The sequence below is a fragment of the Gossypium raimondii genome, chromosome 9 (genome assembly GCF_025698545.1).
Source record: "Gossypium raimondii isolate GPD5lz chromosome 9, ASM2569854v1, whole genome shotgun sequence".
Classification (NCBI taxonomy): domain Eukaryota; kingdom Viridiplantae; phylum Streptophyta; class Magnoliopsida; order Malvales; family Malvaceae; genus Gossypium; species Gossypium raimondii.
In genome coordinates this window covers 35,903,252-35,975,340 of record NC_068573.1, presented here as the reverse complement: position 1 = coordinate 35,975,340, position 72,089 = coordinate 35,903,252, and the positions used below count along the sequence as shown (strand labels likewise).

Genomic DNA, 72,089 nt, shown 5'->3' with positions numbered 1-72,089 from the left:
ATGACGTTGAACTTACTATTTTCGAGTTTTCTAGCTTTCTTGTTTAGGAAATTGTTGTTAAAGATAAACTTGGGACTTCACATGTAAAAGTTATTTGATCTAAAGACAATTGATTGCCTTCTTTCAAAAAAAAAAAAAAGTCAAAATTTTCGACCAAATTTAACTAAAAAAACAAAAACCAAATTAACAAAAAACATATATAACATGAAGGCTAAATTTATTTAAAATAAGATACTTGTCAAATTCATGGTCAAATGTTGCTTTATCTAAATTTTTTAACACGGTTAAACTAAAATTAAAATAACCATTGAATATTAAATGTGAATTTGATATTAACTTAGTATTAAATATAATAATTAATTATAAAAAAATTGTCTATTAATCTTAAAGGAATGGCAATTGATTTCTAACTAAAAGTTAAAAGTCCAAATCTTATTACTAATAAAAGATAAAAATTCAAAGTTAAAATCCAACTTTATTTTCTTTTTTTTATCGGTTAAATTGTTGAGTTACAAAATTCATTGGAGTAGAAATAACATTGTTTCACAGCTAATGTATGGTCAGAATTAATTTAAGTAAAAGTTTCAAAAGTCTTTTATAATTAATATTAACATATTACATGATACAACTCTATACTAAACATACAATATGAATGGAAAAAAAAAAAAAGAATACATATTTCTGCTAAAATTCAATGTAAATCTCTTTGTAAACAATGGCAAATTAAATTATAGGGTGATTATAAATGTATAAACCCCAGTCAGTTTTGTGTGTTTCGATTTGTTTGCACTTTAATCTTTGTCAATCTGTGGTTTGTAAGGAATAAACCAAATAGAACTTGGTTGATGCCAACATTATATCATCAGCAAAATAACAAACCATTCTGATTCGAAATCATGTACGGACAACTTGCTGTACCTGTCTTTCACTGCTATGAGTAAACCTTTGCTCACAATCCGCGGCATCTGTCAGCAAAGCCGGCTTGCTAATTTTCTGTTAATGCAAAGGATATCAGTTAATCCAATGGATGAAACTTGAAATGAAATCATATGCACAGAAAGCTAAAATGGTTGGAAATTAAAAGGAGAGAAGATGTAGGAAATCTTCTTTGTATTGACAGATAGAAACATGATTCAGATATATTTCTTACAGTAATGGTTTCTGGAAATGATAAGAAATGACACCCCAAAAACATTGAAGGGGCCATCCTAGATTCAGATTACAACCGACAAGATAATGAACCTATAAAATGAGACTACGAAGAAAGTGGAGCTTTAAAGTTTATCTTACCCTGCTGTTCACTTTCTCAACATGTGCATGAATGAATGCACATGTTTGACGATGCAAAGCAGATTACTTTTTATTATTTATAAAACTTCCATCATTAAGCACCAGAAAACAGAGGAGTCTTTACCTCATTTAATAAGCAATCACCTTGTTGTTCAAGTTCGCGTATTTGTTGCATTGTCAGCCCAAACCATTCATCAATCCAACCAAAACAGTTCCGGTGACTTTCAATGAAAAGTGCCCTTTCACCCTATATAACAGAGAAATAACGTTATATAAACAAGTATTTGAGGATGTCTGTGTGTATTTTGAGGTGGGGAGGGGGGAGTCACAACTCATTTAATATTGAGAATATTGTGCAAATTAAGGCCTCATTTCATGTCATGCTTAGGGACCCAAATGCAAACACATCTTTCAATGTAAAGCCGTGCCTGCAACTTTTACAAGTCCTTTATTTCAAGGATCACCCATTGTTGACCTAATTTATTTTCATCTTAAAACCTAGAAGAGTGATGGCAAGTAATGTCGCTTTTCCAGGCATTGAAATATAAAGGAAAGATATTCATTCAATGTTCAGTCCTGCAAATGATGCATGCTTAATGCAACCACAGATTAGATGAAAATTTTTAGTCCCCTGCCTCCTGTTTCCAACAGTTTAGTTTTCTTATATGGTTTTGTAGCAAAATGATAAACTAGGGTCACACGATTACATCCCAAATATATGAATCCTCAAAATTAGGATCACATTGTGAAATGCACCATTTATAGTTGCTTTTGTGAAGAGTATTATTCATGGTATCTACAAGGCATCTGACCTTCACCACATAGTCTATAGTTTAAAGTTAACATTGAAAATTTGAAGTCTATGAAATCTTACCGCTAGCAAAGCTTGTTCAAGTCGATAACCAAAACCCCAATATGGTGCATCTATTGTCACCAATTTATATGCCGTCATTACTGGACGGTAATTATCCTGCAAATATGAATATCAGATGTAATCACTGACAAACTAAATTTGGTTGAAGATTTAATAGATATCACAAGAAAGATGCAGTCAGTTAGATCCATTATATACAACCCTAAGAAATACCACATGAATACTATCCATAGTTACAAGGAAGGGAAAGGAAAATGAGGGGTTTGGGGCAAACACAAATTCCCTAAACTGATGATTGGATTTGGAGAAATGCTATGATTCAGCATTGAAGCGAATGACATGGCTATAAGCTTACAGCAAGAAGCATTACTAATTGTAAGTGCAGAGATGCCTTGAGTAGCTTTATCCATATATGTATGTAATCACGTGATTGACTGAAAGGGGAAGGGGGTAATGTACCAACCTGCCATCCATCCAAAAGCGGACCACGGCCAGATTTTGTGGATTTGAACTTCGAAAAGTCAAAACTGCTACTTCCGATAGCATAACTCCAATAATCTGTTTCAGCTGAAGCAATATCAATGATTTCTACCTGTCTAGCGGCCAGTTGTTCTTCATTTAAACCATGCACCTATTTGTAAACCTCATAGTTAAGAGATTAAAAAAGAAAAGAAGATGACAAGAAAGAATAATAGGATGCAATGCAGCTTCCCTTCAAATTGACACTTTCAAAACATTTCAAGTTACTAATGTCAAGGCCAAAATTAGATTTTAGGGTAGAGAGAAACCTAATAATAAAAAATAGAACAAATTTATGAAAAAGCTAATTAAGAAGACTGTCAAAGAAACTCACATTTTCCGATGTGCCATTGTCTGCCCTATGGACAGTCTCAATTGTGAGAGAGAACTTGGTAAAGTATGGGCACTGCAACAATTCAAGACTTATGAGGGCATACAATCAAAGGAAATCAAGGCATTTGTCATAAACATCCTTAAAATGTTAGAAGAAAACAAAATAGTTACCTTGATCACTGAGAAATGTAAGACCCATTCCGTAAACAACAGAAGAAAGATAAATGTTAATACAACTTGCACCAACAAAATCAAGCAAAGACCAAAAAAAAAAAAAAAAAAAAGGAAAATGGATTGAGCCTAATGGACATTGCAAACCTGTTTTACATCTTGGGTATGCATTCCATGCTTCCTCTTGCATTACAAGAGCATCTTTCGGTGCAATAGTTGTAAGCCAAGCAGGTGCTTTGCTGCAAAAGTTAGTACAAAAATAAGAAACAAAAAAGAAAACAACAAAAACCAGTGTTCCATCTCAATGAATATACACATACATACATGCACAAATACATAGAGAGTCTAGAGCAACACTAGAGAATTAAGGAATCTATATTTTCACCGCTAGTTATAAAGAATTACGTCAATTAACAATATATTGGATCATCTTGAAGTAGAAAGGCGAAAATTCAGTATCCCTAATCAGCCTACAGGATGAAGTAAAGAGTCACCTTTGTAAACGATATACTTTAGATGTGAATTGACCTTTACCAAATACATCATCTTGAAAACGCTTGTTCTCCAAGACTTCAACACCTTCATCCCCATTTGTACTCTGCTGCTGCATCTTCATTACCATGTACATTTGAGCTACCTGATACTGCAAAATCAAACATGGTCAGGAAACAAATAAAGGAACCCAAAGAATTCAATACCTTCATTGAATCATAAGTTTTGAAACTTCTTAGCTAAAGCTTACCTCTTCCAAAGACATAGGCATGACAATGCGACTTCGAGTTGTTCCCATAGGGAAAAAAAGGAACAGTTAAGGAAAACGAAAAACCAAAACTTTAATTAAAAAAGTACCCAGACAAATTAAAAAAAAGGAAACCCATGTTAGAAAAAAGGATACAATTCCTTGAGTTGAACCATGTCTCTTGAGTTACCAATCAAACTCCTTGGGAAAATTGCAGGAAATCTCAGAAATAAAAAAATAAAAAAAAGGGAGAAAAACTACTGTGTTTTTGGGAAAACAAAGAGATGGGCAAGGCAGAAAATTAGACAAGAGAAGATTCAGAGTTCGGGTTGAAATGAAAATTAAATTGTGATGGCTTCGAGAATAAATTCTAAGAATGGCCAGCCAAGCCAATTATAACATGTAAAGTCAAATTACGCTTTGGAGTTGTCTTCTTATTTTCTTCTTTCAAAGGGATAAACTAACATTTGGTCCCTAAATTTGTCAACTATTTTAAACTTGATCCTTGAACTTGAGAGTTTTTCTTTGATTCTTAAAACTTGAACTCCTTTAATGTGTGTTGACATGACATTAATTTGATCTTGACTGAAATATCTAACATAATATAAATATTATATTAATAAAATTAAAATACTATAAACTTAATATTTTATAAGTTTTAATTATTTATTTTATCAATTCGATCATTTTATAGTTGAAATTATTACTTCAAAATCATAATATTTTTAGTTAAAAACGCTAATATGTCATTTTCATTGGCATTGAAAATTTTTCATTAATATAAGATAATTAAAAGAAAAGGAAAAAGAAAGAAAGAGTAATAAATAAATATGGTTTGTTACAAGGGGGAATAGCAGAATTTGCCCTTTATTTTTGTATTTATTTGTTCTGGGGGTGTTCCGGAACGAAGTCGGATTTTTCGAGGAAAGAGGAAAGGAAATTACAACGTGGACGGCGACCGTTGACCATCATTTTTAATGGCCTGGAGTGGGTTGGTCGGCTTTGACTGGCCTACCCGGTCGACCATGCTAAAAACACAAACCTTAGACGTTTGCTCGCACAAGCTTTAGGGGTTACACTTCTTCTGCCTTCATTTTTTTTTCTTATTTATTTTAAATTAAAATTAATTTCTTTTATAAAAACTTATTATAATAAAAAGGGGATAATGTCATCTTTGCCCCCTCAACTTTATCAAATCTTCTAATATAGTACCTTTACTTTGAAAACTCTATTTTGGTACTTGTACTTTTACATACCTAGTGGTGTTAATTTTTGAATTGTCAAAACACATGGCCCAATTATAATTGTTATGTGTCACTTTTTGTCAGAAAGTTTTTTTTATTTCAAATAATAAAGGACCTCAAATTGAATAACCCAACAATTATTTTAACCTAAAAACAAGAAAAATAAAACAAAGATTAAACTCTACTATTAGTCCCTATACTTAGCAAAAGTTGGGGATTTAATCTTTGTACTTTTATTTGATCGAATTTAGTCTCTGTACTTTTCAAATTTTAAAATTTTAGTCCTCACCAAACAATAATAGTTAAATTCATCAAGTAAAGTTTTGCTATTTCTAAAATATGATGCACCAAATATATTATCATATGTGTAATATCATGTCGGTATATTATTTCTACACATTACTCATTAAAAATCAATTAACGGATTACCAATTGTCATTTGTGTTAAGACTGAAATTTTAAAATTCGAAAAACATAGTGACTTAGAATGATCCAGTTGGAGAAAATGGGGTAAATCTACAATTGAATGCATAGTACAGTACTAGTAATTGAAGTTGACCAAATGGACTTAACTATTACCGTTTGGGCCAAGATTAAAATTCTAAAATTTGAGAAGTATGTAGACTAAAATTGATTAAATAAAAGTACAAAGGCTAAATCCATAAGTTTTACAAAATATATGGACAAACAGCAGAATTAAACCTAAAACAAATAGATTCCCAAAGAAGAAGGGTTTGGTAAAAACAAATCATGCCAAATTGGGTCAAATTAAAGACTTTTTGTTTGATTTTTTAATCTATTTTGTAGAAAAGATTCTAGAAGATGAAAGGGAAGACTTTTCAAAATTCCAACTTATGGATCCTACAACAAATCAAAAGAAATCTTGTATTAGCCGCCAAAAAGTTTGGCCAGAGAAAACCAATTACAGTTTTGACTTCTTATTTGCTCCAACCTCTCCTCACTCAATCACATCATCAACTTCATGTTTTAATTTATCTTAAAAATAAACTTAAATACTCCAATTTCATTCTCCATATAATATTTTGATTTTTTTAAATAGAAATTTGCACAACATTATACAAGAATGTTACATAATATTTTTTTAATTATGAAAAGTTTTAAAAGATATTAGAAATCATTAATATTTTAATATACTCTGTGAAACACACGGGCGTATGTCTCCTACATTTTGAAAATTTTCAATGTTTTTCGAAAAATTTCTTGAGTACTCGGTTTAGTCTCAATTTATTTTTAATGTCTATTTTTAAGGACTATATGATTGATTATGAATGGTTTTTGATTTGAATGTGAGATGAACATGAAATGTCTGTTTGTTCGATTGTAAGTTCGATAATACTCCGTAATCCTGTTCCGGCATTGGATACAGGTTAGGGGTGTTACATGAAAAGGAAAAAGAAAAGAATTTATTAATGTCAAAAGCCAAGTGTGTTCAGTTGGTTCTAGTCACCAAGTATTTATATACACTTCTAGTGCTAAAATTTAGCTAGATTTTCCCTAAAACATTATCACTAGATAAATCAATATTTAAAAAATCATATTTAAACTAAAGATTAAATTTAAATTAATTACATAATTTTAACAATATAAAAAATAATTTGATCTTTATCCAGCCAATTCAATTCTTCAATCTTTATCTAGCCTACTTCGAATCTTCAATCTTAATCCACCCAACTTCAAATATTCAATCTTTTAATATAGAGCTGTAAGGTCGAATCCACAGGGACTGGCTATTCAATTTCACTTTTTTTCGTGACCAGAGTCACTGTCGCGGTCATAGTCTTGCCCACGACCTGTGTGGAGCAATGCTGAAAGATGAAAAAAAAGGTTTTAATTGATAAAGATAATGAAATAAGTAAATACATAGTGTAATAAAATAAAAATAAGACTAGATTCAAAATTGCAAGAAAAATCAAATCACTTGACAGCGACCACTCTTTGTTTCACTATTCCAATTCCTTCTAACTCGGTTTTTGGGATGTGACATGATGTGTCATCATGTGACAGTTGGTGAACAAAAAAGATAAAATCAAATAGTTGGATGACTATTTTGTAACTTTTCATAGTTGGATGATCAAAAAAGAAACTTACTAATAATTGTGTGTCTACCAATATAATTTACCCAAAATGTTTTAAGAGTTCACCAAAAGAAGCAAGATAGCCTAATATAACTATTATTAATGAGCACATGTATGCTTTGATTTGATAAAACACATAGGCATGGGCGAAGCTAGAAATATGATATTAAAAGGGTCAAAATAAGGTTTTGAAAGTTCGTCGGGGCCAAATGTAAAAAATTGCTTAAAAATATTTAAATTAAATAATTCAAAACTATAATGGCCTAGAATTATTATTTTACACTTCAACTAAAAGGGGCCAAGGCCACTCCTTTCCCCCTAGCTACGCCTCTACATCTAGGTAATATAAAATTCACTTGAGTATCACTAAACATAGAAGTATATTTAGCGCAAGAAATTTTATGTTTCCTTACATAAGTCATAGTTGATTCGAGACATGTTGTTTCGAGTTGCATCAAATCAAGTCACAACTTTTGTGCAATTATTGAGATGGCTTAATTATCTTTCAAGATGGTTATATTTATATTTTGGCTCAAATATGGCATGTATACATAAGCCAACATGGGGCAAAAGCCTTTTGGTTGTGTTATGGCATTATACTTGTTGAGGGATGGGCTAAGTCGAGCATCAGCTTGATTCTAAATTTTTTTAAACTCAAATTCGTTTTTGCTTAATTCATCGAAGAAGCTCGTTTCACTATTTTAAAATTAATAAAATATTAAAAATATATATTTATATTAGTATTTTATATTTTTTTTGTATTTAAATTTAAAAATATTTGTATTATTAAATTAAATTTAGGTCAGATTAGACTAACTCGAAACATAAAAATCTTTGTCCAAACTTGACCCAACCTACCACCCTCCTGGGCTATGAATATATCTACATTGTGTATCCCAATATGTATATGTATGTTGGATTGGAGTATGTTGAAAGGTCATGATATACCTATATGCTTTTATCAATTGCTTTTAAGTAGAGTACGTAGACATGGAAGTTTAATCGAAGTGAACTGCATACGTTATGGTTAGATAGGATTGATCTATATGAATGGGAGATTTAAAGACTAAAGGTTGGGGTTTTAAGTTATAACTACGGCCTATAAATTCATTAAACGAGGACCAATGTAGTAAAGGCTAATTAAAAGTTGGGATTTGTCTAAGGTACCTTCGGATATAGGATGAAATATCGTCACCGATTCCAATAAAGGGTGTTAGAGGAGTTGGACAAACCGAAAACCTGGACTGATTCTTTCTTAGCCTTCCATGTCTATTTTTATTCCCCTTTTCTTTCTTTCTTTCTTACTTTCCTTAGTTCCATGATTTCTTCTCCATCAAACTCAAAAACACTTCTGACTTTCCCTCCTTCAATCTCACAATCCCTCCCACCCTACAAACTCTTTCTATATTAGTGGTACAGATTGAGAGATAATCGAGATTCTTAATTGAAAAATGGGAACTAATTTTGAAATCGTCGAAAATTATGTATGGATTGATTCTGAAATTTTAAAGGTAATCAATGATAGTGTTTATATTATAATATGAGTTTGATATAATCATTGTAAAAAGGTTGACTATAATTTTCCCTATTTGTATTTGGTTATATTGTATAAAAAAAATGCTGTCACTCATATCTATAAGTATCCCAACACCCTTCATTTTGATGCACTCCTACTTTTAAAACATGCCAACTTGATACCCAAAGATGTGAAACAATCAAATCTTATGAATCCAAATTTTTCACCATAATTGGATCACTTAAGAGGAATAAAGGCATCATGAAACTCAACATTTTCCACAGTATCCTTGGAGGGAGACTTGAAACCAACACTGTCGTACGTCCCATTTTCCTTTTTCACACTTAATTCCTTGAGATTTCTCTTTTGTTGGAAGGTAGGATTATATGCCTAGCTAGGACCTTAGGCAATAGACAAGCCATTTTGTAAACCGATACTACTGCGTGATTCGACCCATTGCTCCTCAGTTATTCTTCACATATTGTTTCCAGTTGAAGACAGCAAGTCGAATGGCATTCTTTAAGGAGTTAAGGAAAAAAAAGAAGCAAGATGATGCTCTTGGCATTACATGCAAGGCATAGGCAACTCATAAAAAGAACAAATATATATTTGCGTAACACATATGTATTATGTTACACAACTATGATTTCATAGGCACCCGATTTCTCTAAACAACTGTATCAGTCTTTTGCGAGGAAATAGCCTCTGATTTCATGTTATTGATTTGTTTCTTTTCTTCCCTCACATTCAGCCATTTATTTTTGAAGTTATATTAGCTCTGCTACACCAAAAACAAGCCAGCAACCCACAATACAATCCTACAAGAAACCAGCGTATTAAAAGTGATTGATGTAACCCATCAACAAGTCCACTTGGCTCTTATAGAGAGGAAGACCTGAACATCTTAATCTGAAATCGAAAGAGGAGTGAAATAGAGTAGCATCCCATCCCATGCTCTATGTTTTGAAGATACTCCATCATTGTAGTTCCATTTCCCCTCTTAGGATCTCTTCACATGCACACTTGGTTAATTTCATTTCCCATCAATCAGCAAACAGTATTTATTGCAAGTAAAATTGATTTCTTTATGAGTTTACCTCAACAAGATAGCTAAATGTTGTGTTTTAGTCATATTATTATAACTATAAATTATACAGATTCTGATAAGTTGATATTTTGAGTGTGTTTTATTGACTTCGTAACTGTGTGTAAAGTTTAGTATTATCACGTTAGTGAATCCGGAGCTAATTTTTATTAATTCATAAGGTTATTTTCATGGTTTAACCAAAAACCAAGTTGTTTGACCAAGATTGTAGAAATAGATGAATTTTATAAGAATTTGAGGGTGTATTGAATCTCATCAACCCTGCCTTCACGTTGGAAATGAGATCATCATTAGAGGAATTGCAAAGCCTTTTCCCCTTTATTTGGTTTTAAAACAAATTATTTTGATCTGAATAATCTTTCTCCCTTAAAAAAAAGCATGTGGATAAAGATTATCCTCTATGATAGAGGGGACTGAATTGGATGTCTTTTTCAGAATTGAAAGCCAGTAAAGGTCATAAATGGATTGATTTTGTCTCTCTTCCATTCAAAACCAAAAATTGGATTTCAAAAGTCTTAAGCCCTACTATAATTTATTACAAATGCCCTTATATTTCTCATTTCTAACTATTTGAGCAAGACTTTTAAATTTCCTATTTCATATTATTATACCTTTTTCTAATAATACTTTATTAACTGCTCAACAAAGTCCTGCTAATGTTGATAAAATCAGAGATTCTGGAATTCTTGAGTTCTCATATTCAAGTTTTATATAAATTTTCAGTTATATTTTATTTTGGTTTAAGACTCACCATTTGATTTAGATTTCAGTAAATAAATTTTGATTTCTAACGATTATATACGTTTAAGGAAAGTTTGTAAAAAGTAAAATATAAATATTTTAATGCATAAAGATGGACCACTTCTAACTCAAAACTTGTAATTTACATGATCATATATTGTTATAAGTACCCTTACTATACGAGATAATATTGAACACATACCTGTATTCATATTCATTTTAGAGACGAAGTTCAATTAACCTAGGCTCCATTCATCCAGAAAGTCTCTTGAAATTGCAACATTGTCGCCACCGCTTGACTAAATTCCTTGGTTTTCAAGATTTAGGTGGGAACCAGACCCCTTTTCAGACCCAAAGCCATACACACTCTGAATTATCGTACCCTTTTCTCACTCCTTTTCAAAGTCTATTGAGTGCCAAAACTGTTGCTTCTTCTACGCCACCATTTCGTTATCATCACTTCTGATAAGCACGACACAATAAAGAAAAACACAATATCGTAATTTAAATATTAATATTATTTTCTTTTTTCAGAATTCAGTCTTCAAGTGATGGGATATTACCGTGTTCCGTTGAAATTGCAGACATTTGAGTCCTTGAAAATGAAGAAAAAAAATTAAGGTTGCATTTAGCTGTGTAAGTTTCCAAATTGCTAGCGGTCTGAGTGGGAAAACTGGGTTGAAACCAAAGACCCCGTTACCCTAAAACCGTGTGGGCCTTTTTTCTTCTTCTTTAAATCAGTTTAATAATCTACTGAGTTTAGCTTAATGAAGTCCCAATGTCGGATAGAGTAGGTATACACATCATGTGAACGCTATTAAAACTTGATATGAGTAAATATTGGAATAAATGGTGAAGATTGTTATTAGTGTACTGTAGGGCATTTTAGTTCAACTTCCACTAGTTTTTGCTGGTCATATTAAAGAGATGGATGAAGACCATTTATTTGGTGGCTCAAAACTTAGGTTTATAATCAATGTATAAAGGGATGGAGATATTATATGAAAAAGGGTTGGTCAAGTCTATGTATTGATCTTAGTTTTGAACTAATAATTACGCAAGTTTCGGGAAAATCAGGGCATTCCTTGGGAGCAACACGTAATAATGTGGCTGGCTGCGCCATTGGTTTTGCAATAGGACTCGAGAGGCTGCTAAATGGTCGTCATGCATGAATGAGTCCGGCTTATGGTCTTTAAGGGAAGACTAGGAAGTACCAATGCCGTATAACCTAAGTGCACTTCTTCACAATTCTTAGATTACTTACCATTTAACCCAATATGTGTAGGTGATATTTACCATTAAAAGGCAAAAATGGATCATATAAAGAGTTGGTGGGAGCAATAGCACCCAATATTTTCTCTCTCTATATATATCAACAACAAATATTAGGATTAATGGGGGTTATGAAGTAAAGCAGAACATAAAAGCAGGCTAAAAAGATAAAACACAAATGAGTCTTAATATATCCCCTTTACCATAAAAAAAAAAAAAAAGGAGGGGAAAGAATCCAATGGCAAAGGGAAGCTGTCTGAGTCATCAATTCTCAAAAGTCTCAAATCAAGTCATTTGTCTACGACTTAAATTGGCGACGTGGTCAAGAAGCAGTTATATATATATATATGGACACTCGTGTTTTGGGTTTTCTATTAATAAGCTTTAAAATTCCACAATTTTTTTTCCAGTTTCCAAAATACTAATGAAAATGATTAATAAACTTAAGTGATCAGTTTATTAACATGATTTCACATTGTAGTTGTTAATTGGTAAAAAGACCACTTGAGTCTTTTTTAAGTTGGGTAAATTTGTCTTCCTCAAAAAATTTGAAGGAATTTCAAAAGTAAGTAATTACGGTGTTAATATCCTCTATCCATTGCACATAATTTTGATTAGTATAGTAACAAATTTAGCTTTCAATGTTCACATATTTTGTTATTTTTGGCCTTATTTCTAAAATAATAACAAATTCAGCCTCAATATTTACACATTTACACAAACGTTGCTGGATAAATTTGTTAAATTAAGACCAATTTGACAAAATGTGTAAACGTTGAGGGCTAAATTTATTATTATACCAATCAAAATCATGTACAACTAATGGAGAACATTAACGTCATGATTAATTGTCTTTAGTTGCGCACTTTCGAAATTGAAATGGATTAAATTGCTTTTATTTTTTTGAAATTGAGAGAGGCTAGAGACGTCTTTTTTCCATTATTAATTCTAAGTTTGAACTTTGACATATATGTTGAATAAAAGAAATTATCAAAAATTGCAAAATGGAATGATGTTTGCACATTTCAAATTTAATATATGTATTTTTAATTTTAAGAATTTAATTTCACTATTTTATTTATTTAACCATTGAAATACACATCATAAGATCATTAAAGGTGTCACATTCAATTGGATTATATAGCATATTTAAAATAAAAATTTACTCGTGTAATCAATTTAAAATTGTGTATGTAAACGCTAATTAAATTTTAGTTCGAATGTCTTGAAGCGCATTATCCTCCTATTTAAGGGTTGGGATAAGATTGTTAAAAAAACGATAAAATTTTTATTATGTTTGAGATATTTTAATATCTTAATTATATGCTTTTCTATAAAAGAAATAAACATTTTCCATTACAAAATAAGAATTTCTTCTATCGTGGTTTGAAAATAATGAATGGTTCCAATCCAAGAAAGTGGGAGAAAAATTAGAACAAATACTTCTAGAAAATACCATTTACTCTAAAGTTAGGCAGGTTGGTATAGAATTTTATACTAACAAGACTACAAACCTTTCATTATAATTTTTCTTTAATTTTTAGGTAGCCCAAGAAATAATAATATAAAATAGGTATAATAACAAATTTGACCTTTAATGTTTACATCTTTTGTCAATTTGGTCTTTTTTTTCTGAGCCAAATTTAGTCATTGACCTTTTAAAAAAGTCGAATTTAACCATTAACCTTCCAAAAAGAGTTGATTTGTTATTTTTTTAAAAGAAATATCCACTAAAACATCAAAATTTTAAACATGGTAGCCTGCATGGTAATTCAAATGTATTTCATGCTAATTTTTTATTATAATTTTTATAATTTTTAAATTACTTGTTGACGTGTCATCTAAAACAAGTAGCACTATGTCAGCATGAAGTACACATTAATTACCACGCATGTTGCCATGCCAAAATCATTAGAAAATTAGTGTTTTAGTCATTATTTTTGTTAAAAAAATGATTTGGCTCTTTTTAAAAGGTTAATAGTCAAATTTAGTTAAAAAAATGATCAAATTGACAAATATATAAATATCTTAAAGACTAAATTCATCATTATGTTCAAATGCAAAATATTTATCAAAATTTTAATCTGTTTACAAACTCAAAAATTAAAAAAAAAAATCATACCAAATAAAAATACAAATTCAAAGAGGGGCTTAAATTGAGGCATGAGCTTGATGACATCAACAAGAAGACTTAGGTTGTGTTCTTTATTGCTTTTCAGATGAGTTTTTGCATGTAAAAGCGTTTTTCCCTGAAAAGCAATAAAGAATAGACATCATTTCAGAAAAATTTTCAACTTAAAAAAAACACTTTTTAACTTCTTCATCTGCCAAAAGTGCTTTTGGCTTCTATTTATATTTTTAACCTTTGTTTTCCCCCAAAATTTTTAGTATTTATATTTGGTATATAAATATTACCCCTTTTTAAAACTTTAATCTAAATATATGTAATATTTTAATTTGTTAGGTTTATATTTTTATGTTATGTTAATATCTAATGTGAGTTATATATTCAAATACATTTTAAAATAAAATAATACAAATGTGTTAAAAGCATTAATTAAAAATAAAAATAATTTTAAAATAATACAATTGTGCCAATATCTAATTATTATATTTAAATATTTAAATATAATTTATATATTCTAATTAAATTTAATAAATAAATAATATTAATTACTTAGAAATATTTAAAATTGATATTATATATTAAAATATTAACAATAAGTTATAATAAATTATTTTTTATAATTTTGCTAAAATATCATAATATTAACTAATTTGAACATTATTTAAATACATATTTGTTACTTTATAATATCATGTCTAAAATGGACATTTTATTTCTCAAAAGCACTTTTTGACAGCAGTACCAAACACTCAAAATTTTCAAAAGCACTTCTTAAAAGTACTTTTCTACAGCACTTTTCAAAAGCAATGAAGAAACTGGACTTAAACGTATTAAAATCACTTTTTAAGAGAATTAATGTGAAACTAGCTATGGTTCACATACTTATTAATATGTTTGTTCTTCAGGATGCATATACTGAAATTCATTTTTAATTAATTGATTGTTAAATACCATGTTTATTGATATTATTTATTAACAATATATATATATATTTAAGTCCTACCACGATAATTCATTTGTGACATTTATAACATGACCTATCTTAATGTAGTGTTTTAAGTCCTATAAATTTTACTTTAATCCTTAACTCTTTTTTACCTAATATATGTTTTGAGTGACGAAATTGAAAATATAAACATAATGTGTCATGTACATTTAACCGTCATTAAAGGATCAAAATGAAAATAGGTGAAATTACAAGTCAAAATGAAAACGCCTATAAAAGTTGGGTGAGTAATTAATTAGTTTACCCAAAATATATTTAATATTTGAAGAACAATTGTTGTAATCTTTCACCGAAAAGAAAAGAAAAAAAAATTCCAAGCCTAGGATCCCACCTAATGAGCAATAGGTGTAGTGAAAACACAGCTACGCAGCCAGGCAGCAATCCAAAATTACGTCACGTTTCATTCTACATGACATCATTATTGCGCCAAATTTCTACTATAAATAATACACCCCTCCCTCCCTCTATGTAATAACAAAATCCCCCATACCAACTCCTCTATTAATTATCCAAAAGCCTTCAAATCCTCCTCATGTTTAAGATGGAATACAGTGAATCAACTCCTACTACCACTACTGCAACAACCTCTTCGAATTCGCCGTCATCTTCTTCTCCTCCTCCTCCTCCTCCTCCGCCGGCGGTTGTTATTAGCCCCTGTGCTGCTTGCAAGATTTTAAGGAGGAGGTGTGCCGATAAATGTGTGTTGGCTCCATATTTTCCTCCTACTGATCCTGCCAAGTTCACCATTGCTCATCGTGTCTTCGGTGCTAGCAACATCATCAAGTTCTTGCAGGTTGCTTTTTTCTCTCTTTGTTTTTCGCCTTTAATTCCTCATCCGAGTTTCACTTTAGCTATAGTCAGTCAGGGACGAAGCCGGGGGTGACAGGCGGTAGCCTTGTGCCTTTGGTTAAATGGATAAATTTCATTTTTAGTCCTTTTAAATATTAAAACAATTCAATTTACTCCTTTTAGTCTTTTAAATAAATGAAAATTTCTATTTTTGACCTTCTAATAAAATAATTATTTAATTTAAACTTTCAAAAAAAAAAAAAACTTTGAACTGCTCACTTTCAAAAGTTTCTAATTTTATCTCAACCCAACCCCACGAAAAGGTTCGTCTTTGGCTACAAGTATACGAGATTTTATTATTATAGTGTGGAAAAAGCTAAAAGGCTACCTTCGGATTAATGCGTTGACAATTGTGGCAAAAGATATATACCTATGAAAAAGTGATCAATTAGTGCGAGCTTTGAGAGCTTTCCTCTTTTATTTAATAACAGTCCACCAGGTCCATGCAATTTGACAAAAAAGTGTGTTTTTTTTTTTTAACCCTGCTTGAGTCGTTAGCAATTGTGGACATTCCCATTAATAGTGAGAGGTGATTGGTTCAGGAACTTCCCGAGACACAAAGGGCTGATGCAGTAAGCAGCATGGTATACGAGGCGAGTGCAAGAATCCGAGACCCGGTTTACGGCTGCGCAGGAGCTATTTGCCAACTGCAGAAGCAAATCAATGAGCTCCAAGCCCAACTAGCCAAAGCCAAAGCACAAGCTGAAGTAGCCAACATGCAGTTGCAACAAGCAAACCTTGCGGCTTTCCTCTGCATGGAGATGGCAGAAACCACGTCTGCTCAACCAAATTCCCACCAATTCGTCGACAACCCAAGCTTCATGGAAGATAACAATTTTGGGTCTTTCTGGGAACCTCTTTGGACATGATATAATGCTTCAAGTATTAATTAAGGTCCCATGAAACTCTCTCCTAAGGAGAAGTTGAAGGACATTTTTAGATTTTAATAAATTTAACTCAGTAATAGGGTTCAAATATAAAGAAATTTAAGTTACAAGGATGGGGATCTTACATCTCTTTGTTCAAACTAAAAAAAGGAAGTAGATAGGGCCTTTTTCCAACATGTAATTTGACATGTTTGAAGAGAATGAGAAAATATGTACTCCATTTTTTTCCATTATTATAAATTTAACATCTTTTAGGTCACCTAACTAGGTCTTTTGTTTTATTACATACCTACCATAGACTTATAATATTTTTAAGGATAATAAAATTATGCTATTGGCGTAAATGTACATTAAAATCTAAATTTAATTACTTTATTTTTATTAAACGTACCCGAAAGATATTGTTAAACAAATTAAATGGTATCATTTTCGTATTTTTGGCATTTCAATTTGTATATGAAGAAAGAATGAATTGTCATGATCAAGATGTCGTGATGCTCTTCCATACTTCTAAATTCTTTTTCCAAATATTTGATGTATTCCTTCCATTAATGTATCCCACTTATAAATGAATCCTATCCTTTCTTTTTTAATCTTTCTTTAATCTTGAGTTACTCAATAGGTCTGTTAAAGTAGGTACTTGAAAAGGAAAGTAACTAAAATGCATATAAGAATTGGTTTTAGATTTGGTTTAAGTTTAAGTATGATATGTTATATTTGTTCAAGCTTTACTCGAAATATAAACTTAAAATTTTGTTAGAACTCACCCATATTTATAAATGACTAACCCAAACTCATTTAATATTTGCCCATATTTTTTTAAAAAATTATATTATTTTTAATTTAATGTTTCTTTTCGTTTATTAAAATTTTATGTATAATTATTTGAAATTTTAAAATATTCACATTATAGTATTATATACTACTATAGATTTAACTTTTTATGTATTATAAATTATATAATATACTATATGTATGAAAAGTGTTCTGCATATATAGAACTCTCAAATGTTTCCTCTTATTTATTGATTTAAGCTATGTTAATTAAATACATTATCAATGATGGATATGATGTAGCCAAAATTAATGTCTTGATTAACACAAATGATGCTTAAGTTTCTTCAATAACTCATGTATTTATTGAAGATGTTAATGCTTCATTTAAAAAAATGTATGAATAATGCAAAATGTTTTTAATGGGAAAACGTATGCGAATGCATGTGGATGATACGATTCAACCTTATACTAAATGGGTGTCGATAAAAATTTTAACCAGTGATCTATACAATACATTTGAAATGTTAATATTAAAGGACAAGAGTGTGATTCATTAATTTTATTATCATTTCAATATGACTTTCAGAAATGTAAGATTACTTTAAAAATAGGTGTTATATAGATTTAAGGGATGGAGAATATTTGATTACTTCTAGTGATAGAATTATTCGTATTTTAAATTATTTAACATATTATTTAGTATATTACATTGTTCTATTTAATTCATTTTTTTCTCAGTCGAGAAAAATAATAACCGAGAAAGATGCTGGAACCACCAACATCTTTCAAGGACAACATGAATACAACAGTATTACTACTGACAATCAAAGACAAAATCCTCCAGACAACTAGAGCTATAATGCATTAAACAAAATTAACCACCAAGCTTTAAAAAAAGATCTCAATAAACCAGCTTTTGCCAAAGCATCCTCCATACCATTACCTTGCCTGTGAATATCTTCGAACTAAAATCGAGCCAACTAGTTAGTGCCACAGTCGATATCCCCAAACAATTTCCGTAAAGACCATGGTCTATAATTCCTATTCATCAACCATTTCAAAATTACACTCGAGCAAAATTCGATGACTAAAGGTACATGCGCCTTCTGAGACGACCCAATATCTCTGTCATTTCTGATTCCCTATCTTCAATCCTCCCCGAGAATAACACACAAGCTACTCATTTATCGTCGATGTTTTGTTGAAAACTTTACCGTTCCGAGCTAACCACAATATTGTCCAACAGGATGCCGAAATCGCAATCAACCATAAATTTTTTTGAAACCCTTTCAAAACAAAATTCCTCTTGTAAAGATTTTTTATCCGAAATCTCATAAGGTGCATAAACATTAATCAATGTTTCATCCAAATCTTCTTCAATCCATTTTACTTCCCCAACAACAAAATGTTAGAACAAAGATAACAACTTGTTTGAAACCTAATCATGTCCCATATTGTTATTACCCCTCCAGAATTTCCTACAGCAGCCAAAAATCAAAATTCAAAATTATCATCACTCCACACCTTTCTAAGTATGTCCTCAGTACCCATTACTAGCTTTGATTCTTGAATGAAACAAAAATCCACTCTACCTTTACAAATTACTCTTTTAACACATCTTTTTTTTTCATATCCAAAGACATGGCCCTAATGTCCCATGACAAAACCGTCATTCTTCCCCCCCTCGAAAAACTCCCATACACAGTATAAAATTACAATTACAATTGGTACTAACCTGCACAGTGGCCTAAAGATCCCCACACTTTCCTTTGTTGCTTCGATCTACCTCTCTTCTAGTCTCATAATCTCATCCACAACTTCTCGTTCGTCACCTCTAACACTGAACCCAAATTTTTTTTCCCACTTCCCACGCGTTCCTGGCCTCCCTAAGAATCATTCTCTTTCTATTACTGATGTCAGAGTCTGAGAGAGAGGCATTAACAACAACCTCCTCTCTGCACGCGATTACTTAATTCATTTGATCGAAGTCTGGGATTATATTATTTAATTGACAGAATGTAAGATTACTTAAAATATATTTCACTAAATTTTTAATAATAAATAAGGATGAAAAAGGTTTATTAAATAATGTTGATAATAAATGTTAACTATGAAAATAAAAACAATAACATGCAAAAGGTTAATTTTTCTCAACTAGTAAGTAAATAAAGCACGAAAAAAATTATAATAATATTAATTAATTAAAATTTAAGGTAATGTAATAGAAACAACAACAAGAGACAAAATTAACATATAAGTGGAAATGTTAGTGGAAAGACTATATAAATAAAAATAAAAACTGATTCATTAATATTTTTATTTCTCTATCTTGATTTTAATGAAAATGAAATAATGTTATTAAGAATGGGAGTAAAATTATGTGATAAACAAATGGTATTATCTTGACATTGTTGGTAACATTACTTACTCAAAGTGTTATTTTTGAACTAAACATGATTATATGGTTATAAAATGTAAATATCCCATTGAAAAAAAAACACATTACTCAAAGTCAAACATAATAATTCAATGATAGAATGTTAGATTCCTGTTGAGATTACCTGATCCAAACCCTCCTCACATTTACACATAACCATACTATAGTAATCAAACATAAATTGCGCGTTTTAATCATGATTAGATGCCTCTTTTTAACAATCATGGAGAAAATTGGACCCTTTGAAGGGAGACAATTATATTCTTGTTTGTTCTTTACATTATGCATTACAACACACGTGCTAATGTTTGATCTTTAAACCTTTTTCTTTTCTTCCAACTTGAAATTTAATTTATACAAATGATTGATTTTGCCTTAGTCAACAACATCGGAGGAGATAAGGAAGAGATAAAGAGTATATGGTAGTGTTAAGGATTGTTCACATAGAGAGCTGGAGATGGACAAAAAAGCAGGTTGATTGTTGGAATAGAAGATGACTACTGAGAGTAAGGATAAGGTTGAAGGTTCGATCCATTCTTCATTGTTGGAAAGGTATTTATAGGTAAGTTCCTTTTGTCCTATAATGTGATGTGACAAATTGTCATGGTGGACATGTTATCAGAATATGTGAGGTGTGGACGTAGTGGTCCCAAGCACTATGAGTTTGTTATTATTTGCTAGTGGTGTCTACTTGTCATTAGAGGTGTGTTCACACTTGAATAAGTATCTACACCTAAAAAGCGAGTGCCTAATGAGGTAACTTGACGGAGTATAGAAAAGTCAATTTCGATAGCTCATTATACTAATATGTTTCTTAACTTTGGGTGTATAACAATATTTCTTTTAAAAACTTTTTTTTGAATTACAACTATATCAATTAATTTAATCAAAATTAATTATTACAAACATGTCGAAATTTGAAAAAGAACTCATACATGAATTAGACACAATGAAACTTAAATCTAAGCGCTTAAAACCTCAGATCTCAGACCTGATTGACTTTTTTTTTTTTTAACACATTTGGAAGACAAGACATAAATAAATAAGTAAACATAAAATTTCCATTCAAAACGAAATGAAACTAAAAAGGGATCCAGTTGAAGTAAGGGATAGGAATTGAGGGTCTGTTGGCGTAAACGCGGTTTTGGAAAGACAGTTTCAATCATGTGCTGCCCACATGAACTGATAAAGGTGTGTGATTTGTCGGTAAGAAAGTTTTTGAAATAGAAAAAGAAAACCCCCCAACATGCTTTGAAGGCAAACATATTGTTTGTGTTCCTTTTGACTAATATCTCTCTACTTTTCTTCATTTTGTTTTTAGCCTCGGTATTTTTAGGTTTTTTTTTATGTTTGTTTCGTGTAAAATAAGACGGTCAACGTAAAAGATTTTTCAGTTAACGTAAAATTACTCCTTTATTCCTATGAAATGTCTTACCAATTTTTTTTGTAAGATATTTTCCAAACTGATAAGGCTCTATTCTTTGTAACACCCCATACCCGACCAAAACATTGGGTCAAAACACTGGGATGTTACATTCTCTATTACGGTCTTCACTCATCAAATAATTTTTATAAACTTTCATAACTTTTCAATTTAGTATATTTTTATCATAAAAGTTCAATATTCACTAATTAATCATATTAAATCGATTTTCTTTCTTGCTATAGTTTAATCACATAATTTATCACAATATCTTGTTTCACATATCAAATTTATATATATTTCATCGGCTTATTTTCTCAAGTTTAACAATTTAGTCCTTGCCATCATAAAATTCCATATTTTTCACAATTTCACTTTTACAACACTTCATGCATATTTCATAATCTCAAAACACATTCATTAAACTTTTATCATAATTTCCTTATTCACACATTAAGTTGTTTCACACTTAAACTTTTGCACATTTTCAATTTAGTCCCTATTGCCATGTAATTTGCTTTTCACCATATAAGCACTTTAATAAAATAATTCATTATAATATCTTATTTCACATCACAAATTTTCATGCATATCACTTCTCTTGTTTCAATTATAAATTTCACAAAGTTTATAATTTAATCATTAACATCATTGGGATTCATTATTTACTATAATTTCACCTTAACATCACTTTGTAATCAATCCACTACTTATCATAAATCTCAAATGTATGTTTGTTTCATTGAAAACACCTTTTATGAAATAATTGTAAGAAATCATCAAATAACGAGAAAATATTTTATCTGATTCATCCAAGCATCGAAAATATTAACTTTTCGAAAAATTATTTTCAACGGAATCTTAATCTAAACTCTGCTCTTATATTCAAATAAGGAGTTTGGAAATAGATTAGGTATGTGAAACCAACCCTTTTCCGTATACTACAAATTTTATGACAAAAACTCTTGAAATCATCACTTCTTCTTTAAATATTGTCGTCGTTTAGTTGGTAATATAAGTCATTACCTTAATTCAACGGCATATGTAGTTTTATAGAGGAATATCCAGTTTTCTCAGTTGTTGGTACCGACAAATCAAAACCTTTGTTTCTTAGCCAAAATAGCTTAGGCTACCCCTACCCTTCCCCTTCACCTATACTGCACTAATAAGTGTATACGGAAAGGTCCCTTTTCTTGAAAATTGAAATCAACATTGGCGTTGGATGATAATTTTTGACTTTTAGGTAAGAATGTTCCTACCAGATGAACCTTGCACTAACGTAATTATTGATATAACATTATTTTATATTTATGTATTATATATGTAAATAATTTTATTCATTCAATAATCAAATGAATTGATGCATTTATTTCTTTAAATGTGTATGCTTGAATTAAACTTAAAATTTTATGTATTCGTCTGCACCATAATCAAAATTGTACTAAATCAAAATTCATTTATTAAATCAAAATTTGTATATCATTTTAAGATTTTTCCATAAAGACAACCAATTGTTGGCTTGCATAGGTCTTCCTTTTAGTGGCTCTTCTTGGGCTTAACCTTTAGGCTGAGAATAGAAATAAGAAATCGGGGTAAACTTTTTTGGGCAGAAAACTACGGGTAATATTGATCCATATACAAATTTTAAGTATAATAATAATGAGGTAAAAAAATATAAAAGTATATTTGCTAATAAATCATTTATAATTTTAAAAAATAATGTCAATGATATTACATATTTCTTTGGTGCTTTTGGGTGCCATTGTTGTTCGAATGTTTTCTTTAAAGATATTTTAACTTATTTTCATTCTTTTTACCAATGATTTTTCTTACAAGCTACTAATGGAGGCTATTTATAGATCTAAACTTAAATTTTTAATTGATGTATAGCTCTAACACTAATTAAGTAATAATTAAATGGTAAAATCAATCTCTAATTTATATATTTAGACTTCTATTCTAGTTATAATTTTTTATTACATTAATAGATATGAAAATATAAAATTGTACTTTTAAAAATAAAATGATTCAGAATTTTTAAAATAATAATTTCATCTTAATTATTGATTATTTTGACTTATTGGTAGTGACTATACTTAGACTTTATTCAACTTATAACTCTATTTAGAATTAATTCTAAATTAACTTATAAATATTTTAAATGCCAATTTAATAATATAGTATAAAATAAAAGTTATTCTCATTTATTTAAAAGTTTTTACAAACTCGTACTTTTATATGTATTATAGGTTGATATATCTCTGTGCAAATTAGTTAAAAATTTTATTATATATATATGAGAGAGAAAGAAAGAAATCACACATGTCATGTTATTTTTGTGATTATAAGAAAATGATGAAATTATAGTTTTGATCTCTTCTATTTGAGATTTAGTTTTATAATTTAATTTCAATATCTATTTTACAATAACATTAGTTAGTTAATTAGTCTAAAATATTGACATGAGTTTCTCTTTAAATACATCGATTAACCAAAAGAATTTCTATTTTGGAATTATAAGTTGGAATTAGTATGTTGAAAAAAAATTCTTGTCTTAGCATTTTAACCGAAATGATTAAGAGTGATGACTACAACAAAATTACGTCACATTAAATAATAAATCATCAATTTAAACGTAGTAAAAGGACCATAATCATAATTCACATAAAACAAATTATACCTAACACAATTGCTTGTCATTTGATTTAATAAAATTGATAATTATTTTTAATTAAAAATTTAATTAGTAAAGAAATAACTTTATTCATTATAATTGTTTTAATAAATATATATTTTGAAACTAGTTGATGGCACAAGTTGATTGTTTGTATAAATAAAAATAAATAATTATATATATATATATATTTATAAATTTTATGACTAATATGAGAAATAATTTTAAACACATAATTTCAGAATTAAAAATTTAAAACTAATAAGTGATATTATTGGGGAAAGGTAAAATGTAACTTAAAAATAGTTAATAACCATTCAATATTTAAGATATATAACAAAACTTAAATTCTAAATTTGATAGTATTTTTAGATAAATAAAAGATAATTTTGAAATTACAAATCAAATTGGATATGTATATTTTTAATTTTAAAATAAAATTTCTAATAAATTGATAATATTTAAATGTTAAGTAAGCAGATAGATTTTCAAATATAAATTTTGAAAATGTTGGAGGTTATGTTTCTTTTTGAAAAATTTAAATGAATAAAAATATGTATTTAAGGAGTAAAACTCTTTTCATAGTATTTTTATTTTAAATCATTATTGCAAAAATTAATGAACTGTTTAAAATTAATAGTATTTTTATTTTTATAGTTTTAGCAGTATTTTAAAATTTAAATTCATTGTTTTAAAATGAAAAAATCCAATTATTTAATTCTGATCAGGAAAAATTAAAAGAATTTAATTAACTGTTTAATTTATTTTTAAAAAATTGAAATCATTAGATTTAGTAATGTTTTCACTATTTGAAAAATATGTTTTGTTAAATAGTCTATATTGATTTTATTAGTTAAATAGATGTTTGAGGATTTAAGAGGAAAATAATAAACCTTTTTAATTGGTAATGGACGGTTAGCTGGATTGTTAGGTGAAAAAAAAAAGGTTTTATAATATTAAATTAATATTACAATTGTAATAACACATAAAAGGAAAATAAACAAAGCCATCATCTTTCCCCATCTTATTCTTCCCAACCGAAATCACCATTTTTTAACTAAGTAGTATTCGACCAAGCTTGTATTCTTGCATGTAAGTCTAATTTAAACTCTCTTTTTTTTTTAGATCGTTGTAGTTCAATTTAGCTAAATCGTACCATCGTTTTTAAAACTGTTGAAGTTTTAAAAGTTTTCCAATGATGTTTTTGGAAGCTTTTAGTGTTAAATAGCTTGGTGGAAAGCTTAGAAATGGAATAGTGATAAATTGTAAAGTAAAATTTGTTAGTTTTGAGTATAAGGACTAAAATGTAAATATGTTAAATTTGAGATGAAATTTCTGTAATTTATGTTTATAGAGGGTTATATAAGGGTGGAATTGAAAGCGGAGCTTAAATGTGAAAGTTATAGTTGTTTCAATTTTAGGGACTAAATTGAATAAAATGTAAAACTTTAAAGAAATTTTGTAAAATAAAATTAAAAGGTCATATGCATGTTTTTGGATATTTGATTTATTTGGAATTGATATTTTCAACTGAATTATTGTTTAGATCAAGAATTGGAACAACTTGTTGATAAACGAGGAAAAGAGAAAATTTACAGAATAGTCCCTTACACTCCACTCGTTGCCATTTTAATCTGGTAAGTTTATATGGGACTTACTTTGTTAATTTATAATACAGTTGTAATACTCTGATTTGCTTTTTAGTTTGAATTGTTAGGTATATATTGTCTGTAGGTAAATTCCTTCATGTTTCATCTATAAAATGCATCTAGTGCGTATGAATCATGAAAGGGAATTATCGATGGGCTTAAAAGAAGATAGGAAATGAAAATTTTGTTAGATACCACCATACAATATTGTTGGGTGCAAACCATGATGGGCGAAGCTCCGGGTCTTACGAAAGGGACACTGCGGTATTCAAGTATCAAGGTATAAGATGGTGAAATAGAGGAATTGAATGGATAAAATGGGAATAGTGAATATCATGGCGAGACCATGGGACCGATCGGAGGCTATAGGCTTACAATGAGTAAGACTATAGCTGAAAGATGCTATGGTATTGTGAGAAGAATGAGTAAGATCATACTTGAAAGACGTTATGGCATCAGGGTAAACAGGATTAAGACCATAGTTGGACTATGGCATCCTGGTAGTCTGCTGGGACGATAAACACGGGGTTACATTATGTAAGACCATAATTAGACTATGACAGCATAAGGTAGTCCGTCTGGACAGTAAACACGGGGAAACATATGGTGTAAAACTATAGTTGGACTATGACCACTAGTGTAGTCCGTCTGAACGATAAACACGAGACTATATTGTGTAAGACTATAGCTGAAAGATGTTATGACATCAAGAAAGGAATTGACGACAAAATAAGTAAGACAATAGTTGAAAGACACTATGGCATCATAGATAGTCTAACAAGATGTTAAACACAAGATTGTCTAATAGGATGTTAAACACGGAATAATCCATCGGAAAGGAAAACATGAGGATCATGAGGTGTAAGACCATATTTGGACTATGGCAACCATGATAGTCTGCCAGGACTTTAGACATGGGGTAAGTCGTCTGGACGACACTAAGTAAGCACGTGAAATGAGAGGGAATTGCGAGAAATGGTGATGGGCATTGAGTAATCCGCCACCCAAGGCAAGGGAATAAGAGCAGAATGTAGTCCGCCAAATTAGTGACTAAGATAGTTGGCTAGATAAACGAGTGATGACCCAACATGAAGAGGTCATGAGAAATGACTCGCTAATAGGTGCCTGGTGTTTAGGCAAACGAAAGAAGAATTATCCAATGATCAAGGTCAATGATCTGTCAATAGGAGTGCCTTTATAAGATAAGGACTCGACAGATGTAAGTTGATTAGACCATGAGGGGAATAGGGATGAGCTGAAACCCATCGACAAGGAAAAATGCACTGAATGTCAGAGATGTCTACCAAGAATATTCCTCTTTAAGAGGAATATATTGTGAGGTATTCACCAAAAAGCTAAGTTTCGTAGGGAACCCTCGTACAAGGAAAATAAATAGAGACTCAGTTAACAGTCCGTTGAATATAGTAGACCAAAGTGATCCACTATAAATGAACATGTGCCTTAAAAGTAAAATTTTCTCAAGATTTTTATGTTCTTTAGAAGTGAAATCATGTAGAGATTATATTGAAAACATGATATTGATTATGTTTCATGTATTTATGTATGAAGAGAAAGAAGTTGACAAAAGAAAAAATAAAGCTTTGGATTCAAAGAGTTGAATTCAAGTGAAGGAAATAATAAGTACTTAACTGAACTTATGTTTCCTTACCTTAATTTAGATATTTGAGTATTTAAATTTAATATGAAATAACTAATATATCAATTTGAAAATATACTATAATGAATGAAGTTTAGAAGTTATATGATTAAGTTAAATTATTGTAAGAATTATGTTTAAATAGAAGTAAGACATGGATGTCAAATTTACAAGTGAGTAAGTATGATAATTTAATATATTTATGAAATAGAATATGATTGTGATTATTTAGTATGAATATTGAATTTAATAGTGAATATAAACATATATAAGCATGTTAGTAAAATAGGAGAGAAGAATTTACATGTGCATATGTATCAAACAGAAAATAAATAAAAGTTAGTATAAGCTTTAAGAATCAATACAAGTTAAATATAATAATTTGAATGATGACAAATATAATATATATTATGTAATATGCTTTTTGGTGTAATGAGGGGTTGAGAGTTTGGTTGGGAAAAGGGTTGGTGAAACTGGGGTACCGACATGTTGAAGGAGTTCTGGAGTTTTGTTTAGCTTATGTTCTAAATCAAAACATGGTGTGCCGGTTGGAATCTGGAGTTCTATTATCAAGAGTTCCATTAAAAGTCAGGAATTTTGTTTTGGCCTAGGACTCTAGAAGTTTGTTACCAGAATTCTAATTATGCTCATGATTTAATGATACATGTGAACACGTATAAAATTATATAATCAAATGATAGAAATGAATAATGAATTTAATTAACTGATTTATGAATTGAATAGTGAAATGCATGGCTAAAGTAAGATAATGTTATTAGATAGTATAAGTAACTTTTTAATTTATTTTAGCTTAAATGATTTAATTATGTTTAAATGAATGGATGGTAAGCTATTGAATTCAATTAGATACTTAGTAAGCTATTCACGTAGCTTAATGCATTTTTTTTAAACGTGTAGGTGAAAGAAAATAGATAAAAGATATGATGAGTACTTCTTCACGAGGATTGCATCGACTCTCAAAGTTTCGACACTCTTTTAGTATATGATTTTGGGTTTAGAAAAATGGCATGTAGATTGATTAACTTAAAGTATATGTATAAGTTCTTTGGTAGTGGCACTGAGCAAGGCTACAGAATGAAATTGAAAATTTTAATGTGATATTTCTTAATAAATCTGTTAATAGTTTAGATTAGGTAAGAGGTGTTACAATAATTTATTTTTCAGTGAGTAGCATCTGTATTTCACATTATTTACTTTGTCCATATTCTCTTTAATGTTTTTTTTTTCTAAATGTGTAACATATTTTTCAAATTAGTTCACTTAGGAGTGGATAAGATGTAGGTAAACTCCTCAAAATAAAAGCTTTCATTTCCACTAAATATTACATTATTTTCTAGTTGTTTTGTCATTTCAATTTATTTTGTATGTTTATAGTAATTCATCATAATAATTATTAGATATTTAAATAAAATGTAACCCGATAATGATAATTAATTTGTAATTCAAATATTTATTGTAATTTTAAATAATTTTATTAATTTATAATATTTTTATAATTTCTTATAGTTTTTAATAATTTTTAATAATTAATTGAAAAAATTGTTTAATTTTTCAAATAATTATTTAAATTTTTTTAAAAAAATTCTTATTTTTAAATATTTGCTGATGTGGTGCCACGTTAGCATAAGGTATACGTGGCGTGTCACGTGCTGTTTCCTACTTGCTCCATCAACCACATCATAATTTAACTGTAGAAACAGACGAAATTTTTAACAGAATGACCAATTTATTATTTGATCTAACGTACGGAACAAAATTCAATCTAACTTGCAATACAAGGGGACGCTATAGTATTTTTATCAATCTTCATCACTCTATGCATGATTTAATTGATGAATAAAACTTTTATACATAATAAGGGCCAAAATGACAAAATGAGTAAATGTTAGGGGCTAAATTTATCTTTATGCCATTTTTTTAAGATAAACTACACTGATAGTCACCCAACTATTAGTAAATTTCCTTTTTAGTTACTCAACAACGAAAAGTTACAAAATGATCATCCAATTATTTGACTTTTATTTTTGTGGTCACCAACTGTTAATTACTAGCAGAAAGATAACTTCAAAACTTTTAAAATTGACATAATAACAACTTTAACCCTTTAAATTTATACATTGTGTCATTTAGTCTTGGTTCTAAAAAATTCAACCCTCAACATTGTGTATTCTGGTCCTTTTTTTTGTAGTTTTGTTTTTCTTGTGACATTGATAATTAATTTTAAAAGAATGAGAAAAGATGAGAATTATTATATTGGATTGTTGGATGTTTTTATTCTTGGTATATTTTCGATCAAATTTAGCTGATAAATTTGTTTGCTTTCAATTTTTTAGAAGAAAAGGTTACAAATGAAAGCAAAATCGAATCATACAATTTTGAGGGTTAAAAATTTCAAAGTCAAGACTAAATTGTCACAATGTATAAATGTTGAGGGCTAAAGTTGCTATTATGTCAATTTTAAAAGTTATCACATCATCTTTTATTTAGCCATTTAATGGCTAATGTCCAAAAAAGACAAAATTGAATAATTAGGTGACCATTTCGTAATTTTTCATAATTGAATGGCCAAAAAAGAAACTTACTAATAGTTGGGTGACTACTAGACCTGTTCATGGGTTTAGGGCACGACCCGAAGGTCCACCCGAATAGTGGGAGTATTTGGACAAAAAAATAAGCCCAAAAAATGGGCTTGGGAAAAAAAAAGGTCTGTTTAGAAAATGGATTGGGCCTCGAGTAATGCTTTTTTGGCTCGAGTCTGGCCCAGCCTGGCCTGGCCCAAATTTGTAAAAAGAAAAAAATATATTATTCTCTTGTTGTTTTCCTACAATTTTGTTGTTGTTTTCTTACTATTATCTTGTAACACCCTTAACCCATATCTGTCGCCGATACAGGGTTACGGAGCATTACCGAAATTTTCAGATCAAATACAGTTGTTTTATGTCATTTAACATTCACACCATTAATTGATCATATTCAATCCTATTGTCCATTATATGAGCCCTCGAGGCCCATAATGCCCATTAGAAACAAGTCGGGACTAAATTGAGTATTCAAATAAAATTTTGCGAAATTTCAAAATTTTTCCTAGGTGGAGGGGACACACGCCCATCTGGCCACATGGCCAAGAGACACCCTCGTGTCTCAAGTCGTGTAGGCATTCGAATTAGGGCACACGATCGTGTTTAGCCCATATCCGTTCCCGTGTAACTCTCTAACTTGGGTCACTCGGCCAAGTCACACACCCGTGTGCTAGGCCGTGTGAACATGATAATTTTTCATTAAATAGGTGCAGGGGTTACACGGCCAAGCCACACGCCCGTGTGATCAATTCTGAGCATTCTGTTTTAAATGTTAATGATGCAGGGGACACACGGCCAAAACACACGCCCATGTGCTACGCTGTGTGTCATACACGGTTGAGACACACGCCCGTGTCTCTGCTAGTGTGGACGAAATAGGGCCATTTCTAAGCCATATTTCTCACCCAAAATTGTCTTCCACCTACATTAACACTTAAACATATTCACAAGCCAATACAAAACATTTAAATCAAACCAAATTCAAGTTTTATGCATGATATAATACCTCATATAACCAAGTATACAAATTTACTTACTTACCAAATTCTCATGAGCATATATAATCCTCTTTTCACTTTCACACTTACACCCATGCTCACACATCAATTTGATGAAACCATATACTTATATATATTCATTAAAATGTACCAAACACTAGCCATACCAATGGCTATTTTCAATCAAACTTTTACATGCCACCATTGGTCTAGTTTTACATATACATGTCATTATAACCAAAATGAAATTACTATATATACCGAATTGAGCCGATGGATAGTGTGATGTGTCTTCGACCAGCTTCTAACCTTAACGAGCTTCCGAGTTACTATAAAATAGAGGAAATAAAACAAAATAAGCTTTAAAGCTTAGTAAGTTCGTATAACATAGAATTTAACTTACCATTATTTCACATTTAAGGTAAGCAAATAAACATGCTCAAACCAATTTGGCTAATTGCCTAAACACATATCCTCATCAAGCTTGTTAGTCATGTAATTCACATGAATTTCAAGAAACATATATGAGCTCATCAATAATCAATTTCCATATACATATATTTTTCACTTCATGTATTCATGAAACATGTACAAATCATATCCTTGTATTTCAAGTATATACTCGTAACAATTCATCTCAGATTCATATTATCTCATATTAGAACTTTGCCCGTTAAATAATTTAAAATATCGATGGATACACGGGTAGTACACACGAAGTGCACACAATTGTAATCCGTCAATTCATATTTGGGAATGCTCATGTAAGCACATAAACGAGAAGCTCTCTTTTCGAACTAAATAACGGGAAGCTCATGTGAGCCATGTAACGGGAAACTCATTCGAGCTGTATAACAAGAACTTCATAAGAGCCATAATTGGGAAGTTCAAGTGAGCCATTATCGGGAAGCTCCGAAGAGCCATTAATCGGGAAGCTCCAAAGAGCCATATAACGGGACGCTCATAAGTGCTGTGGTGTGTCCGCAACACATGCAGGATCACAACCAAATCGGGATGCTCCGAAGAGCTAATATTGGGAAGCTCATGAGAGCCAAATATTGGGATGCTCACGAGAGTTAATAACGGGATGCTCTTTCGAGTTGTGGTGTGTCCGCAACACATACAGGACCACAACCAAGTTGGGAACCCTGTATCTATCAAATTTCATTTATTCAAACGGGGCTTAATATTTATCAGGCATTGTTGGATATGTGATTGGATTTCATACATGACAATTACACAATTCACATACATAACATTCAATTCAAACATATAATTATACAATTTAGTTACACGAACTTATCTCGACAAGTGTTCGTGCACACAAAAGTTACTAATCCGACACTTTGTCTTTTCCTCAATCCAATTCCGTATTTGGTCTATCCGGATCTATATGAGTAAATTTAACATCAATTCATATTAAATTCAATTTAATTAACATATTTTGAAAAATGACCATTTTACCGCTATACTTTTATTTAATTACGATTTTGTCCCTAAGCTCGAAAAATGAAATTCATGAAATTTAATCCTTATTCCAAGCCTAGCCGATTTTTACATATAACAATAACAGCCCATGTATTTCATAAAATTTATAATTTTTCCATCAATTTTACATCTTTTCAATTTAGTCTCTAAATAATAATTTTATCAAAATTCCTTTACAAAAGTAGTTTATCTATCAACAACCTTTCATTTTCTACCATAAAACTTCATAATTCATACATACTTATCCATGTTAAAACTCGAGTACTTTTATATCTTTGCAACTTAATCCCCGAGATAGCTAGATTAAGTTATTACGATCTCGGAAATATAAAAATAATTAAAAACGGGACTTGAATACTCATCTAATTGAGCCAAAATAACTTGCTTCAAATCAAGCCTCCGTAGCTAGGATTTCCATATTTTTAATTTAGGAAAGACGATAATATGATGATAATTTTCTTTATTTTATTATTTATCATCTTTTTATCTTTTACTTTCCAATTTAGTCCTTTTCTTTATTTAATTTTCCATGGATGAATCATCATACTTATCTACTAACTCCTTTTAACGGTCTATTTTCCATATAAGGACTCCAAATTTTAATTCCATAGCTATTTGATACCTATAGCTACTAGAACTCAAATTTTGCATTTTATGCATTTTGGTCCTTTTTATCGAATTAGACATGTAACTGATAAAATTTCTTTACGAAATTTTCATGCGATATTTCTATCATAGTGCAGACCTTGAAATAATATTAAAATAATTTTCCTTCTGGACTCGAATGTGTGGTTCCTAAACCACTATTCCGATTTCACTGAAAACGGGCTGTTGCATATCTCACTATTTTACCGTCATTTGACTCTTATGTTGCTATTATTTTGTTATTATAATTTGAATATTGTATAACTCTTATTTTATTGTTAATTTTGCTACTATTTTAGAGGCATTTGCTTGTTAAATTGCACCTATATAGTGTTATTTAAGTATAAAGATTTTTTAAATTTATTTTTAATTTGTTGGGAAACTTTTATTTTAATATTTTTAGTGTATTATATATATTTAAAAATTATATAAAAATACTAAAAAAAATTAATACTGCTAGGCTGGGCCCAAGTTTTAGCATTTTTTATCAAGGTCGGACTTGGGCAAAATTTTAGGCCCTTTTTTGGGTCGAGCCCGAGCCTATCAAATTGGCCTAAAATTTTGTCAAGACTCGACCTGAACCCAACCCAGCCTGACCCATGGGCAGGTCTAGTGACTACCGATATAGTTTACCCATAAAAATGGGTAAACTACACCATTAGTCACTAAACTATGGGTAAGTTTTTGTTTTGGTCACTGAATTAAAAAAGTTACAATTTGGTCACTGGATTGCTCAAAAGCTTTCGTTTAAGTCGCTAGGTTGTTAAAATCAATGTTGTATGACTTTCTTTGTTTGGATTACTTGCACCAATCGAAAGCTCACTTTCCCTTCTCTTCTATAGTTCAGTTTTTGTTTTCAAGAAACAACCTTAGATGTCACAAATCTGCAAACCAAAATCAAACTTCTTTGATCTTTGACATCGACATTCAGATCGACTTAGATCTAAGGTATGTTCTTCTACTCGTTGATGGGTATCCGTCCATCTTATAGACTGTCAAATCATCGCTTGGAGGTGGAACTTTAAAAAAAAAAACCCGTAACAACAGGTGATTGAAATAAAAACTTTTGAATAGTTTAGTGACTTAAATGGAAACTTTCAAATAGTTCAGTGATCAAATTATAACTTTTTTAGTTAAATGACCAAAACGAAAACTTACCCATAATTTAATGACTAATGGTGTAGTTTACCCTTTTTTAATAATGCACACAACTTTTGTTATTTCACTAGTTTCCAATGTCACATGTGTTTAATATTTAATTAATTTTTAATTTTTATTATTTTAATTACAATAATTAACGTAAAACAATATTTCTTATTTGAATTATTAAATATAATTAAACTATAATAACTTGTCAATTCAAATATTTATAATAGAAAATTTACAAATCATAATTAATACATTTTAACATATTCAACATTCATTATAATTTTACTTTATGTAATTAATACAAAGTAACATTATTCAAAACAATAGCCGATTAACCTAAGTTAATTTTAATATATTAATTAAGTGATAATTAAGATATTTAAAATTCTATTCAAATAATAACTCTATTTAAATCAATAAAATTAACATAATTTTTTTACATCAAAACTTTTGTAAATAAGGTTTTATATTATAAATGTATAATAATTATCACAGTTTTGATTAAATTATAATTATTTTAAATATATAATTATCTTAATTTCTATTATACTTCAACATTTTTATTTTTTAAAAATATGTTTTCTACTCATGCTTTTATATATTGTTATTATAGATATAGATAGAATATAGATTTAATAAATAATAATTTTTATATTTTTTTTACAAATTAATTACCGCGAAATTTACCGACGGTATATCCCTTCCTTCTCACACAAGTTTCGTGCTCTCTAAGGTGTCTCTTCACTTCCCTATATATTGACTCATTTCACCCTACCGTCGACCTCTCACAAAATTTTCGTCACTTCGCGCAGAAAATTGATCCCAAGACAAAAGAACCCCATGGAAAACCACTCCCGAGACAAAGGTAAAGCCACCCAAACTGACAACGATGACAAAGATGACCTCCAATCAGTCCTCACCCTCCAACGTCATCTACTAATGGAAGCCAAAACCTTAGACTCTGACCTCGACTTTGCATTCCAACTCCAAATGCAAGAAGCCTTTTCCGCTTCCCTCTCTGTTCATCACCCTTCCTCTTCCCTTGACGTCACCCTTTCCCCTCCTTCGGACATGGGTTTCGACTACGTAACCCTCATGCTCCAAGACATTGAGAGGTTCGAGATGGAACGTAAAGATAGGGAAGAAAGCGAGGAAGAGATGAGGAGATTCAGGAACGACCTAAACCGTTCGATTTACGACCAAAACTTCGCTAGGTACATCATGAATGTCCCTGAACAAGAATGGAACAACTATGGGGATAACTACGAAAGGCCTTACGATGGGAACGTGGTGGAAGCCCAAAATGAGGGTTTTAGAGTTTATGTCAAAGGGTTGGTGAGTGAAGAGAGGATAAGGGAGATGAAAGTTACGGTGGGGGGTGTTGGAGTTGCCATTTGTGATTTTTGGAATAATTTGGTCTTGGAATTGAGGAAGAAGTTAGACGGTGCAGAGTTCATGACCGGTGAAATGGCTGGAGTCGAGGCTGTGATTCATGGGCTTAATGCAGCTTTGAGTTTGGACTTGAAAAGGGTTACACTTTTTGTTGATGATTTCTTGGTTTATCAGTTCGTAAGTTTACAATTTTTTTTCAAGTTTTCTATTATGGGTTTATCCTTTTAGGTTTTTTTTAGTATCAAGAATTGCATGTTGTTGATATGCTACCATTGGCTTATAACCATTTGAGTGGTGAGATTTCATTTATGGCTTTTTTTTTTTTTTGTATTTGGTGTTTGTGCGATTGCTTCAATATGTATGCTTCTTTTTTATAGCTAATGAATTCTTTGTTGGCTTCTTATATAGAAAAATTAAAGATGGTGGGATGGCTAATTGTATTAATTATAGCCAATAGCACCATATATGGTAGTCATTTATCTTTTTTGTTTTGGTTGGCATGGCTTTGATAGATCACTTGTTGCGTTATGGGTCATGATATGGGATTGTTGATGAGGCAAGGACATTGTTATCTGGAGACGTAAGCCTTAGATAACAAATGAGGAACCCCTTTTCTAGATTTAAAGATACTTACCCAATTGGGTGATCAAATTGGTTTTTGATTCAGGTAAGTTTGGACGAGGCCTGTTTGATTAGGTGCATTTGGCTTACCTTCCCATGCTTTTTTTTAAGGCGATTGGCATGGGACTATAAGGAAATGTTGGCCAACAAGGAAAGTGCATGTTTTATAGATATAATATACGTAAGGCCTTCACTTTGTCATGTGCAACTTTTTGTGCCTTGCGCCTGAGGCAATACAAGGTTCTAGCGCCCATAATGCTCCTTTGAATTTATATCTGTTTTTAAAGTTCAGTTTCTTTTAAAAAAAATTGTTTTATATGTATATGGTTTTGTAGAAGTTCCTGGTTAGAAATCGAAAATTATGATCACTTTTAGCTTTGTTTGATTCTCCCCTCATTTTCTTCAATCTTTTCCCTTCCTTTGATGATTGTCTTGATTTACCTCTTACGGATGCTAAGTAATGGTGACTCAGTTTGTTTTGGCTAGTCTAAATTTTATCATTGTCATCCCTGGTTTTCCATAAGGAAAGGAATGTTAGTGGAAAGCCAGTAGTGTTTGCGATGTTTTGGGAATTATCCATTGCCATGCATATTTTACTTATATTTATGATTTTATTAATCCCTACATGGTAATGGTTTATGCTGTGATTTCTGAATATAGATTACAGGCAGACAGCAACCTGGACAGAGCAAGTTGGGGACAAAAGTCAACGAGGTCTCTCTTCTACAAAAGCGACTTACCTACTTTCAACCATCATTTGCGGCACGTAATGATATGAGCTTTGTGTTCAAGCTAGCAAGAGATGCTATAGTCTCTCAGATTACTTGGCCTGTAGAAACTAGCAATGGCAAGGGTTTGAAGGAGACTTGCATGATATGTTTTGAAGATACTGATGCTACCCAGATGTTCACTGTCGATGGTTGCTTTCACAGATATTGCTTTTCTTGCATGAAGCAGCATGTAGAAGTCAAATTGCTAAATGCAATGGTGGCTAGTTGTCCTCGTGAAGGCTGTAATACTGAGGTGACTATTGATAGCTGTGGGAAATTCTTGGATCCTAAATTAGTTGAGATCATGAGCAACCGCAAGAAGGAAGCTTCTATTGCTGTTTCAGAGAAAGTTTATTGCGCATTTCCAAGGTGTTCTGCACTGATGTCGAAAAGTGAGGTCTTACAATATACTAGAACTGTAATGCTTGTTGCTGAACAATCTGGGGCCAGAAAATGTGTGAAATGCCATCGCTTTTTCTGCATCTATTGCAAGGTTCCTTGGCACTTTGATATGACCTGCATTGATTACAAAAGATTGAATCCTCATCCTGCTAGTGAAGAAGCTATGTTGAACACTCTTGCTACTAAAAAACGATGGCGTGAATGTATTAAGTGCAAACATGTGATTGAACTTGCTGGAGGGTGCTATCACATCACTTGCAGGTACCTTTTCTTCTTTTTCCATGGAAGATAAGTAATGTCGGGGAAGGGGGGAGGGGTTTAAAATCTTGGATTAGTGTCACCTTTACCCTTTACTACTCTGCCTGATGTTATCTGATTGAATGTTAGAAAGGGAGGATTTGTTGATGATTATTTACTTTGATCCTTGTTTAAAGCAAGAGGATGACAAAATTAAGTTTTACCATTTGTGCAGATGTGGATTTGAGTTCTGCTACACTTGTGGAGCCGAGTGGCGTAACAAGAAACCAACATGTTCCTGTCCAATATGGGATGAGCCTAACATTATACATAATCGACAAAGGCGGCAATAATCGTACGTGGTAGAAATAGAGAGAAGACAATGAATTCCTTACTTTCTGTGGTTCTTCCCTCCTTTCTCAAAACTATTAGTTTGGGTTGATGTGTGTTGGAGGTACACATCGTCTGAATTTGATGACTCTACTTCTTGCATAGGTATCGCATGCTGTCATACCCTTTGATGAAAGAGGCTCTTTTGGGACATTGCCTACATATTTTAATATAGCAATCCTTTTTTAGGGTCACTGTTTCAGATTTGCAGCTGTTTTGTAGTGAAAACAAAGATGGAAAGGTGAGTTAGAGACGATAATAAAATGCTAATTATTCATTCTCTAAATCAACTTTAATTCATTAATATGAGCAGTGTTTAGTATTTATATTTGAAATGATAAAATGTCGTAACTAGAGGTGCTCATAGGCTGGGCCGGGCCAGGTTTAGGCCGGCCTAGAAAAATTTTTTGGCCCAGGCCTGGGCTCGGCCTGAAATATAGGCCTAGAATTTTGCCCAGGCCCGGCCCGAGAAAAAATTCATAAGCTCGGGCCCGGCCCGGACCGTTTTTAAATAAATACCAAAAATTTATTTTAAAAATTAAAACAAAAATTAAAAAAATATTTTAAAAATATTTTAAAATTAAAAAAATTAAAAAAGTATTTTAAAAAAATTTAAAAAATTTTAAAAAAGTATTTTAAAAGTATTTTAAAATTAAAAAAATAAAAATATTTATTATATTCGGGCCGGGCCGGGCTCGGGCCAAAAAAGTGGTGCCCGAGGCTTGGCCTGTTTTTTAATCGGGCCTCATTTTTTTGCCCAAGCCCATATTTCGGGCCTATATTTTTACCCAAACCCTCCCATATTTCGGGCGAGCCGTCGGGCCGGGCCGGGCCGCTCGGCCCATGAGCACCTCTAGTCGTAACCATATTTTGTTGTTTCGTGTTCATGACTTTCAATATTATTATTTCAAAGTGTTTTTCAAGCTTAAAAAAAAAAGAGGAGGAATGGGAAGTTAAAATATTATATTAAGATAAAGCTTTGATTTAGTAGTGAAATTCATGTTTAAAATAAATATAAGTAGTACGAGATTCAATTATATGTAAATTTATTATTATTTTTAAATAAATAAAAGGTTAAAGTACTTTTAAATAATAAAATTTATTTTAATTACAGAAAGATACTTTCCTAAATTTTTTAATTGAGTTAGTGTTTAATTGACTTGTAACACCAAAGGGACGTAAATAACAGTATAGATAATTTTTAATTATGTTTAATATGTTTACATTATAATTTATATATATAATATTTACCCAAAGCCAATAGAATGTCATAGGTTTCAGATCAATGCCCATGATTGATGTGCTCAAAACGTCTAATGGAAGTCAATTAACTAAATTAGATTCATTTGATCCACTTGAATTGTCCTGGTTTGAGAAACATATGGATTGTGTAAATCCAATAATAATCTCAATTGTAGATAGGCTTTAATCTCAATCATCGATGTAAAGTAAACTGTATCACTAGATTTTGGGAAACTCAACCATATATAGAGACCTTCCCCTCATTTGTGATCACTCAGTTGTACTTTTTATAGTAATTAAATACTATTGAGAATATTTACTCAAACACTTGGCGTGTTTTTGCTTTCTTGTTACTTTTTTATTCTTTTGTTGCTTCCGCTTTATTTTCGGTGCCTTAGAGAATTTCTATTGTGAATTCTCACCTTGCAAGCATTAGGTTGACTTAGGCGAATTTGAGCCCAAGAAATTGCCCAAGGTCGCATGAGTTACGAGAATAAAGCTCTAGCCTCGTGACAATTGGTATCCGAGTTAAGGTTTTGAATGCGTCGATCGAGATGATGAAAGGAATAGACAATCAAATTGAGTTAATGAAGACATGTGAGAGGACAAGGAAAGCTAGCTGATCGAGGGAAATGTTGTCGATTTTGAAAAGTAGAGTGGTCACTCTTGAGGAATCCATGAGGAATGTGAGGAAAACAATTAAGGTAGTTGAGGGACACACTGCAAAGTTGGACTCGATGGAAAAGCAACTCAGAGAATTTGTGTTGGAGTCTTTCAGTTCCAATGTGGAAGCGATGCGAGGGGTGTTCAATTCCACCGCGAATAAGCTGACAGTGAGGGACAATGCTCTCAAGGCCATAGTGATGGCTTTGAAGGAGGAAACTAAGACCACGACAAGGGCATTGAGCACACGAATTAAGGAGCTCGAGGGAGAGCTCGTTGTGTCTCGAGTTGTTGTGGGTAAATGAGTGTTGGGTGCAACACTAAACTGAGAGATAGATGTCCCCAAAGCAGAGAATTTTTAGGGGGCGAAGTCTGCAATGTAAGTGGAAAACTTCTTTGTGGGAGATGGAGTAATACTTCCATGCCGTGGACATCAAGGATGATGCTAAGGTAAATACTATGGCTAGATATTTCACTGATTTTGTTATTTTATGGTGGTAACGGAAGTCCACAAATGAAAGGCATGGTTAGGCCATAATTAGGACTTGGGAAGAATTTTTAAAAGAGTTTAGGAATATTTTACCCACAATCTGTTGAGAAAAAGGCTAAGGCTAAGTTGTGTTGGTCCTCGTAACACGGTACAATTAAGGAGTACGTGAATGATTTCAGTGAACTAATGCTCCTAATCACGAATTTGAGTGAGAATGAGGCATTCTTCTTTTTTTATAGATAGGTTGAAGCCGCAGGTTAAACAAGAATTTGAATGTCGAGGAGTCCAAGAACTGTTCAAAGCCATGATCGTGGTAGAGTTCTTGATCGAACTTGTTCTAAGTAAAGACAAGTTCGAGTCTTCCAAGCCCAATTAGAAGGGAAATGGTGGGGAAGATGAAGGACAAGTTGAGTATAGCGACAATAATTGTGGCAATGAAAAACCACAAAATGGTAAAAGGAAACCCAACAACCTGAAAGAAAAGAAAAGTGAGATACTATGCTTCTTATATAGCGGTCCACATATGGTAAGAGACTATCCGAAACGATCCCTATTTTTGCTATTAAAGGGGATAATGAGCCAGAAAAAATATCCATGAAGCTTGGTTTGATCGTGAGTTGTGTCGAAGCTAAGAGGGTCAAAGGAAATGAGAAGAAGCCAGTGAAATGCTTCTTATGTTGTGGTTTGCATAGCATGCAAGACTATCCAGAGCAATCTAAGTTGTCTATGGTCACTAAAGAAGATGAAGCGGAGCCAAATAAGAAGGCTTTAAAGCTTGAATCAATGATATTCGATTCTGTTAAAGTGAAGAAGGATCATAAGTAGAAATGGTTGATGTTTGTGGACATCAACATCACGGGTTGAAAGAGTGTTCTTCTTGATGCAGGGGCATCAGACTTATTCATATCAAAAAAAGTCGTGGGTAAATTTGGTCTCTTGGTTAGCGAATCGACCAAAAAGATCAAAATGGTAAATTACAAAGAGGTCTCAACTGTAAGAGTAACACAAAGAGTGGAGCTACAAATCGGCAAGTGGAAATACAAAGAAGATTTCGAGGTAAATCATTTAGATGATTATGACTTCGTGTTTGGCTTAAATTTCCTTGATTAGATTAATGTTCTATTAGTGCCTTTTGTTGATTGCATCTGTATCTTGGATACTCGACATAAACAATATGTTGTGTCGGTGAGTCGAGACATGAAAGGTGAAACTAAGATATTGTCGACAATCCAACTAACTAAGGATGTTCCGTGTGGTAAGAACATTGACTTGGTAAATCGGAGTGCTACGGAGACCCCCTGGAAATGCTAGAGAAGCGGCAAACCAAGGTAGAGCCTGTTGAGTTATCAATAGGGCTACCACATATGAGAGAGGTGGCTTGTGCATCAAAATTTTAGGGGTAAAGTAGTGTTGCAAACTGAACAGTTGAAACGAGTAAATGCAACAAGCGAGTTACATCTCAAACACTTATCTAGTGTTTTTTTTTATTTCGACTTACCATTGGCTTGGAACGGACATAACGTGCCTTTTAGAGTTCTGAAGCGAGTAAGTCGAAGGACTTACAAATCAAAGTTGGCGGGAATACTCAAGGTTAACCCAGTGTTCAATGTGGGTACGCCGAAGCCTATTTGTGAGGATCAAGAGGATTTTGATCAAGGCAAGTCATAATACAAGCAAGAGTGGTGGGCTCTTGCAAACGAGATGCACCAATGAGCGAAACGGTTGAAGTTAGGCGACAAAAAAAGCCAAGGCAAAGGTTTCGAGGGGTGGAACTACTTGATAGAAAGACTAGTCAAGAATTGGCCAAGGCATCTAGATAGTTCGAAGACGAATCAAAATAGTGTCATTTTGATAATGCAATGAGGGTATTGCGAGAATATGTGGGGAAGAATGTCATAGGCTACAAATCAAAGATCGTGACTAATGCGCTCAAAACGTCCCATGGAGGTCAATCGATTAAATGGAGCTCATTCAACTCACTTGAACTGACTTGATTCATAGAACATGTGGAGAAACTCATTCACTTGAAGCCTTAGTGGCCAAGTGAAGCACTTAAAGAAAATTAAGACTACCATGGTAAATGTGAAAACTTATCTTAGAAGATGTGTAATCTTAGAAGATTTGATTATGTAATCTTAAAGGATTGTGTAAATCCATTAAGAATAAAAATAGTAGATAGATTTTAATCTCGACCATAGATTTAAAGTAAACTGTACCATTGAATCTGAGAGAACTCAACTATAAATAAGGGCCCTCCCCTCATTTGTAATCACTCAATTATAAAGTAATTGAATACTATTGAGAGCATTTACTCAAACACTTGATGCGTTTTTGCTTTCTTGTAACTTTTCTATCCTCTCATTGTTCTTTTGTCTTTGAATTGCTTCCAATTTATATTCAATGACTTTGCGAGAGTTAGACTAACTTAGGCGGATTTAAACTCAAAAAATTACCTAAAGGCACACGGACTACAAGACTAAAGTTCTAATCTCGTGACAAGTATAGGGCATTAGACTTCTTCTAGTTCGTTATAGGTTCCATGATCACTGCATTACCATTTCATAGCTCCTTTAATCAACGTATTAATTTTATGATCACTGACGAAGAAATTTGACTGCAAGGAAGATGTTGTACGGTCTTGAAAAATTGGCTACTGCTGATTTCTTTTCTTAAATGGTGACCTTGTACGTGCATGTCTGTTGTCTCTGCATATTCCATCTAATTTCGATGCATCACAACAGGGTTGTCACTAGCAGTAGTTGATGCATATCAGCAGGTCGCATTCTATTAAAACATGGGAAATGTAGAATTTTCAGCAAATGAAAATCATGTAGCAAAGTTATCTATATGATATGTCACAAAAGGAATAAAATCCGACTCTCAAACTTGTAAAATTCGGAAATAGAAAGTAGCATATGACATCATTGAGTTTCCACAGCAAAAGTAATTCCTAGCCTTCATTTGCAATGACTGCCTAGGAATGCCTCAAGCTGTCACAACCGGGACAATTGTGCAAACTCTCATGAATGTAAATGTCACAATCCAGGCAGAAGTACCGTTTGCACTTCGGGCACACAACGGCAGGCCCGGGTTTGTTTCCTGAGACCAAAAACTGGCAAGCATCAAGAAGGACAATTCTCAAATAAAATCAAAGACAGGAGGAAAGAACAATGACATAAAGGTCAAACAAACATAACTGCATAATCCGTGATTTAGTTTGGTTAGTTCATGCAGTCTACCTTAAAATGTAACATACACTATCACACATGCAATTTCAATACTTTTAGCATTTAATAAAATGTCAAAGCAGATTAGTATTATAAAACCAGCACGTACTCATTCCTTATCACCACTTACCTGGATCAAGGAGGCTTTGTTGGCACCCGAAACAATTTCTTTGCAGTTTGCAGTTTGGATTGTTTAAATGAGATGAGGTCACCTCGTCAAATGGTGCTATTGGAAAGAGATGATGATATGATCTAGCCAAATGGGGTGAAGACACGAGTGTCAACCCGCAGACACAGCATTCGGTAGGAAGCTCACATGCACGGGCTTTGCATCTTGGACAAGTGTAACCTGCACCTACCTTAGCTTCTTTATGACATGAACAAATCGATATAGAACCCTCAGCTGCTCTTTGTGGGAATCCCATCTTGATCAAATTAGCAACTGCAAATTCCGCTATGGCCGGTGGTGGTGGTGCATGTTCCAATATTAGCTCTTTAAAGTGGGACTGCACAAGAAAAACACATAAGAGAGATTTTTCATTTTCCATCTTTTACAAGTCGACTGAAAATACATAAAAAGAATCAACAACTCCAGTTCCCCACCTTCCAAAAGCAAAATAAAAAACAACAAATGCAAAGAAAGAAAACTTTCGAGAACAACGTGCTATATAGAACATTTTAGAAGATATAGGGGTAGCTTTTCTAAGACAAAGGTCCCTTGGATATAAACATGAGTTTACATCAGTTCAGTTTAATATGGTCAATCAATGCCTACTGTCTCTCTTACCTCATCCAGTGCAACAGAGTACGTTCCTCCTGTTTCCTGGCAAAGATGTTTGCATATAAACATTTCTGCAGCGAGGCCAATAACTGAACATCTTATTTTAGATTTCCTACATTTCTGAATGGTGTCCATTATATCTCCAGGATCACAAGTACTGAGAGCAGAATATAATATGAGAACTTCACGATGACCATACGATGGAATTTGATTCAGATACCCATCTACAAGATCCAATGCATTCTGTAAGGAGGAATCACCTGAACATTCCAACTTCTTCATCAAAGCGTTGATATGAGACTCGGGACTACCACCAATATCTGTTAAGCAGTGAGCAACCCCATCTTTTATAGTCACAATACCAACTTGACTAAGAGGATTCTGGTAAAAGAACTCCCGGATGAAAGTCTCAACATGTTTTGCAATGACAGCAATTCGACTTGGTCGGAAATCCATCTCTGAAGCTGCCTAAATACAGTAAAAAAAAAAATCAGTTGTTCATGTAAACAATCAAGAAATTTCAACTATTTTTTACTTCTAAATGGTTGGATCAGAATAACAAATTTTCATTGGACCTTAAAGCCTTGCTTGGTATGGAGGATGGAAAAGAGTGAAGATGGAAAATTTATTAATCAAAAGGCCAAGATTCACAATCACTTTCCTACTTTGTAACTTAACCATTAGATTGACAAATTTTCTATCCTACCTCTTTTCCATCCTTCGTACCAAACAAAGCTTAAGTGATATAATAAGTTCAATGAAGGGTTCCAGTTCTATGAAAACCTCAACCATATTTACCTAAAGGGGATATACATCAATTGTATTTTATTAAGATGCAGGACGAACAATCAAGACAAAATAAAAATAGATAGAACCTTGCCAAATAAGATATTACAGAGACATAAAGCAGATAGTGGATTGGTTTTCAAGTGAAGAACTTTGATAGGAATGTATCGCTTTAAGGAAATCAAATTGTTTAACACATGCAAGTAATACTACCATGAGAAACTTCAACAAAAAATACCATAAAAAGTCTTCTTGGCTTTTTCTCTATGTGAACAAAGAGGAGTGATCAAGTTATGGGGAAAACATATCATAGACTCATGATTGTGAAACTCAATTACTAGAAGTAACCAAATCAAACCTAGATAAGATTGCTTATCAAACTTGATTGTTCTGCTTCAGAAGTAAGTATTCTAGACCAAAATCGTTGGTCTTTACCAAATAACGGCATATTTAGTCTAACAAGCAAAATCTTAAACTACAGTGAATAAGCGGTGAAAAATGGTACCCGAGAAAGATCGATAACAATGTATAGATAACGAATGAGACCCTTTTGTATCCGAGCAGCAGTGGACGAAAGGGAACGAAGGCGCCGGCGATACTGTGAATGATAAAGGGCCTGGTTGTCAATGGGGCGAAGCATCCCCGATTCGTCCTCTTGCAAAGATTCCCATGACCTCTCATCAGTGTAAGTTCTCTCCCACGCATCAAGATCCCCATTCACGTCATCTTCATCATCATCCTCTTCCGCTCCACCATTGATCCGTCTTCCCGCTCCATTATTCATTCTTCCTTAAACCAAAAATGCAAACGCTTCGTACACCTTGGTTAGGTTAGGTTCTACCAATCTGCAGTGTCCTAGAAATCACAACATTTTAGCAACAAATCTTAATATAAAAAGGGCGAATTAAACAAACAAATATATTCAACAATCTGAAAACTTCAAAACCATTTGTAACATAACTACATAAACAATAAAAACCAATACCGTTCGTGATTAAGATAAAAAATGTCTAAATCTTCAAAAATGTTATTTTCTAGTTTATACAAAAAAAGGGAAATTCACAATGAGAATGCAAAGCAACTGTTTGAGGAAATGGGTGAACTAAAATAGAAAAAAGGGTATGCAGATTTTGATTAATAGAATGGGATTTGAGACAACCCATTTGATGGGATAAGTTTAGAATCAAATTAAAGGGAGAAAAAGCCAATAGTTCCATAAGCACAAAAATACTATTAGAAAAAAAAACGAAAACATTTAGAAAAAAAGCTAAATAAAAGATTAATCTTTCTTTTCTTAAAGAGAGGGAGTAAAGAATCACCTGGATTTTCCAGAAAACTTGAAAATTAGGAGCTGAAGTGAATTAAAACCAGAACAAAGAGTGTCAATGCTTGTTCTTTACTACTTGTATAACTTGAAACTTTCGGGGTCCTTTTTTAGAAAAAGTAGAAAATAGAAGTACTGTTACTGATTTAACTACCAAAAACGAAAAGAAAAACCTATGCCGGCCACGGTGCTCGAACGCACGACCAAAATGTTAAGCTCTGACTATTGAACTAGACAAATAATTTCATTTTAGGGTGAATTTTGTTTAACCGGAAATAAGGTTATGAAATCATGCAAAATGGATGGGGATGGGTAGAGTTGAGTTTTTGTTAGGGAGGATGAAACGGGTTTTGACCTATTCGATCCGATAATATCATGAGTGAATAAATCAATACCATCTCCGTCCAATAAAATTATTTAAATTTATTGATATTTTGAGTATTAAAATTTTACGGTTTTGATTTTTTAAATTAACATACAAATATTTTAGAGGATGTAGCTCTCTTTTATCTAAAGATGGTAGAAAAGTTACCAATATATAATTCGAGGACCTAACCTAACATATAACTTTTACACATTAACCCGAATTTTTAGTTAGCCCATTATCAATCGAAATTAGTTATTAGACTATCTACTATATTCGGCTCATACTTTATTTAATTATTGAAACGCAATAAATCTTAACAAATTAGATCAATTTTAATTTAGAACACCCTTTTAAAATAGTAAATTATTCTTATTATATATGTGATGTCCATATTTTTCCAACATATTTTTCTACTCGCCAATGGGCATTAATCCACCATATTGATTGTCAAATCGTCACTTGGAGTTCGCTAGCTAGATTTTTTTTCTTAAATAATAACCCAATGACTTAAATAAAAACTTTCAAATAGTTCAATGACTTAAATGAAAGCTTTCAAATAGTTTAATGGCTATTTTATAATTTTTTAAAGTTAAGTGATCAAAATTTAATCTTACTAATAATCTCATGAACTTGGGTGTAGAGATGATATTAGCTCGGTTCGGTAGGTTTTTTTTAAAATTTATTAACCTTCCATCATAATTCGGTTTGGCTTGATTCGATTTTCGATTTTTCATATTAATTTTTGGTTTTTAGATTTCAAATTTTATATCCAACTGTTAACACATTAAAATTATTTTGTTAAATTCAAGTTTATTATAACATCATTTTTTGAAGAGACCTTATTACCATTAGAGGCGATAAGGGTGAAGCTAGGTCAAGGCCCGGATTTAAGAAAATTTCCAACTTTAAGTTCATTTTCGCCCAAATGGACCATTTCACTGTTTAAAAATAATAACAAATTATATTTAAATTTAATTATAAAAATTAATATTGATATAAATTTTTATATTTTTATTATTTTAAATAATAAAACGACAAAGTTATCGAAGCCAACCTTAAAAATGTAAGCCCAAGTCCATCCTAAAACTAGACAAGCTGATTGGGCTAATTAGGTTACACGGCTCATGAACACTTCTTAATAATATATTTTTTGAATTTTTGAAACTTTTTATTTTTAATAATTTAAAAAAAAAATCAAATGATTTAAAAAATATTTTATATTTTATTTTTGAATGTTAAAGGTTTTTTTCATACATTTTGAATTTTATAAAAATAATATACTTTTTGATATAATATGAAAAAATATTTTTAATTTTTAGTTTTAAAGAATAAGGATCAAATTAATAAAAAACCTTAAACATTGAGGGCTAAAAGGCTATTTTACCACTTTTTAACTTATGGTAAAACTAGATGGAAGTAAAATAATCCGGTTTAAATTTCATTTTAGTTAACGATACTTTGTTTAAAAATCCTGAAAATTCTAACAATTTATATAAATCCTAATTTTGATGTTAAGAAGCCATCCCACCGCCACACCCCATCTTCATAAATTCATTTTCCTCTTGAAATGTTTATGTAAGTATGCTTTTTTTTTTTTCTGAATATTAAAAATTAAATCAGGATTTGGGCTTTTCCATAAAACGTTGAAGTTGAAATCTAGTTTTCTGTGATAATATATTTTGTGAACCAACGAGAGGAAATGGAACACAGAGATGGTACAAAGTCAAAATTGTAAATATTAAATGTATTTAGTGTTTGGTGTTAGTATGGATTGCCAGGATTGGGCATCGACAGAGTGGGCAATTTGGTTTCCTCTTAACCCACTCGAAAATGCAATAATCATGGAACATATGGCCGCACACTCTCATGCCTCTTGCTTCCTCTCCTTTCTCCATATACTGTAGACAAATCCCACAAACATGGCCATCTTCCTCTTCTATTTCCACCCCATTTGTTCCAGCAAAGGCAGGGTGGATTGTTTCCGACAAGAGTTTGGCGAGTTCAATATTCACCTCCAGCTGGACTTCCATTAACGTCGTTTCCAAGTCTCGGTTGGTCTCACGAGCCCTCCTCATGGCCACCTCCGTTCTCATGTCGTCGCACCTCATGAACTCCACCTTCCCTGTTCTTGTTGGGTCATCCGAAGTTGAGTATCGTCCCCAGTTGCTTAATCTGTTCAGGGTTTCTGCTTCAAGGCTCGCTATTTGTTTCACCCTATCCATGCCGCCCACCCTCTAATCTAAAATCGATACGTAAACCACGATTGGTTTTTCCTCTGCTTAAGGTGGAAGAAGAAAAAAATTAAGAGGAATGAACGAATGATTGAGACAAATCGGAATGGTTTAGAAAGAACATGTATTTATTAGATTTGGCAGCCGCGTTGGCTTAAACCGACTTTGCCTGGTGTTTTTTTTTTTAAAATCATTATATGATTGTAGAAGGAGAAAAGAGGGAATTTTATTGGTTAAAATATGGTGTTAGTTCCTACACTTTTATCAAATTTAAGATTTAGTCTTTGCATCTAAGAAAGTTACTTTTATAGTTTTGAAAATCTCAGTCCAATCACTTATAGCATATTAATTAGGCTATCCTCACATAACATGGTATATGATTAACAAAAAATAAATATATTAAATTGATAAATGCTGACAAAAACTGCCGACAAAGTAATGATTAGCCTAAAATTTTTAAATTGAAAAATAAAAAGATTGAATTTTTAATTTTTAAAGTACAAAAACTAAAAGTACAGGGACTGAAAACTAATTTTAACCAATTTTATTTGTATGACTGCTAGAAAATGCAGCCGCCCAGTCTTCAAAGTGGCGTGCTAGTCTACTCATTCAATAGGATTGGACTTGGAACAACCAACCTTTTTCACATGCTTCTTTAACTATAGCCTAATAATAAAATATTTTTGAAAAAAAATTGAAAATTAAAGATCCTAGATTTGAGAAACTAAATTAATGCATCTTATTTATTTGTGGTGGAATATCCTTGATCCATCCTTCCCTAATTAAGCAAATGTACCACTAGTCTTGCATCAACCTCAACAACCAAGTTTTGGATGCCCAATGATCTTTCCATTTGCATCCCTTATCGAATTCCCCAGAGCTTCGCTTTCAAACTATTATATCTTTAATCCATTTACTATTATGCTCCATCCATGTTTAAAATCATTGAGCCGTCCGGCGGTTTCGTCCACAAAACCCATTGGATCCCTTTTGCAATATTGGAAGTTGCACCTACCGTAGCCCAACCGATATCAACAGCAAGCTGTTTTTTCATGGCACAAAATTTCCCCTGTAGATTGAGACTTGTTTTTGAACACCCTTACATTACAACTTTTTCATCAACTCCATATCGTGGTTAAGAAGAGAGAGCCCCATAGAAAGTCCCAGTCATATATTTGGCAGATTTAGCATTTCGCTTCACCTGTGTATAAAAACTACATTTGAAGAAGTCATGTTAAATAGCACAAATGTGCAACTCATTCCACACCTCTTTAGCCTTCGAACAACTCCTTAGAACGTGCTCAATGGACTTGACACTCCCTCAACAATAGCTGTAACTTGCATTTGCAGTCATATCTTTATGAGCACGCACCTTATTCTAGTTTAGTTTATCCCGCATGACAAGCCAAATGAAGAATTGGATGCGTTCACGGCACTGCAAAGACCGAATCCAATCCCATCTTCTCCCCATATGCATATCTCGATCAAGATCAACAAGCATTGAGTAAGCAGACACCACTTTGAATCTTCATTGCTTTCATATCCCTAGTAAAAGGAGTCATCGATAACTTGGAACTATGGCAACAAAGTGGCCCTAATTTCCAGCAAAACGTCAATCAAGTGAGCATGTTGAGCCACAAATAAATTCCAATTCCTTGAAGCATCAATAAAATCAGAAACCTTTCTGGCACAAAACTATTAGATTGAATTAGCTTTCATAGTGGTCCATTGCCTACCCACTAGTCCAACCAAAATCTAATATTTGAAACACAATTTTTTGTTGGAACATTTTCAAATTTTTATAGTGTCCCAATAACTATAAATGAATGAGTGTAATTAATCAAAAGTTATATTATTTTATTTTTTGAAAAAGAATTATAACTATTTAAATAATATTATTTGAATAGTTATAATATTAAATGAATAATTATGTGTTTATTTTAAAGACATTATTATTCGAATGACACTATTGAAAGATGTCTCTATGAAGAGACATGAAAATTCCTATAAATAGGAATGAGATTTCATTTGGAAATCACACCAACAAATTCTAATATTCTTTCTTTCCTTCCTTCATTTTCTAATATTATTAGATTATTCTATAAAGTATTACTACAGAAATCCTTTATAGAAATTGAGTTTTTTGTCATACATTGCTCAGTGTGTAGTGGGCTATTCTTGTCAGTGCAAAACACTAATAGTAATTGGCTTCATTGTATCCTCGAGGTGAATTTGCTTGGAACTCATTTACACACCGAAAATAGGTGGGGGTGAATATAACCTTAAAGATAGTGACTTGATACTTGCCTTGGAGCCTTGTCCTATTTCTTCTTTTTCTTTTCGAGTTCCGTTCATGTGTTTGAGATTTTCTTCACTGGAGATTTGTACTAACAATTTTAAGGTTATATAATTCATGATGACCACCACAGCACATGAAAGTGGAACACTAAGGGAGTTGGCTTCCAACTTTGTCAAACTTGATCGGTTTGATGGTGGCAATTTTCGACAATGGCAGAAAAAGATGCACTTCTTATTATCAACTTTGAAGATTGCTTATGTTTTGGATACTCTAAGACTTGAAGAGAATGATCACGAATCTGTTGCTGCAACCCGAGAAAGACAAAAATGAGACAATGCTGATTATATGTGCATGAGTCACATATTGAATGGTTTATCTAATGGTTTGTTCAACACCTACCAAAACGAGGTCACTGCTAAAGAATTATGGGACAAATTAGAGACAAAATACATGACCGAAGATGTTACAAGTAAGAAATTTACTGTCAGTCGTTTCAATAATTATCAAATGGTTGATGGTCATTCTGTTATGTAACAATTCTGTGATATTGAAAAGATGTTGAATCAATTCAAGCAATATGATATAAAAATGGATGAAATGATTGTTGTATCCTCCATAATAGACAAACTTCCTCCATCTTGGAAAGACTTTAAAAGAAGTCTAAAACATAAGAAAGAGGAAATATCTCTTGAGGCTTTGGCAAATCATCTTCGTATTGAAGAAGAATATCGAAAACAAGACCAGAACCTAAATTCTGATAATGCCAAAGTGCATGTTACGGAGGAAGTGCAGACTACTAAACCATTCAAGAGAAAGTTCAAACAGACTTATAGAGCACCTAAGTTCAAAAATAAACAAAAGAGCTCATGCTATCATTGTGGTAAGCCGGGACATTTCAAGAATGAATGTCGATTTTTAAAGAAGAAATCATATTCTAAGGCTGATAATAACGAAAAGTTCATTACAATGATATCTGAAATTAATATGGCACAAGATGATAATACATGGTGGATTGATATCGGAGCAACCAAACATGTGTGCAAAGACAAAAGCATGTTTACAAAGTTCACACAATGTGAAAATGACAATGTCTTGTACATGGGAAATTCTTCCAACGCAACAATCAAAGGCAAAAGGTATGTTGAACTACAATTCACTTCTGGAAAGGTTTTAACCTTAAATGATGTATATTATATACCAGAAGTTAGGAAGAATTTAGTTTCTAGAAGTCTGTTGAATAAGTTTGGTTTCAAGCTTATTTTTGAGGCAAATAAGTTTATTTTGTCTAAGGGGGAATTTTGTGTGGAAAGGGTATATGTATGAGAGTATGTTCAAACTCAATATTATTAATAAGAATAAAAATACTATTTCGCTTATATGGTTGAATCTTTTGTTTGTGGCATTATAGATTAGGTCATTTGAATTATAGAAAATTGAATGACATGTATAAGTTAGATTTAATTCATGTTTTAATAATAATATTGAAAAATGCAATACATGTATCTTGACTAAAATTACAAGAAACCTTTTCCCTAAGGTTAAAAGGAAAACAAAATTGCTTGATTTGATACATAGTGATTTATGTGACATGCATAATACTCCTACATTAAGTGGAAAGAAATATTTTGTTACTTTTATTGATGATTGTTCTAGATATTGTTATGTATATTTATTGCATTCAAAAGATGAAACACTTGATAAATTTAAAGTTTATAAATTTGAAGTTGAACTATAGTGTGAATCATTTATCAAGTGCTTAAGATCGAGTAGAGGTGAAAAATACTATAATCCAAGTTATTTTGATTCCACGAAATTGTCCATCAAGTTTCAGCCCCTTGCACATCACAACAAAATGGTGTAGCTGAAAGGAAAAATAGAGTCTTGACTAAAATGGTAAATTCAATGTTATCATATTCAGATATTGGAAAAGGTTTTAGGGGAGAAGCAGTTCTAACAGCTTGTCATATATTGAATAAAGTTTCTAATAAGGAAACTAAAATAACCCCCTATGAACAATGGAAGAAAAGGAAACCAAACCTTAATTATTTGAAGGTTTGGGGTTGTAGAGCTATTGTCAAAGTTCCAACACCTAAATGTAAAAAGTTAGGCAAAAGAGATGTTATTGAATCAAGAGATGTTATTTTTGATGAAAATAGATTTAATTCTATATCAAGACAATTACAGCCACAACAATTGATTCATTCTTCAAATGAGAATGAGATTCCATTAGAATAAATTGATAATAATGATGAATCTTGTCAAGAGTTAAGAAGAAGTAAGAGGATTAAAGAGGTCAAAGATTTTGGACCAGATTTCATTATGTTTCTTGTAGAAAGAAAAGGTGAAATTATATGCAATAATATACCTTATTATTATAATACAGAATCTGATCCTATTACATTTGAAGAGGCAATGAAATTTCAACACTCTGCTTTTTGGAAAGAAGCAATAAATGATAAGATATATTCAATAATGGGAAATCAAACTCGGAACTTAGTTAATCTTCCACCAGGTTCCAAACCAATAGGTTGTAAATGGATCCTCAAAAAGAAAATGAAGGTCGATGGAACCATTGATAAATTTAAAGCAAGGTTGGTAGCCAAAGGTTTTACACAAAAACAAGGTATTGATTACCTTGATACCCATGCTCCAGTAGCAAGAATTGCTACAATTAGACTCTTAATATCACTTATCGCTATATATAATTTGGTTGTTCACCAAATGGATGTTAAAACTGAATTTTTAAATGGTGAATTGGAAGATGAAGTGTACATGGAACAACCGAAAGGATTTGTTGTTCCAGGATAAGAGCATAAGGTATGTAAGCTTGTTAAATCTTTATATGGACTTAAAAAAGCACCAAAACAATGGCACCAAAAGTTTGACAAGGTTGTTTTAGCTAATGGCTATAAAATAAATGAATCCGATAAGTGCATATATAGCAAATTTGAAAATGGAAAATGTGTCATAATTTGCTTATATGTAGATGACATGCTCATTTTTTACATGAATTTGGAACAAATAGAAAACACAAAGAAATTCTTGTCAAACAACTTTACTATGAAGGATATGAGTGTAGCAGATGTTATTCTTGGGATTAAAATAACCCGAGATAAAAGCACTATAACTTTATTAGAATCACATTACATTGAAAATGTGCTTAAAAAGTTTGATCTTTTCAACTGTATACCAACATCTACACCCATAGATCCTCAAATAAAATTAGTATCTAATACTGGTAGGAAAATTGATCAATTGAAATATGCAAGTCTAATTGGTTGTCTTATGTACATAATGACTTATACAAGACCAGATATTGCATATGTTGTTGGAAAATTGAGTAGGTACACAAGTAATCCAAGTAGTTTGCGTTGGCAAACTTTGAATAGAGTACTTAGGTACTTAAATAAAACTATTAACTATGGATTGTGTTATAATGGATATCCTCCAGTTTTAGAGCGGTATTCAGATGCTAGTTGGATTACAAGTTTGGAATATCATGTATCTACTAGTGGATGGATCTTCATTCTTGGTGGAGGAGTCATTTCTTGGGGTTCTAAGAAACAAACATATATTATTGATTTCACCATGGCAACAGAATTTATTGCATTAGCCGCTGCATCTAAAGAAGCAGAATGGTTAAAATTTACTTTATGATGTACCTTTATGGCCTAAGCCAATTTTACCTATTTCTATCCGTTGTGATAGTGAGGCTACTCTAGCAAAGGTATATAGCCAAGTATATAATGGAAAGTCTAGACATATTGGATTAAGACATGGTTATGTCCGAAAATTAATCTCTGATGGAGTGATCACTATTAATTATGTAAGGTCAAGTGAAAATTTGGCGAATCCATTGACAAAAAGTCTTAATAAAGATGCAGTAAAAAGGACCTCAAAAGGGATGGGACTCAAGCCCATTAATTAGAGTCACCCATGATGGAAACTCAATTCAACACTTGGTATAACGTCAAGTCTTGAGTTCAATGAGACAAAGTAAACAATTGAAAAAATAGTTTAAAATAAATGATCTAGGAGAAACAAAAAAGATTTTGGGCATGAAGATAACTCGAGATAGAAGCTTGAAGAGGTTTTGTTTGACTCAAAAATAATATATGAGAAAATTGCTAAAGTGTTTTGGCATGAATGGGAAGTCAAAACCTACTAGCATTCCTCTTGCTCCTCATTTTAAGCTTAATGTCTCTATGTCGTCAAAGAATGATGCAGAACGAGAATACATGTCAATGATACCATATGCAAATGTTGTTAGGAGCTTAATATATGCTATGATATATACAAGATCTGACATCTCACAAGCAGTTAGGGTTGTGAGCAAGTATATGCATGATTTAGGGAAGGAGCATTGACAAGCTATGAAATGGATTTTTGTGATATATCTAGAATACAATGAATGTTGGATTGATTTTTAAGCAGGAAGATAATCAGAGTGTGGTTGGATATTGTAACAGCCCGTTTTTAGTGAAATTAGAACAGTGGTTTCGGGACCATAAATTTGAGGTCGTAAAATTTATTTTAATATTACTTTAATATATACAGCATGTTAGAATTATGGTATAAAAATTTCGTTAAGAAATTTTACCGTTTGTATGCTTAATTTGTGAAAAACGACTAAATCGCGTAAAGTGAGAAAGTTGGGTTCTATTAGCAAAAGGTGTTAAATAGCTATAGAATTTTAAAGTGGAGGTCCTTATTTGGTCATTACACCACTAATTGAGATAGTGGATGTCATGGCATGGTATTTTTGAAAATTTTAAAGTTAGGTAAGGGTAATTAGGTAATTAGTCAATTAAAGATAAAAATAAAACAAAACAAAATACTCATCTTCCTCACACATATACCAATCGAAAATTTCAGCATAAAGGAGCCATGGAAGCTTGAAAATTTTGCTTAAGAAAAGTCATTGCATGTAGTGATTTTGGTGTTTATTTTTGTTGATTTTTATGTTTTTGGAATTGTTGTTGCTTAACCTTGCTAATTAGGGGATTAATCTGCAAAATGGTTAAAAGTCTAGGGTTTTTCCATGAGAGAATTCTAGTTTTTTTTTGAAGTTTAATGAAAGAATATGAGTCCTTATTGTTAATTAAACAACTTTTGTTAAGGGATTTTTAATGAAATTGCCAATTAGGGGTTAAATTGAGAAAGGTGAAAATTTTGTGTTAAATGTGTGAAATTATGAAATGTATGGGCTGATATGGATGTATATAAAATTTGGATAGGCTTGGTTAGGGGTGAAATTGCATAAAATTTATTTTACGAGCCTAGGGACTAAATTGTAAAGAAGTTAAATGTATAGGGGAAAATGATAATTTTTCCATAACATGAATTTTGGATTAAACTGAATGGATTGAGAATTAAATTAGTTAAAGTTGATTATTTAGATCAAGAAAAGCCACATTCAGAATTAGATCGAGGCAAAAATAAAGTAGTGGATTGATCGGTCGATTTTCTTCGTACTAATTCGAGGTAAGTTCGTATATTAATAATCATTAAATTATATGTGTTTTAAATGTTTTATTATTATAATTGTATTGATATGACTCTACAAAAATACTCGATGAAGATTCGACGACTTATGGATTGGATCCCGATTGAACCTTAGGATTAGATAGGATACAAATGACATGTCATTAGGGATTACAGTGTTTTGGGTGCTGGTCTTGTACGTCCTACCGATGGCTGAGTTTTCGGTATGTGTTGTGATTACTTTACAGCTTGTGTGAGCAGTACCGTGTAGCTACGTCTTAACTAACAACTTGTGATAGTATTTCAAACGGTTCAACGGGCACAGTGATGATTTGAGGTTACATGAGTTCGATTCGAACTAGTACAGGTATTTATGTGAAATACGAGAAGTGATTTATATTTGATATATAAATACATGGCTAACATGATTGTGATTGTGTGATAAGCTTTGGGCTAAATTAAGTTGTATCTATGCTTTTATCTTTGTTTACCTAAATTGTGGATGATTTGGTAAGTTGTATTTATTAGCCATATGAACTTACTAAGCTTAATTGCTTACTCCATTTTAATTTTCGTATTTTATAGTGATTCGGAAGCTCGCTCGGTTTGGAAGTTGTCGGAGATGACGTCGCACTATCAAACTCTTATTTTGGTACTTTGGACTTTATATTTTGGGTTAAATGGTATGTATAGGCATTTTGGCTAATGTGACCTATATGTTTTGTTGTGTATTTAGCCAATTGATTTGGCTTGAAAATGGTATATGTGTTGATATGTAAAAAGATGTAAATAGCCTTATGATATGTGGTGTATAGTTGCTATATGAATGCCTTACTTGTGAGATTGTGTGTTGGCACTAAATGGTTGTGTTTTAAATATGTATGTATGCTAAGTTTTAAGCACAATGTCTCATATATGTGATTGACCATTTAGGTAGACTTTGAAACTATATTTGGTATGTTTAAAAGTGATAATATGAATGTGCTTATGGATATCATGCTGTATGTGTGGATAGTACATGATATAAACTTGATACTAGTTGGTTTTGAATGTTTATTTATGCCATGGTTATGTGCAGATTGATATGTATAGGTTGGTACCAATGTGGGTGAGGAATATGGCTTAAAAAATGGCCTATCTTTATCCACATGGGTAGAGACACAGGCGTGTGTCTCAGCCGTGTGTGACACACGGCCGTGTGTCCCTCGATACTTCTATAGGAATCAAGTCAGTAGCTTCACAGGGCCTAGCACACGGGAGTGTGGCTTGGCCATGTGGCACAAGTCAGTATACCCTCCAGTTTTCACACGGCCTGACACACGAGCGTGTGAGGCCATTTCAAAGGGTACACGGCTTGGCACACGAGCGTGTGGTTGGCCGTGTGACCCAAGTTAGTGAGTTACATGGGCTAGGACATGGCCGTGTGTCCTCATTTCGAATGCCCACACGGCCTGACCACACAGACGTGTGTTCCCTACACTTTGAAAATTTTCAATATTTTTCTAAAAATTTCTTGAGTACTTGGTTTATTCTCGAACCATTTTTAATGTTTATTTAGGGCCTCGAGGGCTCGTATTAGGGACTATATGAATGTATTTGAATGGTTTTTGATTTGATTGATAATTGATTATGAAATGTATGATTGTTTAAGTTGTAAGTCTGGTAATGCTCCGTAACCCTGTTTCGGCATTGGATACGAGTTAGGGGGTTAAAGATATTATGATTCAGGCTACGTTGATGATCTGGAAAAATGATGGTAAACTATTAGTTATGTGTTTACTCTAGCAAAGGCACCGATTAGTTGGAAATCTATTTTACAATCAACAATTGTTTTATCTTCTACAAAAAATAGAGTATATGGCAACTACAGAGGCTGTAAAAGAAGCAATTTTGCTTTAAGGGTTGCTTAGTGAATTGGAAATTAAGCAGAAGTATGTCAAAGTACATTGTGATAGTCAAAATGCTATTCAGTTAGAAAAAACTCAAGTTTATCATGCAATGACGGAGCACATTGATGTCCAATATCATTTTGTATGAGGAATTTTGGAAGAAGGTGGAGTAAAGATCCTGAAAGTTTCAACCACCGAGAATCCTGTTGATATGATGACTAAGGTTGTGATTGCAATCAAGTTTCAACTATGTTTGGACTTGATTAATGTTAAAACTTGAAGGTTGGAATTTGAAGACACTATCAAATATCGTTTTGTAAGGAGATTGAAGATGTGGAAATTTGTTAAGGTAGAGATTCGTTGAAATAACACAAGCTCACATCTAAAAATAAATACAAGGTTGTAGAGTGTTTGTAATACTATAAGTAGAGGTGGTTTCTCCACCTTTAAATCATCCCCAAAAATTGTCATTTTCTTCATAAGACAATTTCCCCCTTTTATTATTTGTAAATGTAGTGATATATTATGCTATTAAATTACATTGTAGGGAGATTTTGTCTAGGAGATTAAGTTTTAAGTAGGAACGTTTGTGATCCCTCCAATCTTTATTGGGAATAACACCTAGTGTGGTTTTCTAGTACAATAATTTATTCTCTTTTACCTTGTTCTCACAATATTTACTCACGCAAACAACAACAAATCATCTGCAAAGAAGAGACGTGAGATATCAAGTCCTCTTCTACAAATCTTAAATGTTGCCAGTAACCTCCTCTCAACTCTATTCAAGATCATCTAAGAAAGTTTTTCCATCACCATAATGAAGAGATATGCTGATAAAGGATCACCCTTTTTTAAGCCTTGTTAGTGGTAGAATTCTGAGGTAATTTATCCATTCCAAATTAACATAATCTTATTAGATTTGACTAAAAACATTATTAGATCAACCAATTTGATAGGTAATCTAAAGCCCATAAGCACAAACTTTAGAAAATCCCAATGGCCATTATCGTACACTTTCTGCAAATCAATTTTCAAAATCATTGCTCTCTTACGACCCTACATATTGATGGACAACTTCTTGTGTAACTAATATTTTATCCGTAGTACTCCTCTTAGCAAGAAAATTATTCTGAAAAGGTCCAATAAGTTGTTGTAAAAACCAGACCTAATCTATTGACAAACATTTTAAAGGGTACCTTGTAAGTTGTGTTGAATAAACTAATAAGATGAACAAGGGTAATCTATCTGCTGATGTGGACTTTGGAATGAGAACCAAGAACACTTGAGCCACTGATTCCTCAAGTTGGCCTTCACGTAGTGCCATGTTAACAAATTTAAACAAAGAAGCCTTGACAAACTCTCAAAAAATTTGGTAAAGGATTGGTTGAATGCCACTCGGACAGAGAGCTTTTAAACCTTTCATTGAGAACAGGCTTGAACACGCCTCATCCATAGAGAACACATAAGATGAGAACTAGAATCAGTGCAAGAGAGTGGAGTAAGTCGCTTCTTCGCAAAAAAAAAAGTTGTGCAAAAAGTCGCACCACATGGTCCATCATTCTCTTTTGATCAGTCACCCAAACTTCATCAATAAACAACCCCATTACCTTATTCTTGTTATCATGCATCAAAGTAGAAAAATTTTATATTTCGCTCGACCTTTGAAATCCAATCAAGTCAAGACTTTTGAAGCCATAACAGTTCTTCTTGTATCAAAATGGCTTGATATCCATCATTAAGATCTACCTCCAACTTTTGAAGTTGAGACGAGATCATATAATTTGGTGCTTGTGGAATCCCACGTCGTCTTTTCAGACTAGTTTTCTTTTTAACTAAAATATTACCAAACGACTCTTTCTACTCCTTCACTGCCTTAGTAACATCTACAATTGCATTTGTAAGACTGTCAGAGTTATTCGCCCATTGCTTCGTAAAAGTTTCTTCAAACTCCATGTTAGTAAGCCATGCTGCCTCAAATCTAAAAGGTCTAAACTCTTTCGGAGGAACATATTTGCCCATGGTGTTCAATGGTGTTCAACAAGATTAGGTGATCTGAATAGAGACGAAACAAGGTAAAGACATAAAGTTCTAGGAAAACTCTCAATACCGAATCATTAATTCAAACTCTGTCTAGTCTCTCTTGCAAAATAATTCTACCTTGTGACTTGTGAACCCAAGTATATTTCATTCAATTAGACCCGATACTTAGCAAGTTACAAGAACTCCATCTTTCTTTAAATAATATCATTTTGTTGACACAATCACTTGCTCCCCCACATCATTCAGCCAGAGATGCAAAATCATTGAAATCCTTGACGATCATCCATGGCAATCTAAGATTTGAACCCCAACCCGCCAACTCCCTCCAAAACCGTGCCTTAGCTTCCTTGTTCAATTGTACATACATGAAAGAAGCTTGCCATTCTTTACCCCCTTCCTTAATAAAGCAGTTAATCGTTTGATCAGTAGAGTTTTTAACACCAAGATGAATTAAATTCTTGTGTCAAAGTAAAACCAAACCTCCTCTAAACCCTTGTGCTGCCACTTCAAAGCATTTTGAAAAAGAAAGTTTCTTCTCCGAAATCTTGGCCTTAACTTTTGTCTCAGAAAGACAGATCATGATGAATTAAATTCCTGTAATTTTTCATTACCAATCCCTCGATAATTCCAAATAATGGCCTTTATTAAAACAATTATGAGGAAACATTGGCTGTTCAACACTTGCTTCAACTAAAGCACTCTTGGAACTAGACTCCCTTCGTTTAATCTAAAGAAAAAGAACATATTGCTAGTTGAGGGAAATTATGAATTGTTGGATGATGCTATGAGGTTTGGCATGAAGCTTGGATGTTGATGATTGATGATTTTAACTACCTATTGAATGTGACATCATTTATTCTATCTTTACACTGATTTCGTCCATAAATGAATTTCCTTTTTCTTTTTAGCCTTTCTATTCTTCTGGAATACATCAATTTTCAAAGCTATAAAATCGTATTTGGGCTGTCTGAAGGAATTGCAAAAAGATAATACAACTCTTTATTCTCTTTTTTTCTATTATTCTTCACTTATTTTATTTTGGGTATTTAAATTTACTAAAATCTCAACTAATTTTTAAGCTAAAGTTATATACATATTATGATATATTTATAATTGAACTAAAATATTTATTATTAAAAACTTATCTATATCTATATATAATATAAAATCTATTCCTTTTAGAAGTATTAGAAGAAAATTGGTATTTTAAAATCTTCAAGATTAGAATAAGTCTTTCTTAAAGTTACTGGTTTTTAAATAAGGTTGATTTTTAAAAGCTCAAAATTTCAAGGCTTTTGACTTCGGGAGAAAAGAGATATTATTGAAACATTTCTTAAATCTAGACCTAACTTCGGAGCTTACAAGTACCCATTCCGCAATAAGACCAGAAACGTTGCCCTTAGGATTTCCAAAAGGAAAGTTCTGTCCCTTCCGGGAATCGAAAGGGCCAACAAGTGTCTACTCACGACGGAATTTTTGTTGATCCTTCCGAAACTGAAGTTCATTTATTCTAAACTTCAGACGGTTCTTCTCCACCTGTAGAATAGAACTACGATTCTGGAGTTCAGAGTGGGCAGCTAGTAAGCCCGCCCTTTCGCGGGCCCTTTCCTGATCGCGTATACGATCCTGCTCTCGCGATCTTTCGATTTGATCCTCTGTTTCAGCAAGGATCCCCTTCACCCGCGCCATCTCCTCCGTGAGGAGTCACGTTTTAGATATTCATTTTTTTTTATCAAAAATGATACTTAAATCATGATTTTGTGACACAAAATGGTCCAATCGTCACTCATGTTTAAAAAATTTTCTCTTAATCAATAAAATTGTGACATATGGCATATTTAACTAAATAATAAATTAATTTAATATTAAATAAAACTTATTAAGCCAATCAAGTCTAATTATGTTATTAAGCATCTATCTTATTTATTAAGTGTCTTCTGAGTTGGTGTTTTACAAAATAATATTTTCTAATTAAAATAAGTTATACTATTCAAGAGTATTTTAATCTTTTATTTTAACAAAACAATAAAATATATATTGTGAGATTTGAACCCACACCAATTAGATTAAAAATACCTTTTATTTACCACTCAACTAAAACTTCATTTTAATATTTTGTACATTTTTTTATTATGCATACTTTATTACATCCATCAATTATATATCTATATTATTTTTAAGTGTTTTAGTATGTTCTTGTCACCCTCAACTAGGTCATCAACTCAATTAAGAAAATTAAAAAATGATCTTCGTATTTAAAATATGTTATACTATTTGAGGGTATTTTAGCCTTTTCATTTTAACAAAAATCAATAAAAATATGCATATGGCGGTATTCAAACCTATGCCAATTAGATTAGTAAAACTTTAAATTTACTACTCAACCAAAGTTTCATTTTATTGTTTTTATTATAATATGCACAATTTATTACCTTCATTTTGATGACGGCGCCATAATAAATAATTGTAGTGCATTTAGTCTTGTCAATCGATGTATTTATTGTTTAAATTTCGTTTTACTCAAAATTTAATCTAATTTTTATTTTAATATCATACATCTTTTATGTGTAATTATTATTAATTAGTTTCAAAACGTACATTTCATTGTTTATTATATGCTATTTTTAAACACGCATATGTGTTCTAAATCAAGGGTTTCTACATACATATCGTGTGAGAGGATTTTAGTTTTCTTTGAAGTAATCATGATATTATTTTATTGGATTTTAAGAAATGCGGAAGTAAAGTGTTTGAGTCATGGTTAAAACTTAAAAGAGTGGAAATCATGAAGAATAAAATGCCAAAAAAATAATTAAAATAATTGAAAAATATAATATTAAATGATATTTTATTTTATTTTTATTTAATTAAAATGTCACGTATGACACCATTATTGGCTAAATTTTTTAAAACTAGAATACCATTTTGTGTAATGGAATCATAATTTAGATATCTTTTTAATTAAATAAAATTTTAAATACTTAAATAAGATTAAATACTATATTATGGGGACAATTTTTACTTAAGCCTAAGCTTAAAAGTAAAATAAATATCTATAATCATAATTAGATTATGCTCTGTTGATTATTTTTATTTTTTAATGGAAGTTAATACGGTAATATAATTTTTAGGCTTAATGATTTGCTTAGCTTTCAAATTTTATATAAAAAATTTGTTTTATCCATTCAATTAAGGGTAAACTATTAAAATAGTCACTTTTGTTTGCCTCGGGTTACATTTTAATCACTTATATTTGAAATATTACGTTTTAGTCACTTACATTATTGTGTTGTAATATTTTAGTCACTGAACCGTTAATTATCATTAACGGTGTAACAATAAGCTGACGTGATACGTTAATTCATCATTTCAAATGAAATTTTTAAGTTAAATTATACAATTGGTCCCTATATTTTTCGTTTTGAGCAATTTAATTATTTTCTTTTATGTTCTTTTAACTTTCATTTTTTGTTCTTTTTTTTTTTCCATTCTCTTTTACTTCTCCCTCTGTTTTCCTCCCTTCGTCATTTTTTTAACGTAGTTTTCTATGTTTTCCATTTGTTAAAACATCCATTCTGAGGGTTTTCGTAGCCTTGCTAATGGTGAAGAGGTCAAGTACGTTGTCAAGTCTTCTGAAGGTCGGCCCAGGGCTGTTGAGGTTACTGGTCCCAATGGCAACCCTGTTTGTGGCCCCTCCATATCCAAACGCAGTGGTGGTGGTGGTGCGGTTATAATGATGTATCCGATGGTTATGGTGGAGGGGGAAGGAGAGGCAGTTATGGTGGAGGTGGTGGTGGTGGTGGTGGTGGCGGTGGATGTGATAAGTGTGGTGAGATGGGCCATTTAGCACAGGACTGTGGGCAAGTTGGAGACGATGGTGGAGACAGATATGGCGACGGCGGCAGCGGTGCTTGTTACAACTATTGAGGCTCTGGGCATTTCGTTAGGGAATGCCCCAATAGTGGTCGATATTTTTTATAAGGGGTTTAAATGTGTCATTCACATTTCTCCGATCCATCCTTTTTTCCTTTTACGCTACTGTTTTTGTCGATTTCGTTATTGCCGTATGGTTTGCTTTTTAAGTTTTCGTTTTTCAGTTTATGCAAAATAATTTCTCTTAGTCAATTTGTTTTTATTTTGAAGTTAGCAAATGGTTGTAATGGGTACTTTCGTAGTAGTCTTACAGTGAAGGTGGACATTAGTATCGATGGAAAAACAACAATGAAGAAGAAAATGATGTTAAAACTCACTATCATCAAGTGTTTATATAGATATCATATAAATAAAAAAGAAAAAATTAAAATTTTCAAAAATAAAAGTATAGGGACTAGTTTTAACAAATGAAAAATATAGAAAAACTATGGAGAATGAAGGAAAATAGAAGAAGAAGAAGCAGAAGAGAATGAAAAAAAAAAGGAAAGTTGAAAGAATATAAAAGAAAAAAAATTGCTCAAAACAAAAAAAATATAGGGACTAATTATATAATTTAACCTAAAATTTTTATTTGAAATGATGATTTAACATGCCACATCAGCTTACCGTAACACCGTTAACGACAATTGACGACTCAGTGACTAAAATGTTACAATACGATAACATAAATGACTAAAATATAATCTAAAACAAAGAAAAATAACTATTTTGAAATTTACCCTTCAATTAATACAAAAGTTAAAAAAAAGTGTCAATACTCGTATACTAAGAGTAAGTTTAGATGGGCGATTGGGTGCGGTGCGGTGCGTTTAGCTTACTTTTTGTCTCACGCTACAGTATTGCTACAGTATCTAATCTCACCGCCACCGCTATTTTTACATTAACTGTAGATAAACGCACCGACCATCCAAACTCACCCTAAATAATAAATGAAGCGAAGATTATTAACTAAAAGGATAAACTTCGTCTCGTCCTACTCAGATAATAGCAGCAATGCACTTGGCAACTTCATCCCACCAATTGAAATTCACCGCGTGTCCTTTCCAAAATTAAATAAAGTCCAGCACGCCACACATCCCAATATACAAAAAAATACTAACGCTTGTTTTTCATCTTCATCTCCAGCTCCATCTCCATCTATTTCTTCTTAATTGTTTCTCTGTGTATAAATTTTTAGATTTTCAATTATAATCGGAAAAAAAAACCAAAAAATCAAATAAAAATGCAGAGGATAATTGCTGCAAGTTCTTTTTGCAGCAAAATTTTGAGAAAAGAAAGACAGCGGGCTTTTTTCTCTTCAACTTCCTTACTCTTTGATGAAACTCAATTACAGGTTTTTTTTTAATTTAAAAAAAAGAATGTAAATTTTTACGTTTGACATATTCTGGTTTTCATTAGATTTTCCCAGTTCCTTTGATTTCTTTTCCTTTTTTTTTTTTTGGTTAATGATGCCAGTTCAAAGAAAGTGTTAGGCAATTTGCACAAGAAAATATCGCGGCTCATGCTTCCAAGATCGACCAATCTAATTCTTTCCCCAAGGTTCGAATTAAGTTAATCTTTTTATTTTTATTACTTTTTTTTTTTTTTGGTTTGATTCTCATTTTTTATTCATTTCTTTGAATTCTGTTTGCTTCTTCACTCATTCATTTATCCAGGAGGTTAATTTATGGAAGCTCATGGGGGATTTTAATCTTCATGGGATAACTGCCCCAGGTAAATATACCCATTTTCTCCCTTTTACTGTAAATGTGAAATACAAAAGGATTCCATACAAATTTTAGCCTAAAAGATCCTATTTGTTTTATAAGTACATCATCAATGAAGAAGACTTGATTTTTTCCTTGAACTTGTATTTTTTATTCTCTTGAAGAGGAATATGGAGGACTTGGTCTTGGTTACTTGTATCACTGCATAGCAATGGAAGAAATAAGCCGTGCTTCGGGGTCGGTTGGTCTTTCCTATGGTGCTCATTCTAATCTGTGCATCAATCAGTTGGTAAACCAAATTATTACCTTTGGTATTCTATTTTCAATCTGCATCTTCTAACAGGTTTTAAGGTGAAATTTTTTATGGTTTCTTAGGTGAGGAATGGAAATCCTGCCCAGAAAGAGAAATACTTACCAAAGGTTTTATTTCGAATCCAATGCCCAACTTTCATTAATTTTGAATATATTGCCTTATTGGCATTGAAGTGATATATAAAAAAAAAAAAAACTCAGTTTTTTCTCTGTGTGTGCTATAATCAACATAGCCTGGGATTTTTTTATATTGCTGTATTGTCAAGCATTATCACTTGCTAGCTGTTAGTTGTTTTACCCCTTAACAGCATTCTTACATTTAATAGAACATGACAATATCACCATCTCTTACTCTCCTGCTTCACGCTAATATTATGTGTACCATTGTTATCTTCTCTCTTTGTTGTGAGTAAGATCCTCTGCCTACTTATTTCATTCTTTCTTTTGGAGTCTATCTCCTTTACGATATATCCACTCTCTCTCTTTTTGTAGCTCATCAGTGGAGAGCATGTAGGAGCCCTTGCTATGAGTGAACCCAATGGTAACTTAGAAAAACATTTTGCTTAGCTTATATCTTAGATTTATTAACATTTCTTAGGCTGCACAAATTCTAATAATTTCATCTGCCTTTTTTTTTTTTTTTTTTTGCAATCCTGCAGCTGGCTCTGATGTTGTTAGCATGAAGTGCAAAGCTGATCGGGTTGATGGGGGTTATCTTCTAAATGGGAACAAGATGTGGTGCACTAATGGTCCCGTTGCTCAAACATTGGTATTTCTATTAAGATTGATGCGCAAGAAAGTATAAAATTTACTGTCTATAAATAGCCTTAGCCTTGTAAGTATACCAAACTGACCTGAATATCTACATGAAGCATACATTCTGGATGTATGGTCACTTCCTATTAGACTGAGTGGATTTTGATACTTAATAATCATTAATTTTGTTAGTTGCTAGACATGCTAGTGAATGATATGCATATGGTGGTAAGTTTTTCTTCTTCAGCAGTCCATTTATCTAGTGTTGTCAATTTAATACTCTATGCTATTTAGAGATGCCATACCTTGATAACTAAACCTTACATTCCTGTTGAATGTGAGATTCAGCTTTTTCCTGTGATCCAATTGGCAGGAGACTGTTGTTTGTATTTCTTCCAACCAATAAATATAGTTAGGTGTAAGCAACATTTCTTTCCATTATGATTAGGACAAGTTTTTATGGAATAATGCTTTTCCTTAAAATGTAGTTGAACTTGTATGTGGTTTCCAGTGTAGCAAGTGCTTTATGCTTATTTTAAGCTGCATGCAGTAGCATTCAGCAGATAAACTATTTGCTTGAATAGAAAACCGTTTTACACGGTCCTTAGGTGGTAAATTTTCCTTGCCAGAGTGTCTGGTTGTAAGAAGCCCTGCTTAAAATGGATAAAGTTATCCTCTTTTCTTCAATATACAACTTTTCTTCTGCTAAAATTTCTTGTTTTATACTTATTCATCAAATCTTTTAGGTTGTTTATGCGAAGACAGATGTCACAGCTGGCTCAAAAGGAATTACAGCATTTATTGTTGAGAAGGGAATACCTGGGTACGTGCATCATAGCTATCTACTGTGCATTTTGTTTATCTATAAAGGACATTGGGTGATAGTCCATAAATGAACTCATTTCTTTTGGTCTTGTATGGTAGAACATAAACAATTGTGACTGTACTCCTTGGGTGCCTGAAATGACTGCAACTTATTATTATTTTTTCATAAAAATATTTATTGGATATAGACCGTAAAGACCTATGTCACCCTTTTCTAAATGGCTGATAGCTGGCTGGTATCAATGAGTTTTAAATACATAAAATTTCTGTCACACCCCCCTCCCTTCTTTTAGATATGCCTTTCCTTGAGTATCTTGTTTCAAGGTAAAATAAAATCCATATGTAGGACCACAATTTGATAACAAAATGAGATAATAGATTTATTCATTACTCTTTTGATTTTTTGTCACTATGCAGATATACCACTGCTCAGAAATTGGACAAACTTGGGATGCGAGGAAGTGATACGTATGTGTCTGTACAGCTGTAAATGAAGTCATATATTTTGAAGTCCATTTCTGCTCCTCTCTTTCATACTGATAATGGTGTGATGGTCTGAGCAGATGTGAGCTTGTCTTTGAGAATTGCTTCATTCCAGAAGAAAATGTTCTTGGCAAAGAAGGAAAAGGTCTTGCATCTCTGAAAGCTTTTCCCTCTTCTTCTAGGGCATAGGAACTATATAGTGATCAATAGCAGATATTTTATGGTGGTAAAAGTATGCTGCCTAGTCAGATGACCTCATGGACTTCAGATATGATTGAAGAAACCCTATTTTAGAAGTAAATAATATTTATGAAAAGAAACTGTAAGAGGAGTCTTAGTTTGTATTCTTGATTATGCCAGTACTATGTAAAGTTGGTGCTCAGGTTTGTGTTTCAGCTGTGAGTTAATATTATGTTTTCTTGTGTTATATTCTAATAGAGGGTTTTTGCTTGTTTCAGGAGTTTATGTATTGATGTCAGGACTAGATTTGGAGAGACTTGTTTTGTCCGCTGGGCCCATTGGTATAATGCAGGCATGTCTTGATGTTGTTCTTCCTTACATACGAGAGAGGTCACAGTTTGGCCGGCCTATCGGGGAATTTCAGTTTATTCAGGTTGGTAATAATTGTTAACAGAAGCTATCCTGATGATGTTCTGTGGATGCTTGTCTTAGAATTTTAGATTTACATTCTTGCTCACTGCAATTACAGGGGAAAGTTGCCGACATGTATACTTCTCTTCAATCATCAAGGTATAGTTTTGTGATAAAAATTTCAAGTCTTTCTAAATTTAATTTACATATGGCAGAAGTTGACAGCTTTCATTTTTCAGGTCCTATGCCTATTCTGTTGCAAGGGACTGCGACAATGGGAGAGTTGACCCTAAGGTTCCTTTTATTTTCCCTTTATCTTATTCCTGAAATTTTTTATGATATTTTTCTAAAAAAACAGTTGTATGTATTCTTGTATGAAACTTGATACATTTACCAACCTGGTCATTATCATCATCAGGTGCAAATATTTCAAGTTCCACATATATACTATTATTATCAGATTGTTTCTGAAGAAACGAAGTCCTTATTTATTTATTTTTGGTTGGGAAAAAAAGGGGTGCATGCCATGGTTTTCTTGGTCTTTCACAGATACTATTAATTCTTGGTGATTTTATGTGGCCAATGTTATTCTCCATGCTCGCATGAACATGAACATATACCATTAACAGCTGCTCTAACTTCAGATGACATTCTCTATATATTGTGAGGATAACGGGTTTTGCCATTTATTTGATTCAGTTATTTGACTAGGCATGTAGATCAAGTGAACTTAAAATCAAATAAATGTGTGTTCTTGTATAGCAGTATGGCACGCCTCAACTCAGGCATGCAATAACTTTTGTGGATGCAAAATTTCAGGACTGTGCTGGAGTTATACTTTGTGCTGCTGAACGAGCCACTCAAGTTGCTTTGCAGGTGAAAGATTTACTTGTTTTTATTCACAATTTTCTTTGTATTACATTCATGAAAACAGTGCTGCAATTAATGAGTGAAGTCATGGTATTATAATCTGCAGACTTGTCATACAATTTATAGCATTAAGATGGTCAATCCAGGGCATCTACTAAAAGCTAACAATAGTGTCATGCTTAAAATGACAAAATAATAGCTATTCCCAAATGGTATATATATACATGTGAACTTTACAAAGATGGCAGAATACGGGATAGAAAAAGATAGGCTTGAATAGACTTTTCTTCTACTTCGGGTAGATTACTGGGCGGATGAAAGGTACTCAAAATCCAAGAGGGCTATACTCTGTCTGACTGATCTGTCTGCTAGCATCTTGCTGTCATGTTCCTGTTTGACTGCCAAACAGTCTTAGTGGGTCTTCAGCTCCGCATGCATTGAAGCTGATCACAGCTAAAAAGCTGTTAAAGAGTTTGATGATGTGTAAACTAATCAATTGGTATTTTGCTAATCCAGCGTAGGCCTTGTTGTTCTAAACAGTGTCAATCCATGTTTGAGTCATATTCATACATGGAGATCACATGGTATATTCTGTAATTTGTGATCCAAATCATGGTATTGATTTGTATTCGGGTTTGCAGGCTATACAATGTTTAGGTGGTAACGGATATGTAAATGAGTACACAACCGGCCGTCTGCTTCGAGATGCGAAGCTGTATGAAATCGGAGCAGGAACAAGTGAGATAAGAAGAATGGTGATTGGTCGTGAGCTTTTTAAGGAGGAGTAAGAGAGTGAAAGCTGTTGCTAACAATACCAAAAATCTGCATGTTTGTACAATAAAATAACAGTTCATAGAAATAATCAAATCTCATTTCTCATAAACTCTGATTGCAACTCATTGATTGAGATCTTAAGTTTGGCAGGAATTTTATTTATATTCACAAAACTCCTATTATGTCAGAATTAAAACCGGGTTTTGGACCAAGTCATTTGTAAATTCGAGCCGATTTCTTATGAATGATGTGGCATGTGGATGAACCGATAACCATTGAAATTTAGTGGTAAAAGCACTATAGCAGTCCTTGTACTATATTCCGGATTGCCCTTCATTGAAAAATAAATAAATTGACCCCTAATCGTTAGATGAATGAGGGACTTTATGAAGAAGCAAAATCCGGATTGCCCTTCAATGGTAAAACTCTAGGATTACAATTTTGTCCAATGTGTTGGCTAATTGATCTATCTTCACCCAATTTATCCTAATAGAGTTGATTATTCACTTGGGAACTAAAATTCCCTTAATTCTCTCCCGAGCAATTAAAGAACTAATCTAACCCAACTATTGAGCTATATTATTATATCAATAATGTAGACCAAATTGATTAAGAACTACCCTTGTTATGGCTACCCAAAAGTAATCAGGTATATTCCTATTCTAATTACGAATCACACATTGGCTCATCTAATCAAGGCCAAGAGTTATTCATTCTAGACCTAAAACGAAAAGTCCTCTTCCAATTTCTTTAGGTTTTGTTAAACTAATAGCTGACCAGACTCTTATCAAAGAAAAATAAAAATGAATAAATAATCTAAACTCCATCAACAATAAAAAGAGACGGAAATAGATAAAATTCAATTAACTAAGCATGAAATCTATTGTAACTCCAGTAAAGAGATTTAGTTCACGGAGAATTTAGAAAATATCTTAAA

At 32.1% G+C, this 72,089-nt stretch overlaps 6 protein-coding genes and 1 pseudogene across 10 annotated transcripts; 4 read left to right on the top strand and 3 right to left on the bottom strand.

Moving 5' to 3' along the window:
• Positions 1–570: 570 nt before the first annotated feature.
• Positions 571–4,314, bottom strand: LOC105799312 (uncharacterized). Its single transcript, XM_012629798.2, has 10 exons — positions 4,083–4,314; positions 3,930–3,960; positions 3,682–3,830; positions 3,335–3,426; positions 3,188–3,195; positions 3,018–3,089; positions 2,628–2,795; positions 2,165–2,260; positions 1,415–1,537; positions 571–993 (listed from the first exon to the last, which is right to left on the bottom strand). Exons 1-10 carry the CDS (start codon positions 4,100–4,102, stop codon positions 895–897), a joined length of 858 nt encoding a protein of 285 aa, XP_012485252.1. The 5' UTR covers positions 4,103–4,314; the 3' UTR covers positions 571–894.
• Positions 4,315–15,497: 11,183 nt separating this feature from the next.
• On the top strand, positions 15,498–17,034 carry LOC105799311 (LOB domain-containing protein 1). The gene is made up of 2 exons (XM_012629796.2): positions 15,498–15,827; positions 16,426–17,034. The coding sequence occupies exons 1-2, from the start codon at positions 15,567–15,569 to the stop codon at positions 16,750–16,752; spliced, it is 588 nt and encodes a 195-aa protein (XP_012485250.1). The 5' UTR covers positions 15,498–15,566; the 3' UTR covers positions 16,753–17,034.
• Positions 17,035–35,107: 18,073 nt separating this feature from the next.
• On the top strand, positions 35,108–38,319 carry LOC105799310 (E3 ubiquitin-protein ligase RSL1). Its single transcript, XM_012629794.2, has 3 exons — positions 35,108–35,836; positions 36,941–37,713; positions 37,925–38,319. Exons 1-3 carry the CDS (start codon positions 35,108–35,110, stop codon positions 38,040–38,042), a joined length of 1,620 nt encoding a protein of 539 aa, XP_012485248.1. The 3' UTR covers positions 38,043–38,319.
• A 4,914-nt stretch (positions 38,320–43,233) lies between these two features.
• LOC105799309 (general transcription factor IIH subunit 2) lies at positions 43,234–46,907 on the bottom strand. 5 transcript variants are annotated; one of them, XM_012629793.2, is made up of 5 exons: positions 46,588–46,907; positions 45,774–46,123; positions 44,489–44,950; positions 43,832–44,207; positions 43,234–43,586 (listed from the first exon to the last, which is right to left on the bottom strand). In XM_012629793.2, the coding sequence occupies exons 2-5, from the start codon at positions 46,050–46,052 to the stop codon at positions 43,510–43,512; spliced, it is 1,194 nt and encodes a 397-aa protein (XP_012485247.1). In that variant the 5' UTR covers positions 46,053–46,123; positions 46,588–46,907; the 3' UTR covers positions 43,234–43,509. The 5 variants fall into 5 exon arrangements, with proteins under 5 accessions (XP_012485247.1, XP_012485246.1, XP_012485244.1 ...); XM_012629792.2 differs by having other exon boundaries at positions 43,234–43,573; positions 45,774–46,113; positions 46,588–46,903; XM_012629790.2 differs by having other exon boundaries at positions 43,234–43,573; positions 46,588–46,902.
• Positions 46,908–48,707: 1,800 nt separating this feature from the next.
• On the bottom strand, positions 48,708–49,181 carry LOC105797675 (E3 ubiquitin-protein ligase EL5). Its single transcript, XM_012627613.1, has one exon. It carries the CDS (start codon positions 49,179–49,181, stop codon positions 48,708–48,710), a length of 474 nt encoding a protein of 157 aa, XP_012483067.1.
• Positions 49,182–64,467: 15,286 nt separating this feature from the next.
• Positions 64,468–65,093, top strand: LOC105799308 (glycine-rich protein 2-like; annotated as a pseudogene).
• An 828-nt stretch (positions 65,094–65,921) lies between these two features.
• On the top strand, positions 65,922–71,261 carry LOC105799307 (isovaleryl-CoA dehydrogenase, mitochondrial). The gene is made up of 15 exons (XM_012629788.2): positions 65,922–66,168; positions 66,291–66,374; positions 66,491–66,548; positions 66,706–66,830; positions 66,917–66,961; positions 67,346–67,394; positions 67,513–67,622; positions 68,356–68,432; positions 68,852–68,902; positions 68,998–69,062; positions 69,376–69,530; positions 69,627–69,667; positions 69,748–69,802; positions 70,328–70,384; positions 71,020–71,261. Exons 1-15 carry the CDS (start codon positions 66,058–66,060, stop codon positions 71,164–71,166), a joined length of 1,230 nt encoding a protein of 409 aa, XP_012485242.1. The 5' UTR covers positions 65,922–66,057; the 3' UTR covers positions 71,167–71,261.
• Positions 71,262–72,089: the final 828 nt, after the last annotated feature.

Excerpts from the sequence above, each read along its gene's own strand:
- LOC105799312 (XM_012629798.2), bottom strand. The coding sequence starts at position 4,102 with ATGGTTCAACTCAAGGAATT. Across the intron at positions 1,538-2,164 it reads TTGAACAAGCTTTGCTAGCG|GGTGAAAGGGCACTTTTCAT; the intron begins GTAAGATTTCAT and ends TCTGTTATATAG. Across the intron at positions 994-1,414 it reads GTGATTGCTTATTAAATGAG|AAAATTAGCAAGCCGGCTTT; the intron begins GTAAAGACTCCT and ends TTGCATTAACAG.
- LOC105799311 (XM_012629796.2), top strand. The coding sequence starts at position 15,567 with ATGTTTAAGATGGAATACAGTGAATCAACTCCTACTACCACTACTGCA. Across the intron at positions 15,828-16,425 it reads ACATCATCAAGTTCTTGCAG|GAACTTCCCGAGACACAAAG; the intron begins GTTGCTTTTTTC and ends TGATTGGTTCAG.
- LOC105799310 (XM_012629794.2), top strand. The coding sequence starts at position 35,108 with ATGGAAAACCACTCCCGAGACAAAGGTAAAGCCACCCAAACTGACAAC. Across the intron at positions 35,837-36,940 it reads ATTTCTTGGTTTATCAGTTC|ATTACAGGCAGACAGCAACC; the intron begins GTAAGTTTACAA and ends TTCTGAATATAG. Across the intron at positions 37,714-37,924 it reads TGCTATCACATCACTTGCAG|ATGTGGATTTGAGTTCTGCT; the intron begins GTACCTTTTCTT and ends CCATTTGTGCAG.
- LOC105799309 (XM_012629792.2), bottom strand. The coding sequence starts at position 46,052 with ATGAATAATGGAGCGGGAAGACGGATCAATGGTGGAGCGGAAGAGGAT. Across the intron at positions 44,208-44,488 it reads ACTCTGTTGCACTGGATGAG|TCCCACTTTAAAGAGCTAAT; the intron begins GTAAGAGAGACA and ends TTTCTTGTGCAG. Across the intron at positions 43,574-43,831 it reads ACAAAGCCTCCTTGATCCAG|GAAACAAACCCGGGCCTGCC; the intron begins GTAAGTGGTGAT and ends TTTTGGTCTCAG.
- LOC105797675 (XM_012627613.1), bottom strand. The coding sequence starts at position 49,181 with ATGGATAGGGTGAAACAAATAGCGAGCCTTGAAGCAGAAACCCTGAAC.
- LOC105799307 (XM_012629788.2), top strand. The coding sequence starts at position 66,058 with ATGCAGAGGATAATTGCTGCAAGTTCTTTTTGCAGCAAAATTTTGAGA. Across the intron at positions 66,169-66,290 it reads TTGATGAAACTCAATTACAG|TTCAAAGAAAGTGTTAGGCA; the intron begins GTTTTTTTTTAA and ends TAATGATGCCAG. Across the intron at positions 67,395-67,512 it reads TGCTATGAGTGAACCCAATG|CTGGCTCTGATGTTGTTAGC; the intron begins GTAACTTAGAAA and ends GCAATCCTGCAG.